A 72,089-nucleotide genomic window follows, 5' to 3' on the forward strand; every position below is an offset into this window, starting at 1 on the left:
AAGCTGCCTCACAGACCGGGACAGCAATTAGTGTTCAAGCGCCGCACAGCGCACGAGTCAAGCAGCCGGAGAGAACAGGAAGATGGAGCGGGGGAACCAGACGGAGGAGGACGGAAACGGACGGGCTTCACCACCTTGTTAAGGTTGGTAGCATAGGGATAGTCAGGTGACCGGGACTGTACCTATACCTACCCTCCATTAAACGGCATATTTGGAACCTCAGCAATTACATCTGGAGACCGCAGCACATTTTTAACAAAAAGGGCTGTAAACATTTACCTAACCCCCTTTTTTTTATTTCAGATATTGCACTATTCTTTGTATATTAAACGGTTACAATTCACACACATTTATTATACATATTCTCAAGCACTTTGTTACATTCTCTAGAATGCGACTTCAACCAAACTCTTTGGAATATCTGCACAGCTGCTCTAGCCACGACACAACATGCCCTCCAGATGTTTCCAATGTTAACCATACATCTCATTGGATATAATAGTCAGCATGTTTTAAGGTTGACAAAAACTCACCAGGATATCTTGCCAAACAGTAGATCAGCCTGAGCTCAGTGAGATGTTAGAAAACAGACATTTTTTTCAAAATTATTATCCTTTATGTATATGGTGCCACAAGGGATCTGCAGTGCCCAATTACAGAGTACATAAACAAAATAATCAAAACAGGAAAAGCATGACTTACAGTTGAAGACAATATAGGACAAGTACAGGGTAAATAAACATAGCTACATCAGCAGATGACACTAACATCAGTATCAAGGTGGCAGAAAACCGCAGGTTTGGTGCCGTCGAAGAAGGTTTAAGTAAGAGAAGGATAAACAGATGAGGGGTTGAGGGCCCTGCTCGTGAGAACTTACATTTTAAATGGGAGTGGCAGACAGACAGGGGTGACACAGATGAGGTAGACAGCGACCAAGGAACAGAAGGTTAGTATGAGATTAAGCTAGGTTTTGTGAAGAAGTGGATCTTCAGAGCCCGTTTGAAATTCTGTATAGAGGTGTAGAGTCTGAGGGGGAGAGGTATAGAATTATATAGACAGGGAGCAGCACATTAAAAATCTTCAAGGTATTAGTGGGAGGAAGTCATCAGTAGGAGTGTCAGCGTGCATTAGCGAGTGAAGAGGATGGGTGGGAGTGTAGAGGGAGATAAGCCAGAGATGTAAATGGCAGAGTAGTGGGTGAGGGCTTTGTGAGTGTAAGAAGTTTGAATTGGATTCTGAAAGGGAAGGGAAGCCAGTGAAGGACTTTTAGGAGAGGCGAGATGGACCTAGTGTGTTTGGTGAGAAAGATAAGCCGTGTTGCAGCATTGAGGATTGATTGGAGTGGAGTGAGGCATTTGTCTGGGAAGCCAGTTAAATGGAGATTACAGTAGTCCAGTCTGGAAATGACCAGTGAGTGGATAATGGTCTTAGTAGCATCCTGGGTGAGAAAGGGTCTGATCTAGAAATATTTTTCAGATGAAAATGACAGGTTTGTGAAAGGTGCTGAATGTGTGGTTTAAACGAGAAGGAGGAGTCAAGGATTACTCCAAGACAGCGCACTTGGGTGCTAGAAGAGATAGTGCCATCAACAGATAATGAAATTGTGGTAGGTGAGGTTGTCCGGGAGGGTTGGAAGATGATCAGCTTAGTCTTAGACATGTTAAGTTTAAGAAAGCACTGGGACATCCAAGAAGAGATAGCAGAGAGAAATTGGATATAAGAGTTAGGAGAGCAGGGGAGAGGTAAGGGAAGGAAAGGTACAGTAGATTTGAGTATCATCAGTACAGAGATGATATTGAAAGTCACAAGAACTATTGAGTTCACCTAAAGAGGTTGTATAGAGGGAGAAAAGGAGAGGACCAAGAACAGTACCTTAGGGGACACCTACAGTGGAAGTGAGGTAGAAGGACAGCCAGGAGGGGAAGTATCACACAGATCAAGGGAGTGAAGGTTTTACAGAAAGAGAGGGTTGTTCACAGTGTCAAAAGCAGCAGAGAGGCCTAGAAGAATAGGCAGAGAGTAGTGGCCCTTAGATTTTGCATCCTGGAGATCAGTGCAGACGTTTTTGAGTGCAGTTTCAGTGGAGTGGAGAGAACGATAGCCAGACTGGAAAGGGTCAAGCAGTGAGTGGGAGGAAATAAAGGCAGTAAGGTGATTGTAGACAATACACTCAAGGAGTTCGGAGGCAAAAGGCAGGAGAGAATGGGTCGGAAGCTTGAGAGGGTGTTTGGAACAAGGGTAGGTTTTTTAAGAATAGGAAAGACAAGTGCATGCTTGAAGGCAGAGAGGACAGTGCCGGATGAGAGGGAGAGATTGAGAAGGTGGGCAAGATGGGAACAAACAGAAGTAAAGGTAGTGTAGGAGGCAGGAGGGGATAGGGTCAAGTGGGGAGGTGGTGGTGGGGAATGGATGAGGGACATGCCTTCATCAGCAGATACATTGGAGAAAGATGTTAGTGAGAGGGATGGGGAGGAGAGGTAAGGGATAGGAGGTGGCAGGTTGCTGGTGATCTGGTGGGATGTGATGTCCTGATGTATGGAGTCAATCTTGGTTGTAAAATAAGTGGCAAAGTCAAGAGCAGACATTGAGGAGGTAGATGAGGTGGGCAGATGAGGGAATTGACAGTGGCAAAGAGACGCCAGGGGTTTGAAGACTGGGAGGAGGTAAGATTCTTGAAGTATGACTGTTTTGTGAGGGAAATGGCAGCAGTGAAGGATGAGAGCATAAGTTTGAAATGGAGGAAGTCTGCCTAAGAGCATGATTTCCACTACTGTCACTCAGCATTATGTGAGCATTTTTCAGTAGTACGTGTGCATTTGGTGTGCCAGGGTTGATGTTTTAATCTGCGAGGGTGAATAGTGGTCAGTGGAACGACAATGTCAAAAGTGGAAGTAATGGATGCATTGTATAGGGAAGTGGCTTGTAACGGGCATGAGAGAGAGAGAATAGGAGAGAGAAGTGAGTCGAACAGGGATGATAGGGATGTGATGTCAATAGCCTCAAGGTTACACTTAGTGATTGTAGCCTTAGGATGTAGAGATGGGGAAGCAGAGAGGATAAGTTAAAAGAGAGCAGGTGGTGGTCAGAAAGGAAAAAAGGGGAGTTGGCAAAATCAGAAATATCACAACGGTGAGTGAAAACCAGATCCACTGAGCTCCCATTCACATGGGAGGGCGAGGAGGTCCACTGGGAGAGACCAAGTGAAGAGGTGGGGTTCAGGAGTTTAAAAGCAGGAGATTTTGTGGGGATAGCGATAGGATGGTGAAATCAGATAAGATAATGGAGAGAATGTCAGAAAAGAGGAAGTGAAGCCAGGAAGCAAAGTTGTTGAGGAATTTGGAGGAAAGGCCAGTGGGGCGGTAAATGACAGTAACTCAAAGATTAGCAGGCTGGTAGAAGCGTAAATTATGGACCTTAATTGTAGAGAATGAGAGGGACGGTTAGGGAGGTATGAGTTGGTAGGTGTGACTAGAGGGTAAAAGGACCGCAACACCACCACCATGGTGACTCCCAGGTCGGAGACATGTGAGAATGTGAGCCCTCCAGCAGAGAGAGAACAGCAGGAGAAACTGTGTCAGAGGGGGTAATTCAGGCTTCAGTGATGGCTAGGAAATGCAGGTAATTGGAGACGAAGAGTTCATGGGTTGGGACCAGCTTGTTACAGACATCTGGCATTCCAGAGGGCACAGAAAAGAGGGGGAGAGTCTGATGGTGTGATGTGAATGAGATTATCTGGGTTGCTGTAGCAATGAGGTTTACATATGTGGCATGCCAGATGCGTCTTCTTACATCTGACCTCAATACACCATCCAGCGCAAGATACTGTACCTGTCAAGAGTGAGTCGTTAGATTCCGTACAATTCTGCTAACATTGGCATTTTTATTTAATGAAAATGCATCTTATTTGCAATGCAGTCAGATATGTCGACTTACATTGTTGCTTGTCACGTGCTGCAGTATGCCAATTTCTGTGCATGTCCCTGACACAATATGCAACACTGCGGCACCATTCCCTCCATGTTATCCTATGGGATTGTGGGTATAAAAGCGGCATATTTAGGTATAACTTTAAAAATAAGTATGTGAATGAAAATAGTGAAGACAAACAGTGAAGATACAGTATACATATTAGAATTGGATTGATTTTTTGTGGCAGCTGCAAAAATAAGAAGAGTACAATCTACGGTATGCAAAATAAATAATATACAGTAGTAAAATAAAGCAAATGGGATGTAGTGAAAATGTTGACATTGAAAATGTCAGCAGTTATGATGTTGAAATTTTTAAAATGTGGAAAAAGAAAAATGATTAAACACTAAGAATACTGAGAGTCAAATAATAAAATAATTTTGATAAACTCTTACAATTAACATTGAGTATAAGTGAAATTCTTATCACACATTTGGCCCAAAATGTGTCCCAATCCACCACGTCCAGGTCAACTTAATCTGATGGGTCCCTAACAACCCTAATACTAACATATATCAGCTTATTTAGGTCTTACCTTTAAATAGAGCCCTTTCATATATGCATTCACAATGCAGTAACCTATACTGAATTGAAAAAAAACAACTAAGGGTAAATGGGAAGGGTGCTAACTGAAGGAGTCTCACCTTCAAGTGTACAATATATATACAAACATAGAGGGGAAAAAAGGAGGGGGGTGGACTTGGACTGCACATGCTAATTTTAAACATAATAAAAGGTGCTACCATGCTGGGTCTTCTAGTACCATACAGGAAAAAGAAAAATGCAGGTGTACACTGTAAGCACTAAGAATACTGAAAGTCAAAATTATATTAAGTATACAGTAAGTGAAGTTCTTAGCACAAATTTGCCCAAATATGGGGGCCCATCCACAATGTCCAGGTGAACTTCATCAGATAAAAATGAGTACATACTAGTGATGAGCGGGTTCGGTTTCTCGGAAACCGAACCCCCCTCGAACTTCACACTTTTTACACGGGTCCGAGGCAGACTCGGATCTTCCCGCCTTGCTCGGCTAACCCGAGCGCGCCCGAACGTCATCATCCCGCTGTCGGATTCTCGCGAGGCTCGGATTCTATCGCGAGACTCGGATTCTATATAAGGAGCCGCGCGTCGCCGCCATTTTCACACGTGCATTGAGATTGATAGGGAGAGGACGTGGCTGACGTCCTCTCCGTTTAGATAGAGAGTGAGACACTTGATTTACTGGAGCATTAGCAGTACTCAGAGAGTGCAGAGTTTTGCTGATAGTTATACTAGTGACCACCAGTTTTATTTATTATTTAATATAATCCGTTCTCTGCCTGAAAAAAAACGATACACAGTCACATACCATATCTGTGCTCAGCCTCAGTGTGCTGCATGATAATATCATCTATGTATATCTGACTGTGCTGAGTAGTGCTCACTGCTCACACAGCTTAATTGTGGGGGAGACTGGGGAGCAGTTATAGCAGGAGTACATATTTAACAGTGCACACTTTTGCTGCCAGAGTGCCAGTGTGACTGAGTCTGACCAGCAGTGACCACCAGTATATTGTCTGCCTGAAAAAGTTAAACACTCGTGTGGTGTTTTTTTTTTTTATTCTATAAACGCATTCTGCTGACAGTGTCCAGCAGGTCCGTCATTCATTATATTTCTATCTTCTTCATAATAGTAGTTTAGGAGTCTGCAGTGCTGACAGTGTCCAGCAGGTCCGTCATTATACAATATATACCTGTCCTGCAGTAGTGATATATATATATTTTTTATATCATCATCCAGTCTATACTAGCAGACGCAGTACGGTAGTCCACGGCTGTAGCTACCTCTGTGTCGGCAGTCGCTCATCCATAATTGTATACCTACCTGTGGTGGGTTTTTTTTTTTCAATCTTCTTCATACTAGTAGTTTAGGAGTCTGCAGTGCTGACAGTGTCCAGCAGGTCCGTCATTATACAATATATACCTGTCCTGCAGTAGTGATATATATATTTTTTTTATATCATTATCATCCAGTCTATACTAGCAGACGCAGTACGGTAGTCCACGGCTGTAGCTACCTCTGTGTCGGCAGTCGCTCATCCATAATTGTATACCTACCTGTGGTGGGTTTTTTTTCTTCAATCTTCTTCATACTAGTAGTTTAGGAGTCTGCAGTGCTGACAGTGTCCAGCAGGTACGTCATTATACAATATATACCTGTCCTGCAGTAGTGATATATATATATATTTTTTATATCATTATCATCCAGTCTATACTAGCAGACGCAGTACGGTAGTCCACGGCTGTAGCTACCTCTGTGTCGGCAGTCGCTCGTCCATAATTGTATACCTACCTGTGGTGGTTTTTTTTTTTTCTATCTTCTTCATACTAGTAGTTTAGGAGTCTGCAGTGCTGACAGTGTCCAGCAGGTCCGTCATTATACAATATATACCTGTCCTGCAGTAGTGATATATATATATATTTTTATATCATTATCATTCAGTCTATACTAGCAGACGCAGTACGGTAGTCCACGGCTGTAGCTACCTCTGTGTCGGAAGTCGGTCGTCATCCATAAGTATACTAGTATCCATCCATCTCCATTGTTTACCTGAGGTGCCTTTTAGTTGTGCCTATTAAAATATGGAGAACAAAAATTTTGAGGTTCCAAAAATAGGGAAAGATCAAGATCCACTTCCACCTCGTGCTGAAGCTGCTGCCACTAGTCATGGCCGATACGATGAAATTCCATCAACGTCGTCTGCCAAGGCCGATGCCCAATGTCATAGTACAGAGCATGTAAAATCCAAAACACCAAATATCAGTAAAAAAAGGACTCAAAAATCTAAAATAAAATTGTCGGAGGAGAAGCGTAAACTTGCCAATATGCCATTTACCACACGGAGTGGCAAGGATCGGCTGAGGCCCTGGCCTATGTTCATAGCTAGTGGTTCAGCTTCACATGAGGATGGAAGCACTCAGCCTCTCGCTAGAAAAATTAAAATACTTAAGCTGGCAAAAGCACAGCAAAGAACTGTGCGTTCTTCGAAATCACAAATCCACAAGGAGAGTCCAATTGTGTCGGTTGCGATGCCTGACCTTCCCAACACTGGACATGAAGAGCATGCGCCTTCCACCATTTGCACGCCCCCTGCAAGTGCTGGAAGGAGCACCCGCAGTCCAGTTCCTGATAGTCAGATTGAAGATGTCAGTGTTGAAGTACACCAGGATGAGGATATGGGTGTTGCTGGCGCTGGGGAGGAAATTGACCAGGAGGATTCTGATGGTGAGGTGGTTTGTTTAAGTCAGGCACCCGGGGAGACACCTGTTGTCCGTGGGAGGAATATGGCCATTAACATGCCTGGTGAAAATACCAAAAAAATCATCTCTTCAGTGTGGAAGTATTTCAACAGAAATGCGGACAACATTTGTCAAGCCGTGTGTTGCCTTTGTCAAGCTGTAATAAGTAGGGGTAAGGACGTTAACCACCTCGGAACATCCTCCCTTATACGTCACCTGCAGCGCATTCATCATAAGTCAGTGACAAGTTCAAAAACTTTGGGCGACAGCGGAAGCAGTCCACTGACCAGTAAATCCCTTCCTCTTGTAACCAAGCTCACGCAAACCACCCCACCAACTCCCTCAGTGTCAATTTCCTCCTTCCCCAGGAATGCCAATAGTCCTGCAGGCCATGTCACTGGCAAGTCTGACGAGTCCTCTCCTGCCTGGGATTCCTCCGATGCATCCTTGCGTGTAACGCCTACTGCTGCTGGCGCTGCTGTTGTTGCTGCTGGGAGTCGATCGTCATCCCAGAGGGGAAGTCGTAAGACCACTTTTACTACTTCCATCAAGCAATTGACTGTCCAACAGTCCTTTGCGAGGAAGATGAAATATCACAGCAGTCATCCTGCTGCAAAGCGGATAACTGAGGCCTTGGCATCCTGGGTGGTGAGAAACGTGGTTCCGGTATCCATCATTACTGCAGAGCCAACCAGAGACTTGTTGGAGGTACTGTGTCCCCGGTACCAAATACCATCTAGGTTCCATTTCTCTAGGCAGGCGATACCGAAAATGTACACAGACCTCAGAAAAAGAGTCACCAGTGTCCTAAAAAATGCAGTTGTACCCAATGTCCACTTAACCACGGACATGTGGACAAGTGGAGCAGGGCAGACTCAGGACTATATGACTGTGACAGCCCACTGGGTAGATGTATGGACTCCCGCCGCAAGAACAGCAGCGGCAGCACCAGTAGCAGCATCTCGCAAACGCCAACTCTTTCCTAGGCAGGCTACGCTTTGTATCACCGCTTTCCAGAATACGCACACAGCTGAAAACCTCTTACGGCAACTGAGGAAGATCATCGCAGAATGGCTTACCCCAATTGGACTCTCCTGTGGATTTGTGGCATCGGACAACACCAGCAATATTGTGTGTGCATTAAATCTGGGCAAATTCCAGCACGTCCCATGTTTTGCACATACCTTGAATTTGGTGGTGCAGAATTATTTAAAAAACGACAGGGGCGTGCAAGAGATGCTGTCGGTGGCCAGAAGAATTGCGGCACACTTTCGGCGTACAGGCACCACGTACAGAAGACTGGAGCACCACCAAAAACGCCTGAACCTGCCCTGCCATCATCTGAAGCAAGAAGTGGTAACGAGGTGGAATTCAACCCTCTATATGCTTTAGAGGTTGGAGGAGCAGCAAAAGGCCATTCAAGCCTATACAACTGAACACGATATAGGAGGTGGAATGCACCTGTCTCAAGCGCAGTGGAGAATGATTTCAACGTTGTGCAAGGTTCTGCAACCTTTTGAACTTGCCACACGTGAAGTCAGTTCAGACACTGCCAGCCTGAGTCAGGTCATTCCCCTCATCAGGCTTTTGCAGAAGAAACTGGAGACATTGAAGGAGGAGCTAACACAGAGCGATTCCGCTAGGCATGTGGGACTTGTGGATGGAGCCCTTAATTCGCTTAACAAGGATTCACGGGTGGTCAATCTGTTGAAATCAGAGCACTACATTTTGGCCACCGTGCTCGATCCTAGATTTAAAACCTACCTTGGATCTCTCTTTCCGGCAGACACAAGTCTGCAGGGGTTCAAAGAACTGCTGGTGAGAAAATTGTCAAGTCAAGCGGAATGCGACCTGTCAGCATCTCCTCCTTCACATTCTCCCGCAACTGGGGGTGCGAGGAAAAGGCTCAGAATTCCTAGCCCACCCGCTGGCGGTGATGCAGGGCAGTCTGGAGCGACTGCTGATGCTGACATCTGGTCCGGACTGAAGGACCTGACAACGATTACGGACATGTCGTCTACTGTCACTGCATATGATTCTCTCCCCATTGAAAGAATGGTGGAGGATTGTATGAGTGACCGCATCCAAGTAGGCACGTCAGACAGTCCGTACTTATACTGGCAGGAAAAAGAGGCAATTTGGAGGCCCTTGCACAAACTGGCTTTATTCTACCTAAGTTGCCCTCCCACAAGTGTGTACTCCGAAAGAGTGTTTAGTGCCGCCGCTCACCTTGTCAGCAATCGGCGTACGAGGTTACATCCAGAAAATGTGGAGAAGATGATGTTCATTAAAATGAATTATAATCAATTCCTCCGTGGAGACATTCACCAGCAGCAATTGCCTCCACAAAGTACACAGGGAGCTGAGATGGTGGATTCCAGTGGGGACGAATTGATAATCTGTGAGGTGGGGGATGTACACGGTGATATATCGGAGGATGAGGATGAGGTGGACATCTTGCCTCTGTAGAGCCAGTTTGTGCAAGGAGAGATTAATTGCTTCTTTTTTGGTGGGGGTCCAAACCAACCCGTCATTTCAGTCACAGTCGTGTGGCAGACCCTGTCACTGAAATGATGGGTTGGTTAAAGTGTGCATGTCCTGTTTATACAACATAAGGGTGGGTGGGAGGGCCCAAGGACAATTCCATCTTGCACCTCTTTTTTCTTTCATTTTTCTTTGCGTCATGTGCTGTTTGGGGAGTAGTTTTTGGAAGGGCCATCCTGCGTGACACTGCAGTGCCACTCCTAGATGGGCCAGGTGTTTGGGTCGGCCACTTGGGTCGCTTATCTTAGTCACACAGCTACCTCATTGCGCCTCTTTTTTTCTTTGCGTCATGTGCTGTTTGGGGGTGTTTTTTGGAAGGACCATCCTGCGTGACACTGCAGTGCCACTCCTAGATGGGCCAGGTGTTTGTGTCGGCCACTAGGGTCGCTTAGATTACTCACACAGCTACCTCATTGCGCCTCTTTTTTTCTTCTTTGCGTCATGTGCTGTTTGGGGGGTGTTTTTTGGAAGGGCCATCCTGCGTGACACTGCAGTGCCACTCCTAGATGGGCCAGGTGTTTGTGTCGGCCACTTGGGTCGCTGAGCTTAGTCATCCAGCGACCTCGGTGCAAATTTTAGGACTAAAAATAATATTGTGAGGTGTGAGGTGTTCAGAATAGACTGAAAATGAGTGGAAATTATGGTTATTGAGGTTAATAATACTTTGGGATCAAAATGACCCCCAAATTCTATGATTTAAGCTGTTTTTTTAGGGTTTTTTGAAAAAAACACCCGAATCCAAAACACACCTGAATCCGACAAAAAAAATTTGGTGAGGTTTTGCCAAAACGCGTTCGTACCCAAAACACGGCCGCGGAACCGAACCCAAAACCAAAACCCGAAAAATTTCCGGTGCTCATCACTAGTACATACATGGAAATAGTGAAGATATACAAATTAAAAATGGATACATTTTTATAGTAGCAGGCATATAAGTTATGTACTGTATGTATTCAGAAAATGTATGGCACACACTTGGTTGATCAAATCAATACGATTTCTAACTGCAGAAATAAAAAGAGTCTATGCAAAATATATAATATAGCAAAATAAAGCAAATGGGGATGTAGTGAAAAGGTTGACAATGATAATGTCGGCAGTTATGATGTTGACATTTTTTAAATAATAGCAGGCAATGTGTCAAGACTCTAAGGGTGAAATTCAGTTGTTTGAAAAGTTGGTTGGGTGTCTGTTTTTTCCTGTCTATTAGATAGACTAAAACAGACACTTACAGTAATTGACTTTTCAAACAATTGAATACCCCTCTAAGAATGTTAACATTCTGACAATGCCAACAAGAGGATTAGGATGTAGGCAGGAGTGATAGGTTATGTGGCAGTGGGAGGCTAGGGTTAGGTTGCTAGGGGAGAGCGGGGTACTAGAGAGAGGGTTAGGGTTAGGTATTAGGGTTAGAGACAGGTAAGAAATACTCACCTGAATTCTGGAAGACTGGAGGTCCGACCCAGACATCACAGGAATATGACTGCCAAAGACACAGCTGGAGAAGCTACAGCCAACTAGAACAGGTAAGTCACTACTGGCCACCAAGGATGATATGTCGATATTCTTACATGTTGTTATTTCCTCACTGTCTTCATCATGAATGTTATCGTTATGATTGTTGTGATATTATATCACATCCAGCAAATGAACAGTCTGCTTAAAATAGTATTATTATTCTTATTACATAAGTACCAGACTAAATAAACAAATATAATAATCAGTTTTATTTTTAGATTTATTACTTCAGTTTTTACGGTTTCTTTCAATTTGCACTTATTGATATTAAAAAATGATATATACAGTATTATGTGCTAAACCTTGGTTATAGACGTCACTTGCCATTTGTGTTCATTGTGAACTTCCTGAAGTTTAAAAAACAAATTGTGCTCATGTTTTTCTTTCAACGATTCCAGGATGAATACCATTAAAGTAATTGGGTTTTAACAACACTTCCATAATGAATTGAGTTGTTATTTCGTCTGGTGCTTTGATGCTAATGTAGGAACAGACCTGTTTTTTTTTTATAATTCAGCCAATCTTTCTGAACACCTGCAGATCACACATGAGTAGCTTCTGTTTGCACTTCTAGCTCTATATTTAATTATTTTCTTGCTGTAGTAACCACATTTCATTCCAGGGAAGGCTCTAGAAACTGAATTATGCATTTATATGTCAAGTCAGGTTGCTACTAGTCTACAAATAGCCTAATAGGTAAAACGTATTCCAGGTTGTTTATTTTATTTTATTTTGCTAAATGGACATGGGATTTCGGACACCTAAAAGTATGTTACAAATATATTGATGACTGGAATCAGACCGACTCTGATTACCCATGTTGTATGCCAAATAAGAAATAAATACCATTTTATATACAATTTTCTACAATGTTTTAACATGTCTATTTTTATTCTGTTAGATATATTTATTTTGTATTATTTACTTGGCAAAGGAAATGGAATATATCTAGCATCCATAGACTTCAACAAATGCTAATAGCTGACAGGTTCATAAAACATTACTGTACTGCTGGTAGTGCAATATTTGTGTAAAGCAACTAACTAACATCATTAGTGATAGTGCATAAGAGGCACTACTGCTGTGGGCATTATGTGTATTAGTGGCACTACTACTGTGGACAATGTGTATAAGGGGCATAAATGTGAACATTGTGTAAAAGGGGCACTACTGTGTGTCATAACATGAATAAGGGACACTACTATGTGGTATAATATGAATAAGATTGTGCTACTGTGCGGCATAATGTGAATTGGGGATACCCCTTTTTACTGCGCAAGACTGCGGCGCACACATTCCCTTTATTAAGTAGGTGCCGGAGGAGTGGTATTTCAGCTACTTATGGGTGACAGTTTCATTGTTCAATAAAATCTCCCATCAGGGTTTCACTTAGGGTTCAGAGTAGCAAATATGTTAACTTTTAGGGTGTCTATGTGTTGGACAAAAGGTTCATAGAGTAAAACACCATTCTAATACACAACTGCACAAAATGCAAACATGTTTCCCATCCCCTCATTGGAAAATAAGTGCATTTTTATTTTATCTTATTTTCTTCAATTCCTCTATCTTCTTTCTCCATCTGCTTATTTCCTTCTTTTTGCTGTTATTTTCTTTCTTGTAGCTTTAGACCTATTCTTCTAATCTTTTCTTTAATGCCACCATGGCATACCCTGAGGGACTATGTAAAAAAAGAGAGAATGATGGATATCTTATTTGGGGCACAGTAATACAATTTGAAATGCTTAACATTCAAATTAAATCATACAGAATATTATAACTATATATATATTATAATAGGTGTTATTCAAAGTATTCAACATATTTAAAACAAATAAATGTATCAAAAATAGGGTATAAATCAACGGCACTGGTATTGTGTCACAAACCCGTGTTGTGCATTTGTGTAAAATACTGTATATTAGCAATTAACCAATATATTGGCTTTGCTACAATTGATTCATTACTACTAATGTAGATTTATAACTATGACTAGGATTGTAAAAATCTGAATCTTTAAGTGGCAAAAAAAAGCAAAGGAAAAGTACTCTTGGGTATTAGGTAGAGATGTGCACTTGAAATTTTTCGGGTTTTGTGTTTTGGTTTTGGGTTCGGTTCCGCGGCCGTGTTTTGGAGTGGACTGCGTTTTGGCAAAACCTCACCGAATTTTTTTTGTCGGATTCGGGTGTGTTTTGGATTCGGGTGTTTTTTTCAAAAAACACTAAAAAACAGCTTAAATCATAGAATTTGGGGGTCATTTTGATCCCAAAGTATTATTAACCTCAAAAACCATAATTTCCACTCATTTTCAGTCTATTCTGAACACCTCACACCTCACAATATTATTTTTAGTCCTAAAATTTGCACCGAGGTAGCTGTGTGAGTAAGCTAAGCGACCCTAGTGGCCGACACAAACACCTGGCCCATCTTGGAGTGGCACTGCAGTGTCACGCAGGATGGCCCTTCTAAAAAACACTCCCCAAACAGCACATGACGCAAAGAAAAAAAGAGGCGCAATGAGGTAGCTGTGTGAGTAAGATAAGCGACCCTAGTGGCCGACACAAACACCTGGCCCATCTAGGAGTGGCACTGCAGTGGCACGCAGGATGGCCCTTCCAAAAAACACTCCCCAAACAGCACATGACGCAAAGAAAAAAAGAGGCGCAATGAGGTAGCTGTGTGAGTAAGATAAGCGACCCTAGTTGCCGACACAAACACCTGGCCCATCTAGGAGTGGCACTGCAGTGTCACGCAGGATGGCCCTTCCAAAAAACACTCCCCAAACAGCACATGACGCAAAGAAAAAAAGAGGCGCAATGAGGTAGCTGTGTGAGTAAGATAAGCGACCCTAGTGGCCGACACAAACACCTGGCCCATCTAGGAGTGGCACTGCAGTGTCACGCAGGATGGCCCTTCCAAAAAACACTCCCCAAACAGCACATGATGCAAAGAAAAAAAGAGGCGCAATGAGGTAGCTGTGTGAGTAAGATAAGCAACCCTAGTGGCCGACACAAACACCTGGCCCATCTAGGAGTGGCACTGCAGTGTCACGCAGGATGGCCCTTCCAAAAAACACTCCCCAAACAGCACATGACGCAAAGAAAAAAAGAGGCGCAATGAGGTAGCTGTGTGAGTAAGATAAGCGACCCTAGTGGCCGACACGAACACCTGGCCCATCTAGGAGTGGCACTGCAGTGTCACGCAGGATGGCCCTTCCAAAAAACACTCCCCAAACAGCACATGACGCAAAGAAAAAAAGAGGCGCAATGAGGTAGCTGTGTGAGTAAGATAAGCGACCCTAGTGGCCGACACAAACACCTGGCCCATCTAGGAGTGGCACTGCAGTGTCACGCAGGATGGCCCTTCCAAAAAACACTCCCCAAAACGCATATGACGCAAAGAAAAAAAGAGGCGCAATGAGGTAGCTGTGTGAGTAAGATAAGCGACCCTAGTGGCCGACACAAACACCTGGCCCATCTAGGAGTGGCACTGCAGTGTCACGCAGGATGGCCCTTCCAAATAACACTCCCCAAACAGCACATGACGCAAAGAAAAAAAGAGGCGCAATGAGGTAGCTGTGTGAGTTAGATAAGCGACCCTAGTGGCCGACACAAACACCTGGCCCATCTAGGAGTGGCACTGCAGTGTCACGCAGGATGGCCCTTCCAAAAAACACTCCCCAAACAGCACATGACGCAAAGAAAAAAAGAGGCGCAATGAGGTAGCTGTGTGAGTAAGCTAAGCGACCCTAGTGGCCGACACAAACACCTGGCCCATCTAGGAGTGGCACTGCAGTGTCACGCAGGATGGCCCTTCCAAAAAACACTCCCCAAACAGCACATGACGCAAAGAAAAAAAGAGGCGCAATGAGGTAGCTGTGTGAGTAAGCTAAGCGACCCTAGTGGCCGACACAAACACCTGGCCCATCTAGGAGTGTCACTGCAGTGTCACGCAGGATGGCCCTTCCAAAAAACACTCCCCAAACAGCACATGATGCAAAGAAATAAAGAGGCGCAATGAGGTAGCTGTGTGAGTAAGCTAAGCGACCCTAGTGGCCGACACAAACACCTGGCCCATCTAGGAGTGGCACTGCAGTGTCACGCAGGATGGCCCTTCCAAAAAACACTCCCCAAACAGCACATGACGCAAAGAAAAAAAGAGGCGCAATGAGGTAGCTGTGTGAGTAAGCTAAACGACCCTAGTGGCCGACACAAACACCTGGCCCATCTAGGAGTGGCACTGCAGTGTCACGCAGGATGGCCCTTCCAAAAAACACTCCCCAAACAGCACATGATGCAAAGAAAAAAAGAGGCGTAATGAGGTAGCTGTGTGAGTAAGATAAGCGACCCTAGTGGCCGACACAAACACCTGGCCCATCTAGGAGTGGCACTGTAGTGTCACGCAGGATGGCCCTTCCAAAAAACACTCCCCAAACAGCACATGACGCAAAGAAAAAAAGAGGCGCAATGAGGTAGCTGTGTGAGTAAGATAAGCGACCCTAGTTGCCGACACAAACACCTGGCCCATCTAGGAGTGTCACTGCAGTGTCACGCAGGATGGCCCTTCCAAAAAACACTCCCCAAACAGCACATGACGCAAAGAAAAAAAGAGGTGCAATAAGGTAGCTGTGTGAGTAAGATAAGCGACCCTAGTGGCCGACACAAACACCTGGCCCATCTAGGAGTGGCACTGCAGTTTCACGCAGGATGGCCCTTCCAAAAAACACTCCCCAAACAGCACATGATGCAAAGAAAAAAAGAGGCGCAATGAGGTAGCTGTGTGAGTAAGCTAAGCGACCCTAGTGGCCGACACAAACACCTGGCCCATCTAGGAGTGGCACTGCAGTGACACGCAGGATGGCCCTTCCAAAAAACACTCCCCAAACAGCACATGACGCAAAGAAAAAAAGAGGCGCAATGAGGTAGCTGTGTGAGTAAGCTAAGCGACCCTAGTGGCCGACACAAACACCTGGCCCATCTAGGAGTGGCACTGCAGTGTCACGCAGGATGGCCCTTCAAAAAACACTCCCCAAACAGCACATGACGCAAAGAAAAAAAGAGGCGCAATGAGGTAGCTGTGTGAGTAAGCTAAGCGACCCTAGTGGCCGACACAAACACCTGGCCCATCTAGGAGTGTCACTGCAGTGTCACGCAGGATGGCCCTTCCAAAAAACACTCCCCAAACAGCACATGACGCAAAGAAATAAAGAGGCGCAATGAGGTAGCTGTGTGAGTAAGCTAAGCGACCCTAGTGGCCGACACAAACACCTGGCCCATCTAGGAGTGGCACTGCAGTGTCACGCAGGATGGCCCTTCCAAAAAACACTCCCCAAACAGCACATGACGCAAAGAAAAAAAGAGGCGCAATGAGGTAGCTGTGTGAGTAAGCTAAGCGACCCTAGTGGCCGACACAAACACCTGGCCCATCTAGGAGTGGCACTGCAGTGTCACGCAGGATGGCCCTTCCAAAAAACACTCCCCAAACAGCACATGACGCAAAGAAAAAAAGAGGCGCAATGAGGTAGCTGTGTGAGTAAGATAAGCGACCCTAGTGGCCGACACAAACACCTGGCCCATCTAGGAGTGGCACTGCAGTGGCACGCAGGATGGCCCTTCCAAAAAACACTCCCCAAACAGCACATGACGCAAAGAAAAAAAGAGGCGCAATGAGGTAGCTGTGTGAGTAAGATAAGCGACCCATAGTTGCCGACACAAACACCTGGCCCATCTAGGAGTGGCACTGCAGTGTCACGCAGGATGGCCCTTCCAAAAAACACTCCCCAAACAGCACATGACGCAAAGAAAAAAAGAGGCGCAACGAGGTAGCTGTGTGAGTAAGATAAGCGACCCTAGTGGCCGACACAAACACCTGGCCCATCTAGGAGTGGCACTGCAGTGTCACGCAGGATGGCCCTTCCAAAAAACACTCCCCAAACAGCACATGACGCAAAGAAAAAAAGAGGCGCAATGAGGTAGCTGTGTGAGTAAGATAAGCGACCCTAGTGGCCGACACAAACACCTGGCCCATCTAGGAGTGGCACTGCAGTGTCACGCAGGATGGCCCTTCCAAATAACACTCCCCAAACAGCACATGACGCAAAGAAAAAAAGAGGCGCAATGAGGTAGCTGTGTGAGTTAGATAAGCGACCCTAGTGGCCGACACAAACACCTGGCCCATCTAGGAGTGGCACTGCAGTGTCACGCAGGATGGCCCTTCCAAAAAACACTCCCCAAACAGCACATGACGCAAAGAAAAAAAGAGGCGCAATGAGGTAGCTGTGTGAGTAAGATAAGCGACCCTAGTGGCCGACACAAACACCTGGTCCATCTAGGAGTGGCACTGCAGTGTCTCGCAGGATGGCCCTTCCAAAAAATACTCCCCAAACAGCACATGACGCAAAGAAAAATGAAAGAAAAAAGAGGTGCAAGATGGAATTGTCCTTGGGCCCTCCCACCCACCCTTATGTTGTATAAACAGGACATGCACACTTTAACCAACCCATCATTTCAGTGACAGGGTCTGCCACACGACTGTGACTGAAATGACGGGTTGGTTTGGACCCCCACCAAAAAAGAAGCAATTAATCTCTCCTTGCACAAACTGGCTCTACAGAGGCAAGATGTCCACCTCATCATCATCCTCCGATATATCACCGTGTACATCCCCCTCCTCACAGATTATCAATTCGTCCCCACTGGAATCCACCATCTCAGCTCCCTGTGTACTTTGTGGAGGCAATTGCTGCTGGTGAATGTCTCCACGGAGGAATTGATTATAATTCATTTTAATGAACATCATCTTCTCCACATTTTCTGGAAGTAACCTCGTACGCCGATTGCTGACAAGGTGAGCGGCGGCACTAAACACTCTTTCGGAGTACACACTTGTGGGAGGGCAACTTAGGTAGAATAAAGCCAGTTTGTGCAAGGGCCTCCAAATTGCCTCTTTTTCCTGCCAGTATAAGTACGGATTGTCTGACGTGCCTACTTGGATGCGGTCACTCATATAATCCTCCACCATTCTTTCAATGGTGAGAGAATCATATGCAGTGACAGTAGACGACATGTCCGTAATCGTTGTCAGGTCCTTCAGTCCGGACCAGATGTCAGCATCAGCAGTCGCTCCAGACTGCCCTGCATCACCGCCAGCGGGTGGGCTCGGAATTCTGAGCCTTTTCCTCGCACCCCCAGTTGCGGGAGAATGTGAAGGAGGAGATGTTGACAGGTCGCGTTCCGCTTGACTTGACAATTTTCTCACCAGCAGGTCTTTGAACCCCAGCAGACTTGTGTCTGCCGGAAAGAGAGATCCAAGGTAGGTTTTAAATCTAGGATCGAGCACGGTGGCCAAAATGTAGTGATCTGATTTCAACAGATTGACCACCCGTGAATCCTTGTTAAGCGAATTAAGGGCTCCATCCACAAGTCCCACATGCCTAGCGGAATCGCTCCGTGTTAGCTCCTCCTTCAATGTCTCCAGCTTCTTCTGCAAAAGCCTGATGAGGGAATGACCTGACTCAGGCTGGCAGTGTCTGAACTGACTTCACGTGTGGCAAGTTCAAAGGGCAGCAGAACCTTGCACAACGTTGAAATCATTCTCCACTGCGCTTGAGACAGGTGCATTCCACCTCCTATATCGTGCTGAATTGTTTAGGCTTGAATGGCCTTTTGCTGCTCCTCCAACCTCTGAAGCATATATAGGGTTGAATTCCACCTCGTTACCACTTCTTGCTTCAGATGATGGCAGGGCAGGTTCAGGCGTTTTTGGTGTTGCTCCAGTCTTCTGTACGTGGTGCCTGTACGCCGAAAGTGTCCCGCAATTCTTCTGGCCACCGACAGCATCTCTTGCACGCCCCTGTCGTTTTTTTAAAAATTCTGCACCACCAAATTCAAGGTATGTGCAAAACATGGGACGTGCTGGAATTTGCCCATATTTAATGCACACACAATATTGCTGGCGTTGTCCGATGCCACAAATCCACAGGAGAGTCCAATTGGGGTAAGCCATTCCGCGATGATCTTCCTCAGTTACCGTATGAGGTTTTCAGCTGTGTGCGTATTCTGGAAACCGGTGATACAAAGCGTAGCCTGCCTAGGAAAGAGTTGGCGTTTGCGAGATGCTGCTACTGGTGCCGCCGCTGCTGTTCTTGCGGCGGGAGTCCATACATCTAGCCAGTGGGCTGTCACAGTCATATAGTCCTGACCCTGCCCTGCTCCACTTGTCCACATGTCCGTGGTTAAGTGGACATTGGGTACAACTGCATTTTTTAGGACACTGGTGAGTCTTTTTCTGACGTCCGTGTACATTCTCGGTATCGCCTGCCTAGAGAAGTGGAACCTAGATGGTATTTGGTAACGGGGGCACACTACCTCAAGAAATTGTCTAGTTCCCTGTGAACTAACGGCGGATACCGGACGCACGTCTAACACCAACATAGTTGTCAAGGCCTCAGTTATCCGCTTTGCATCAGGATGACTGCTGTGATATTTCATCTTCCTCGCAAAGGACTGTTGGACAGTCAATTGCTTGGTGGAAGTAGTAAAAGTGGGCTTACGACTTCCCCTCTGGGATGACCATCGACTCCCAGCAGCAACAACAGCAGCGCCAGCAGCAGTAGGCGTTACACGCAAGGATGCATCGGAGGAATCCCAGGCAGGAGAGGACTCGTCAGAATTGCCAGTGACATGGCCTGCAGGACTATTGGCATTCCTGGGGAAGGAGGAAATTGACACTGAGGGAGTTGGTGGGGTGGTTTGCGTGAGCTTGGTTACAAGAGGAAGGGATTTACTGGTCAGTGGACTGCTTCCGCTGTCGCCCAAAGTTTTTGAACTTGTCACTGACTTATTATGAATGCGCTGCAGGTGACGTATAAGGGAGGATGTTCCGAGGTGGTTAACGTCCTTACCCCTACTTATTACAGCTTGACAAAGGCACGGCTTGACAAATGTTGTCCGCATTTCTGTTGAAATACTTCCACACCGAAGAGCTGATTTTTTTGGTATTTTCACCAGGCATGTCAACGGCCATATTCCTCCCACGGACTACAGGTGTCTCCCCGGGTGCCTGACTTAAACAAACCACCTCACCATCAGAATCCTCCTTGTCAATTTCCTCCCCAGCGCCAGCAACACCCATATCCTCCTCATCCTGGTGTACTTCAACACTGACATCTTCAATCTGACTATCAGGAACTGGACTGCGGGTGCTCCTTCCAGCACTTGCAGGGGGCGTGCAAATGGTGGAAGGCGCATGCTCTTCACGTCCAGTGTTGGGAAGGTCAGGCATCGCAACCGACACAATTGGACTCTCCTTGTGGATTTGGGATTTGGAAGAACGCACAGTTCTTTGCGGTGCTTTTGCCAGCTTGAGTCTTTTCATTTTTCTAGCGAGAGGCTGAGTGCTTCCATCCTCATGTGAAGCTGAACCACTAGCCATGAACATAGGCCAGGGCCTCAGCCGTTCCTTGCCACTCCGTGTGGTAAATGGCATATTGGCAAGTTTACGCTTCTCCGACGACAATTTTATTTTAGATTTTTGAGTCCTTTTTTTACTGATATTTGGTGTTTTGGATTTTACATGCTCTGTACTATGACATTGGGCATCGGCCTTGGCAGACGACGTTGCTGGCATTTCATCGTCTCGGCCATGACTAGTGGCAGCAGCTTCAGCACAAGGTGGAAGTCGATCTTGATCTTTCCCTAATTTTGGAACCTCAACATTTTTGTTCTCCATATTTTAATAGGCACAACTAAAAGGCACCTCAGGTAAACAATGGAGATGGATGGATACTAGTATATTTATGGATGGATGAGCGACTGCCGACACAGAGGTAGCTACAGCCGTGGACTACCGTACTGTGTCTGCTGCTAATATAGACTGGATGATAATGAGATAAAATTAAAATATATATATATATCACACTAGTACTGCAGCCGGACAGGTATATATTATGTAATGACGGACCTGCTGGACACTGTCTGTCAGCACTGCAGACTCCTAAAGTAAGCTACTAGTATCAAGAAGATAGGAAAAAAAAAAACCACGGGTAGGTGGTATACAATTATGGATGGACGAGCGACTGCCGACACAGAGGTAGCTACAGCCGTGGACTACCGTACTGTGTCTGCTGCTAATATAGACTGGATGATAATGAGATAAAATTAAAATATATATATATATATCACACTAGTACTGCAGCCGGACAGGTATATATTATGTAATGACGGACCTGCTGGACACTGTTTGTCAGACTCAGCACTGCAGACTCCTAAAGTAAGCTACTAGTATCAAGAAGATAGAAAAAAAAACCACGGGTAGGTGGTATACATTTATGGATGGACGAGCGACAGCCGACACAGAGGTAGCTACAGCCGTGGACTACCGTACTGTGTCTGCTGCTAATATAGACTGGATGATAATGAGATAAAATTAAAATATATATATATATCACACTAGTACTGCAGCCGGACAGGTATATATTATGTAATGACGGACCTGCTGGACACTGTCTGTCAGCACTGCAGACTCCTAAAGTAAGCTACTAGTATCAAGAAGATAGGAAAAAAAAATAAACCACGGGTAGGTGGTATACAATTATGGATGGACGAGCGACTGCCGACACAGAGGTAGCTACAGCCGTGGACTACCGTACTGTGTCTGCTGCTAATATAGACTGGATGATAATGAGATAAAATTAAAATATATATATATATATCACACTAGTACTGCAGCCGGACAGATATATATTATGTAATGACGGATCTGCTGGACACTGTCTGTCAGCACTGCAGACTCCTAAAGTAAGCTACTAGTATCAAGAAGATAGAAAAAAAAAAAACCACGGGTAGGTGGTATACAATTATGGATGGACGAGCGACTGCCGACACAGAGGTAGCTACAGCCGTGGACTACCGTACTGTGTCTGCTGCTAATATAGACTGGATGATAATGAGATAAAATTAAAATATATATATATATCACACTAGTACTGCAGCCGGACAGGTATATATTATGTAATGACGGACCTGCTGGACACTGTCTGTCAGCACTGCAGACTCCTAAAGTAAGCTACTAGTATCAAGAAGATAGGAAAATAAAATAAACCACGGGTAGGTGGTATACAATTATGGATGGACGAGCGACTGCCGACACAGAGGTAGCTACAGCCGTGGACTACTGTACTGTGTCTGCTGCTAATATAGACTGGATGATAATGAGATAAAATTAAAATATATATATATATCACACTAGTACTGCAGCCGGACAGGTATATATTATGTAATGACGGACCTGCTGGACACTGTCTGTCAGACTCAGCACTGCAGACTCCTAAAGTAAGCTACTAGTATCAAGAAGATAGAAAAAAAAAAACCACGGGTAGGTGGTATACAATTATGGATGGACGAGCGACTGCCGACACAGAGGTAGCTACAGCCGTGGACTACCGTACTGTGTCTGCTGCTAATATAGACTGGATGATAATGAGATAAAATTAAAATATATATATATATATCACACTAGTACTGCAGCCGGACAGGTATATATTATGTAATGACGGACCTGCTGGACACTGTCTGTCAGCACTGCAGACTCCTAAAGTAAGCTACTAGTATCAAGAAGATAGTAAAAAAAAATAAACCACGGGTAGGTGGTATACAATTATGGATGGACGAGCGACTGCCGACACAGAGGTAGCTACAGCCGTGGACTACCGTACTGTGTCTGCTGCTAATATAGACTGGATGATAATGAGATAAAATTAAAATATATATATATATATCACACTAGTACTGCAGCCGGACAGGTATATATTATGTAATGACGGACCTGCTGGACACTGTCTGTCAGCACTGCAGACTCCTAAAGTAAGCTACTAGTATCAAGAAGATAGGAAGAAAAAAAACCACGGGTAGGTGGTATACAATTATGGATGGACGAGCGACTGCCGACACAGAGGTAGCTACAGCCGTGGACTACCGTACTGTGTCTGCTGCTAATATAGACTGGATGATAATGAGATAAAATTAAAATATATATATATATCACACTAGTACTGCAGCCGGACAGGTATATATTATGTAATGACGGACCTGCTGGACACTGTCTGCAGAATGCGTTTATAAAAACACCACACGACGAGTGTTTAACTTTTTCAGGCAGACAATCACAATATACTGGTGGTCAGCAGACAATCACAATACTGGTGGTCAGTGGTCACTGGTCAGTCACACTGGCAGTGGCACTCTCGCAGCAAAAGTGTGCACTGTACTTAAAATATGTACTCCTGCTATAACTGCTCCCCAGTCTCCCCCACAATTAAGCTGTGTGAGCAGTGAGCACTCAGCAGTCAGATAATGATATACAGTATATGATGCAGCACACTGGGCTGAGCACAGATATGGTATGTGTGACTGTGTCACACTGTGTATCGTTTTTTTTCAGGCAGAGAACTGATTAATTAAACTGGTGGCACTGGTCACTGGTCACACTATCAGCAGCAAGTAGTACTCCTCCTATATGCTCCCCAAAATTTGTGTCTCTCTCTAGTACTAGTCACTCTAAACGGAGAGGACGCCAGCCACGTCCTCTCCCTATCAATCTCAATGCACGTGTGAAAATGGCGGCGACGCGCGGCTCCTTATATAGAATCCGAGTCTCGCGATAGAATCCGAGCCTCGCGAGAATCCGACAGCGGGATGATGACGTTCGGGCACGCTCGGGTTAACCGAGCAAGGCCCCGTGTAAAAAAAACTGAAGTTCGGGCGGGTTCGGATTCCGAGGAACCGAACCAGCTCATCTCAAGTATTAGGGACACTCAACCCATGCAAATTAAATATATATTTTTTTCTAAATCAACATTAAAAACAAACACACTTGCATGTATATTATTCACACATAAAAACCCAAAGGATAAATCATCCACAAGTAAATTGATCTATTCAATATATAAGACAATAAATCAACTCTTAAGAAGCACTTTTCTATCTGGATAATCCACAAGTGACAGTAGCCTTATGGGGAAAATAAACAAATGATATACAGTAGATGCATAAGTGTATAGTACAGTCCAAATAAATGAAGGTGATTAATCACCTGTTCCTGAGTGATAGGTAAGAATCTAACACTGGGTAAGCAATACAACATGAAAACAATTAATAGAATTGCAAGATATTAAAGCATAATAATGAGAGACATAAAGCTCATAAGTGTTTCTGGAACATTGTCACAAATGATATACAGTGTTACTGTGTCTTATGTGTTCAGACTCAAAACAAATCAAAACTTGTCACTAAACTCTGAAACTTTGTCAAAGACAAATAATTACAATTTATTGCTGATATGAGTTTCTTGTTCTGAGGTGAACTAAGGTTATCCTCAGTAGAACTACACATTTCTACTTACAGATGTTAGTGTCTTTATTTTTCATCCGAACCATAGTTTGTCTTATATAAGAAACAGCAAAACTATAAATATTTTTTTTTTCTCTGGCACCGGATACAGATGTATCCAGTTAAATAACAAATTGGATATTGATGCATTGAATCACTACCCACTCGCTAATCTAACTATGCTAACCTCATACTGACATCTGACACCATGGCATCTATGAACCCTTTGCTGGTTATCTATAGATATTGGCAAAGTAGACTGTCACAACTCATGGATGTATAATGCTAACCCATGCCTTGGGATTGGCGGAACAGAGGCATGAATTCCAACATGCCGATGGTTTTCAGCAGGGACCTCCTCAAGGAGGTTTGGGCTGTACACTGGAGCTGGAACTGATATACAGTATGGTGAGAGGAGTATAACGTTAGACTGGGTCAGAGAACCATATGGGAAACATGGGTACAGGAACAGGCAATGAACAGTGTAATTTGCTTGAGAAAGGCACTGAGAAACAACAAGGCATGGATGCTGGAATATGGTATGTGAGCCTATACTCTGGCACTGGATGGTGTCTTGAGACTTCCTTTGCAGGGTGGATAGTCCAAATTGGTACCAAACGTGATTTCACATTTTAGTGCACTTTGATCTTTAAATCCTGCTCAACCCGTACTTGCCGCCGCGCTGCTCGCACATCCAGCTTCTCAGCCCACACCTGCCGACATGTTGCCCACGCTTCCAGCTGGTACCTGCCTCAGCACTGCCCGCGCCTCAAGCTGCTCATCTTGTACCTCCTGCCGCATTACCCCCACCTGCCTCAGTGCTGTCTGCACCTCTAGCTGCTCAGCCTGCACTTGCCACTGTGTTGCTCATACATCCACCTGCTCAGCCTGCACCTGCTACCACATTGCCTGTCTGAGCACTGCAGTAAGGGTAGATCACAAGCTGCAGTCACTGTATTGTAGAAACAAATACAGATTTGTGCCTGCACACAAGCACTGGCTTTTAGGGACTGCATCAGCTATTAACCCTAGAAGAATATTACGGCTGGCAGTGGAACTTGTGCATACACTCCCCCACCCAACTTCTGCCCTGTGGCTTCCAGCCCCTAGAAGTACTTTAGAGCTGGCAGAAAGGCGTCTACCAGCATGTGACACTCACTGGTGGTGGCAGATTTTTACTGGGGTGGGGGATCAGCCTTGCAGTCCCTAAGTAAAATACGCCACTGCATATAAGGAGGAATTCCCAATGTCTCCTCTATGACAGGAAATTGGCAATTTTCACTTCACTTTGAGTTTTATCAAGATTATCAAGAATTAGTGCTGTTTTTTCGACCAGTGAAAAAAACTGCACTTTTCGCTAGGGATGAGCGGATTCGGTTCCCTAAAAACCGAACCCTACCAGACTTCACGCTCCGAGCCAGGTCCGAGTCAGGCTTGGGTTTTCCCGCCTGAATCAGAAACCAGAACGAGGCAAAATGTCATTATCCCGCTGTCGGATTCTCGTGGGGTTTGGATTCCATATAAGGCCATTTTCACTCCGGCATTGGAGAGTGTATAGAGAGGACATGTCTCCGTTCTCTCAGTGTCCGTGTCTAGTGCTGAATCTGTCCAGTCACAGTGGTTGTGTCCAGAGGCGTATCTAGCATGGGGCGAGCAGGGCACGTGCCCTGGGCGCCGTGGCAGCCCCAGCAGCGGGGGTGCACAACCGGCACCTTCACGGCCCTCTCACCCCATGCGACAGGGATTCCGCCGGCGCTACCCGCGATGCTCTCCCTGTCTCCCCGGCTGCTGTGCCTGTCACACTGTGCAGGCAGGCAGCGGCAGCCAGGAGCCTCCCCCTACTAAACCCCCCCGCCTCCCTGCAAAGACTTCAGTGCGCGTGTGCGCGACCTCGGAGGTGTGCGTACAGGACCTCGGAGGTGCGCATACGCGACCTTAGAGGTACGCGCGTGCGCGGCTTTGGAGGTGCGCGTGTGGCCTCGGAGGGAGGTGCAGGAGGTGAGCAGGGCAGGCTAAAGTGTGTGTGTGTGTGTGTGTGTGTAATTTACTGTGTGTGTCTGGGGCTAGTGTGGTGTGTGTGTATCTGGGACTAGTGTTGTGTATGTGGGGCAATGTAACTGGCACTGTGGGGCATGTATCTGGCACTGTGGGGCAATGTATCTGGTACTGTGGGGCATGTATCCGGCACTGTGGGGCATTGTATCTGGCACTGTGGGGCATGTAACTGGCACTGTGGGGCATTGTATCTGGCACTGTGGGTCAATGTATCTGGCACTGTGGGGCATGTATCTGGCACTGTGGGGCATGTAACTGGCACTGTGGTGCATTGTATCTGGCACTTTGTGGCAATGTAACTCGCACTGTGGGGCAATGTAACTGGCTCTGTGGGGCAATGTAACTGGCACTGTGGGGCAATGTAACTGGCACTGTGGGGCATTGTATCTGGCACTGTGGGGCAATGTAACTGGCACTGTGGGGCAATGTAACCGGCACTGTGGGGCAATGTAACCGGCACTGTGGGGCAATGTAACTGGCACTGTGGGGCATGTATCTGGCACTGTGGGGCATTGTATCTGGCACTGTGGGGAATTGTATCTGGCACTGTGGGGCAATGTAACTGGCACTGTGGGGTATGTAACTGGCACTGTGGTGCATTGTATCTGGCACTTTGTGGCAATGTAACTGGCACTGTGGGGCAATGTAACTGGCTCTGTGGGGCAATGTAACTGGCACTGTGGGGCATGTAACTGGCACTGTGGGGCATTGTATCTGGCACTGTGGGTCAATTTATCTGGCACTGTGGGGCATGTATCCGGCACTGTGGGGCATTGTATCTGGCACTGTGGGGCAATGTAACTGGCACTGTAGGGCATTGTATCTGGCACTGTGGGGCAATGTAACTGGCACTGTGGGGCATTGTTACTGGCACTGTGGGGCAATGTAACTGGCACTGTGGGGCATGTAACCGGCACTGTGGGGCAATGTATCCTGCACTGTGGGGCATGTATCCGGCACTGTGGGGCATTGTATCCGGCACTGTGGGGCATATAACTGGCACTGTGGGGCATTGTATCTGGCACTGTGGGGCAATATATCTGGCACTGTGGGGCAATGTAACTGGCACTGTGGTGCATTGTATCTGGCACTTTGTGGCAATGTAACTGGCACTGTGGGGCAATGTAACTGGCTCTGTGGGGCAATGTAACTGGCACTGTGGGGCATGTAACTGGCACTGTGGGGCAATGTAACTGGCACTGTAGGGCATTGTTACTGGCACTGTGGGGCAATGTAACTGGCACTGTGGGGCATGTAACCGGCACTGTGGGGCATTGTATCTGGCACTGTGGGGCAATGTATCCTGCACTGTGGGGCATGTATCCGGCACTGTGGGGCATTGTATCTGGCACTGTGGGGCAATGTAACTGGCACTGTATGACATATAACTGGCACTGTGGGGCATTGTATCTGGCACTGTGGGGCAATGTAACTGGCACTCTGGGGCAATGTAACTGGCACTGTGGGGCACTGTAACTGGCACTGTGGGGCATTGTATCTGGCACTGTGGGGCAATGTATCTGGCACTGTGGGGCATGTATCCGGCACTGTGGGGCATTGTATCTGGCATTGTGGGGCAATGTAACTGGCACTGTGGGGCATGTAACTGGCACTGTGGGGCATTGTATCTGGCACTGTGGGGCAATGTAACTGGCACTGTGGGACATGTAACTGGCAGTGTGGGGCAATGTAACTGGCACTGTGGGGCATGTATCCGGCACTGTGGGGCATTGTATCTGGCACTGTGGGGCATTGTATCTGCCACTGTGGGGCAATGTATCTGGCACTTTGGGGCATTGTAACTGGCACTCTGGGGCAATGTAACTGGCACTGTGGGGCAATGTAACCGGCACTGTGGGGCATTGTATCTGGCACTGTGGGGCAATGTATCTGGCACTGTGGGGCATGTAACCGGCACTGTGGGGCATTGTATCTGGCACTGTGGGGCAATGTAACTGGCACTGTGGGGCATTGTAACTGGCACTGTAGGGCAATGTAACTGGCACTGTGGGGCAATGTAACTTGCACTGTGGGGCATTGTATCTGTCACTGTGGGGCATTGTATCTGGCACTGTGGGGCAATGTATCTGGCACTGTGGGGCATGTATCCGGCACTGTGGGGCATTGTATCTGGCACTGTGGGGAAATGTAACTGGCACTGTGGGCCATTTTCAGTGACCACACCCCTTCTTTTGCATGGCCACACCCCTTCTGGAGTGTGGCCATGCCCATAATTCCAATGGTTTGGACGTATAATTCCAGTGATTTTGCCATTTAAATCCAGTGATTTGGATGTATAATTCCAGTGATTTTGCCATTTAATTCCAGTGATGTTGCCGTATAACTCCAGTGATTTGGACGTATAATTCCAGTGATTTTGACGTATAATTCCAGTGATTTTGCAGTATAATTCCAGTGATTTTGCAGTAAAATTCCAGTCATTTGGACGTATAATTTCAGTGATATTGCCATTTAATTCCATTGACTTGGACGTATAATTCCAGTGATTTGGATGTACAGTTCCAGTGATTTGGACGTATAATTCCAGTGGGAATTGTTTGTGTCACTTGGCTTAGTCATACAGCTACCTCATTGCACTTCTTCGACATCTTTGCATGAGGTGCTGTTTGGGGCCTAGTTTTTGAAAAGTGCCATCCTGCCTGACACTGCCATATGAGTCCAGGGGTACTGCTGTATTAGTCCTGGGGTACTGCCGTATAAGTCCACCAATTGCAGAATTTTTGAAAAATTACAGGGGCGTGCAGGAGATGCTGACAGTGGACCAAACAATTGCGGCCCACTTTCGACATTCAGCCACTGTGTGACACTACTAAATGGGCCAGGTGGTTGTGTCGCTAAGCTTAGTCATACAGCAACCTTGGTGCACCGCTTTTTCTTCTTTGTATGAGGTGCTGTTTGGGCCTTTTTTTGGGATATATGCCCTCCTGTCTGCCACTGCAGTGCCGCTCCTAGATGGGACAATTGTTTGTGTTGCTTGGCTTAGTCATACAGCTACCTCATTGCACCTCTTCTACATCTTTGCATGAGGTGCTGTTTGGGCCAGATGTTTGTGCCGCACACTTGTGTCACTTAGCTTTGTTATACAGCCACCTTGGTGCAACCTTTTGGCCTAAAAACAATATTGTGCGGTTTGAGGTGTTCAGAATAGACTGGAAATGAGTGGAAATTAATGTTATTTAGGTTAATAATACCGTAGGATCAAAATTACCGCCAAATTCTTTGATTTTAGCTGTTTTAATGTTTTTTAAAAAAATCATCCAGATCCAAAACACGAAAGTGTGGTTTTGGCAAAACCAAGCCAAAACCAAAACACGAAAGTGGAATTAGAACCAAAACCAAAACACAAAACACAAAATTTGCCAGCCACACATCTCTACTTTTCGCCCATTTTTAGTTCGAAGTTACATTCGACCTATTCAATGCCCGTGCCGTTTTTTCAAGTGGTTGAAAAATCTGCATGGCTGAAAACCACATGGAATGGTGAATTCACTGCCGATCCACGTGTTTTGTTGAGTTTCGGCGCGTTTTCGACAGTTTTTGGGTCCGTTTTCTCCTATGCTGATTCTATAAAAAACAAAACAAAAAGGCATGGGTGAAAATGGATTCAAAAACATGCGAAAACACCCGCTATTGAATACACTGAGGTCGAATTAGTGCCGATTTTCTGACTGTCGGAAAATTTGGCACTAATTGAATGTACTCCTATGATGTAATGTGAGTAGACATTTAAAAGAAATAAAAGGGTGAAATGGACAATTTGAAGGTTAGACAACATATTACCCCTGGATCAACTCTATTCCAAATCCTAGATGCCTTTAATTGTTTCAGTAGGAGAGATTAATTAAACCTTATTTGCCCATAACAACCAATCAGTTATCTAGTATTGTCTATAAAATGATAACTAGGATTGTATTGGTTTAAAGGCAGCACTTCCACTTGTACTCTTTAGAAAGTTTTCTAACTCCCCACCGATGTGAGATAGCATAGTTACTCCACCTTACAGAAATAGAACAAGAATAAATACAGTTTATGGAGGAAATGTACTGTATCAAGACTTGGAGAGTGGCTAAGTGGGGAAGTTACCCAAGGCAACCAACTAGCTTCTAACAGGGATTTATCTAGTACAGTTTTTCAAATGAAAGCTACTACAGAATCTTATTGGTTGCTTCGGGGGAAACCTTCACTTTATTACGCTCCAAGGCTTGATACATCTCCCCTTATGACTTTATATCTTTCCTTAGGATTCATAAATTTTTAGGCTATTAGGAACCACTATGAAAACAGATTCATTTGAACTTCTTATTATAAAGAGTGGTAAAATTAAGTTGAAGTACAGTATATTTCGTGGTATAGATATCACTGCAGGTGTACAATTTTCTATAGATTTTGCACCCTGCAAATATATAAAGTCTAGAGGAATCCACTCCCCTATCTTGAGTGCTGGGGTCTCTACTTTGATTTGAGAGGTCAGGTGATACATTGAAAGATTGTGTAAAGATGCCATAAATTTGGCTTTTAGGAATACTTATTACTGGAACAAAATAAGTTAAAATCTGTTTTGCTGTTAGGTTTGCATTAGACTGTCACTAACCACATGTACTAAACTTTATAAATAGGGAACAATTACAGTTTGATGATTATTCGTAAGATTGGTACACATGAATATAATTTCTTGTGACACGACTACATACAGTGTTATGCTCTGTATATTTTGTGGCTTAAGGCTTTTACTGTCCAGCATAGGATATGAATAATGGATCAGGACATAATATGGACTCACACAGCATATACAGCTGTATAAAACATGTTCCTTGAACGTTATTTTGTTGATTATAATTTATGTTTGTGTGACAAAAGGTTCTTCAAGCAGGAAGGGAACCATGCATTGCCATACAATGCCTCTCTTTGTGTGAAATAGACTTTAGAAGGGAAGCGAAAACAGAAATGAAAGAGAAAAGTATCCCTAAAATAATTTCCCATCCCCCAGTTAATTTTTTATTTCAATTGGAAATTATTCTGAACAAACTCTGTTTCTTTCAAAATCTTTAGTTTTGGAATTGAAAAGAAGTTTCCTTTAAACTGCATATTTTAAAATTGTAAATGGAGGTTGCCTAGCAACAGCCATGGTCAAGCTGCCAATAACAAACATCATGTGAGACTGACAAAACCAGAGTTTACCAATAACTGAAAAGAAAATCACATCACAAAATCAAACTTTTTCATAATACAACTCACTGGTTTATTTGTAGCATTTTATTTCATCAGTCTCGCATAGACTATAACTAGGGTATGTGTTTTGTGGGCCAGAAACTTTCCAATTGACAGCAGATAGTAGAATTATATTTTGTTAAACCAATTTTTCCTCCACATATACTTAAAACCATTTATAGATGATTTTCTAAACACAACTGCAAATCATTTCTTTCAAGCATTAATAAATCTTCCAAGAGAGTGGGGCTAATTCAGACCTGATCTTTTGCACGGCTACGATCAGCCAACCTGACGTGCGGGGGGATGCCCAGCACAGGGCTAGTCCGCCATGCATGTCTGGCCCTCCCCCCACCACACGGGTGTGATAGCATTGTACGGCGGCAATGCTATCGCACCCGGTGAGAAAGTCCCTACCTGCGCAGTATTGCTGCGCTGGTAGGCGACTTTTTGGTGCGTCCCGAGTCGTAGCGGCTGCGTGTGACATCACGCAGCCGTTGCGGACCGCCCTCCCCCTGTATTGCACGGACTGCGCCCCCAAAACGGTGGCCGAACGCCGCCAGCCCGCCCCCTCCCGTCCAGCAACTGCCTCTGCCTGTCAATCAGGCAGAGGCGATCACTGGGCTGAGATGCCTATAGCATCTCTGGCATGCATATGCGCACTGCGGCACATGCACAGTTCAGCCCTGATTGCCCACTGTGCGAAAACGCACAGCAGCGATCAGGTCAGAATTAGCCCCTGTGGGCGTCAGTGGCTACACATGGGGACAGGGGCCCCAGCATACAATGTGTGCGACCGCTTCCTTTCTCTTACGGGATATAGTGCTGCGACGTTCAGCACACTTTTATCGAATATGGTTATAAGATGCGCCTTGAGTCCGCAGTATATATTAACGATGGCATTGAAATGTTTATTTAATATAATTAGAAATTCACACTACCCCCAGATACTGGACTGTCAGCTGTGTGTAGTGCTTCATCTGTGACAGGAGCAGAGTGCTGTAGGAGAATATCACATTGCAGCACTTGGCTCCTGTCACTGCAGAAAAGTGGGCACTTTGAGAGCGGGCACACCTGGCACCCCCCGCACCCAGCTTGTGATGCCACTGTCTCTAAAGTCTTCCCGAGATTGTTCATCTGTGGTATTCAAGCTAAAGTCATTGAGAAAGCATCAGGTAGTTTCTATTCTCTCTTGCTGCTATACTGTAGGAATGCAGCAATCAGAGAGAATTTTCTGTCTCCTCCAATTACAGTATTGTCATTGAGCATGTGTCAGAATATGATTTTCACTACAGCAAAATTTAGATGATATTTATGTAAGATAATAAAACCTAAATAATGAAATTTGTTTTCACTGGTAAAATGAATGTGTTAGTGCAGATGTGGTTTTATATATATATATATATATATATATATATATATATATATATATATGGACATGGCCATAATACAAGCATGCAGCATGTCAACATGATTGGCATGTTGGCATTGATTATGTCAGCATTCATCATGTTGACACTGATGATATGTCAGCATGATTAGAATGTTGACAAAATGTCCCTGGTGGTCGGGAGTCTGGGGGCACAAGCAGTTTCTTCCAGGACCTGCAGAGGTGTCAGAATGACTTCTGGTGGGTCCTGCATGATTTCCAGTGGTAAAAATAACTAACCCCTGACACTCCCCATAGTGCTAAGACAAACCCTCCCCTCCCACAGAATACCCTTAACCCTGCTACTAATGCCTAACCCTAACCCTCCCCACATACAGCCTAACCTTCTACTCCCGCAGCCTAACTCTAATCCTCCCACTAATCCCTAACCCTCCCCTCTTGCAGCCTAACTTTCCCACTAGTGCCTATCTGTAACCCTCCTCTCCCACAGCCTAATGCTCTCACTAGTCCCTAACCCTCCCCTCCGACAGTCTAACCCTCCTACTAGTTCTAACCCTAACCTTTCCTCCCCACAGCCTAATCCTCTCACTAATGCCTAACCCTCTTACTAATGGCTAACCCTAACCCTCCCACTAGTGCCAAACCCTCCCCTCCCACAGACTAACCCTAACCCTGCTACTAATGCCTAACCCTAACCCTACTCACATACAGTCTAACCTTCTACTCCCGCAGCCTAACCCTTATCCTCCCACTAATCCCTAACCCTAACCCTCCCCTCTTGCAGTTTAACCCTCCCACTAGTGCCTATCTGTAACCCTCCTCTCCCACAGCCTAATGCTCTCACTAGTACCTAACCCTCCACTCCCACAGTCTAACCCTCCTACTAGTGCCTAACCCTAACCTTTCCTCCCCACAGCCTAATCCTCTCACTAATGCCTCACCCTCTTACTAATGGCTAACCCTAACCCTCCCACTAGTGCCAAACCCTCCCCTCCCACAGCTTAACCCTCCTGCTATTGCCTAATTCTCCTCTTACACAGCCTAAATCTAACCCTCCCACTAGTGCCTAACCCTCTCCTCCTGCAGCCTAACCCTAAGGGTAGGTAAACATCAGGCCGATATCAGCATGATTTGCTGTATCTGAATAACAAATCGTGCACATCATCTGACGTGTACGCTCAATCACATTTTCCTGTAGGTCGCATGTGACATCTCCTGGTTGGCTGTGCTGTCCAGCGAACCAGATGATATCACATTTGGCACCATGCATATTACTGAAGGACAGAACAGTGATCGTTCAGGCATTCATTAAATCTTCTTGGTGTGTACCAGCAATCTTTCATGATCCAAGGCAAAAGTAAATCACACAAACCATTGGCAAGATTGACGGTTGTCTTAATGTGTACTCACCCTAACTCTCCCTCCTGCAGCCTAATCCACTGCTGCCGGTCCAAGCAGAATGTTGACATTTCACATGTTGAAAATTCAGAGGTTGACATTGTAAACATATCGACACCTGCACATACCAGCATTCCAAGAATGTTTACATAACTGTCAACATTGTTATGTCAATAATATGTGTGTCAACATTTGTAGATGTCAACAGTATGACTACATTCTATTAATGTATGTATGTTGGCACATTAATACATCTGGGATCATTAGAGGGCTAACCAAAATAGAATATGATCTTCCTCATTAGGCAAAATTAGTTAAGGACTTTTATAATAATTCCTCTGTGAGGAAACAAGAAATTCAACTTTTTGAGGAATTTAGGCAAAGGTTAATAGCAATGGCAAACAAACTGATTGAGATAAGGTTGCACGTTTGTGATGTATAATCTTAATAACATATAATTTATATTGTTTTAAATGGCAAAAGCAATACCTCTTTTCTGAGGATCAATAAGTGAAATACTGTATGTTTAAATGACAGATTGGTTTTGCCTTGTAAATGATTGCTGATTTAGAAAGACGGGGCAGACTCGCAGAAAGTCCAGCAACTCCCGCAATCGAGAGGGTATTATATTTAGCCCTTAGTATTACTAGAGAATGACAGTAGTGTAGTGAAAAAAGTTAGAATAGTGATTATAAAAAAGAGAAATAAATTATATATAGATAGATAGATAGATAGATAGATAGATAGATAGATAGATAGATAGATAGATAGATAGATAGATAGATATAGATATTCATATTTTATATGCATACACGTTCATAATTTTTTAACCATAGAGAGACTTTTAATATGAGTAGTACATACTGTTGAGAGTGTGAGGAGTTTCAACAGTCTGCAGGGACAGATGGTACTGTAAAAGGATTTTCTTTATACAATATAATGCCATTCTCAGATGGTGTTATATCATTTAAGTCTTTAAGGACTTTCTTAATGTTTTTTTCTGCTACCTGAACAGCAGTAAACGTTAAGTGCTGTAGAAAGCAATGATTTAGATAGTGGGAATTGTTTTTGCGGAATGCAGGTGACTGTTATCCAGTCTATCTCTTAGATTTTAGGATCTCATTCGGCTAACTGAAACTTTATCCCTCAATGTTGTAGCTAAAACATTATCTGTGCGTAAGATCTGCAAATGTTTTTGTAGAGTAACTTTGATTTCACAGCAATCTTTGATAAATATACTGACAAATATGATTTTTTTTTTCTTTCTCTTTGTTCTCTCTCGGGACTAATCCCTTGAAATTTTGTATGTTGCTTTATTGGCTGTTTTAATGGATTTCCTACTGTATCCTCTAGCCTTCAGTTTGTTTCTCTGTTGTGTCACTATTTCCTCATATGTTGTGGTTTCCGAGCAGTTACTCTTTGTCCTTAGGAAATCTCCAATGGGAATTCCTTTCAATTTTGGTGGAAAATGTGAGCTACATGTGAACAACAGTTGGTTGAGGGTTTTTTGTGATACAGACCTGCAGGTATAAAGGCATCTTGCTTACTCTTGAATGTCAAGTCTAAAAAGCTAACTCTGTCTTGGCTAATTTCTGAGGTTATTTTGATGTCTGTTAATTTGCTCTGTACTTACTGATCCTCTTCATGCCTTTGCTCCTTGATATTCTCAGGTTTTATGGCACCCTGTCCTGAGGGGTGCACTTAAATTGTCATGTTCCCAATGCCCAAGCTTGTCTTTCTCATTCCTGGGCAGATGGATGGATGGGTGCTTGGTTTTGGCAACTATAGCAGCAGAGCCCAGGGGATCCGGCTAGCATACCAGCATTTGGGATGCCGGCAGTCGATATACCGATGCCAGAACCTTGACACTGGTCAGAAATCACAGTTTCTGTCAAATGAGATCATGGCAGCAAACAATAGGCCAGCTCAACTTTTCTGCACAGTGGAGATGCTTTGCAAGCCATCATGCCTGCAGACTGATGAAACCCTCTCCCAGGCAAGATGCAACGAGTTTGCAAACTTCTTTGCAAATAAAATATCCACCATCTGGGCAGGGCTGTTTCTTGGGGCGGGCGAGCCAGGCAATCACACAGGGCGCCCACTGCGGCACTGACTGTGGCTCCCCGCTTCCCCCTCCTCCCTCTTCCCGAGTACCCCGCTCGGGGAGTGGAGTTTCGCGGAATGACGCGGTTGCCTCGTGACATAACAATGCAACCGTGTCATTCCGTGAAACTCCGCCTCCCCGAGTGGTGTACTGAGGAGGATGGGGAGCCAAGTTACGAAGAGGCAGAGGGAGAGGCAGCTGGCGCAAGGAGCGACTGGAGAGGTGGGCCGATGAGCGGTAATCGCCTGTAGTAACTCTCTCTCTCTGTCTCTCTCAATCTCTCTCGATGGGGACTCTGACTGTCATTATGTGTAAAATGGGGACACTTGCCTGCTGTAATGTGTAAAATGGGGACTCTTGCCTGACATAATGTGTAATATGGGGACTCAGGCCTGCCGTAATGTGTAAAATGGGGACATTTGCCTGCCGTAATGTGTGTAAAATGGGGACACTTGCCTGCCGTAATGTGGAAAATGGGGACACTTGCCTGCCGTAATGTGGAAAATGGGGACTCTGCCTGCCGTAATGTGGGGATTTAATGTATCAAGAGCATTGCTTTGTGTGGCATAATATGGTGCAGGGGGCATTACTGTGTGGGGCTTAATAGGGTAGAATTCTTTTTTCATATGGTGGCCGTGATCTGTTGGTGCAGGGTCAAAAACTTGGGTGTAAGGTAGCTTTTTCAGATGAGGCCATGCCCATTTTAATGAGGCCATGCCCATTTAAGTGAGGCCATGCCCACTTGCCGGGAGTGTGTGCGCACAAGTTTTTTTTTTTTAAATCTAGGTGGGGGGGCGCATTTTGATTATGTCATGGGGGCACACATTTTTAAATCTCGCACTGGGAGCCAAATTGGGTCGAATCAGCCCTGCATCCGGGCTGGAATCTCCACAGTGCCATCAAAGGAGTGCCAAACTACAGTACAAAGCCTGCCAATATAAGCCTCCTGCGTTCATGGACCAACTTTGACCCAGTGGATGTAAAGGACACTGCTGAAATTGCTCAGATTTTGCGTCCCACCACCTGTGATCTGGACCCGGCCTCAAACAAGCTTCTAATAGGGTGTATGCATATAATTGGTCCTGTCTTTGCAAAAATTGTTCAATGCTCTTTGCAGATAGGCATTTCTTCTGGACCCCTAAAAGAAGCACTTGTTAGACCTCTTCTTAAAAAACCTAATTTAAATCCCAACTGCATGACCAACTACAGACCGGTATCAAACCTTCCTTTCCTAGGAAAGGTTATTGAGAAAGAGGTTGCAAATCAACTAGAAACTCGCCTGACAAACCATGATATTTATGATCCATTCCAATCAGGAAACAGGAGAAGACATAGCACTGAAACAGCCCTGGTGTGTGTGTTAAATGATCTTCTCATGGTAAGGGACAGAGGTAACTGTTCAATATTAATCCTTCTGGATCTCTCTGCAGCATTTGATACCGAGGACCATGGGCTTCTGATTGAGCGACTGATACATTTTTGTGGCCTGGATGGCACAGTCCTAAGCTGGTTCAAATAATTTCTCACAGGCAGGTCATCTGGAGTATCATCTGGAGTATACTCATCACCATCAGTGCCATTGCCATGTGTTGTCCCACAAGGTTCTATACTATCCCCCATGCTTTTTGCAGTATACATGCTCCTGCTGGGTGATATAATCAGGTGCCATGGCTTGGTCTACCACTGCTATGCAGATGATACACAACTGTACTTGTCCTTTGCATCGGGCACTGATAACCCAGTAGCAACCCTAAATGGCTGTCTAGGTGAGCTCCAGGTGTGGTTGAGCGCCAGTTGGCTGCAACTCAACCTGGATAAAACAGTAGTCCTTATGATAGGACCGCAACATCAAAGGACAAGACTGCAGCATAGCCAACCAACTGGACTTACACTCGGAAATTAAGAATTACAAACCACTGATCATGTGCGGAATCTTGGCATTGTCCTGGATTGTGGCTTGACACTTAAACATCAGATATCAACCACATGGATGAACACAAGTGAAGGACTTTGTAGAAGCATTTGCACTAAGGGGATAATTCAGACCTGATTGCTAGGCAGCATTTTTTCACAGCCTGCGATCAGGTCCGAACTGCGCATGCGTATGCACAGCAAAGCGCAGGCGTGTTGGATGACTGCACCGGGCATTGGTGCATAGCGACAGGATTGTGCAAAAAAAACAATTGCATGGGCGATAGCAAGGAGATTGACAGTAAGATGGCATTTGTGGGTTGCAACTGACCGTTTTTAGGGAGTGTCTGGAAAAACGCAGGCATGTCCAAGCATTTTCAGGGAAGGTGTCTGAAGTAAAATCTGGTCCCAGACAGGCTAAAGTAATCGCAGCGGCTGAGTAAGTACTGGGCTGCGCAGAGACTGCACAAAATCAGTTTGTGCAGCTCTGCTACACACTCGTTCACACACTTGCACAGCTCAAATACCCTCCTCCTGTAGGCGGCGACTATCTGATTGCAGGGCAACAAAAATCGCTGTCCAGCAATCAGGTCTGAATTACTCCCTAAGTCACAGACAGATGAGTGCGAATAGACGCAGCTGTGGGCTCTTCTGCATCCACATGTGAATGAGGACTGAGATGAGCAAATTTTCACCACACAGTATTGGAATCCCAATATTATTATAACTTTTTAGAAAACACCCAATACACTGTCTGTGAAATTAATGTAAGATAACTAAGGCCCTCATTCCGAGTTGATCGCTCGCTAGCTGCTTTTAGCAGCAGTGCAAACGCTAAGCCGCCGCCCTCTAGGAGTGTATCTTAGCTTAGCAGAAGTGCGAACGAAAGGTTAGCAGAACTGGTACTAAAAAATTTCATGCAGTTTCAGAGTGGATCGATACTTACTCCTAGCTTGCGTTGACTGAGTCTGTTTAGTTCCTGGTTTGAAGTCACAAACACGCCCTGCGTTCGGCCAGCCACTTCCCCGTTTCCCCAGCCACTCCTGCGTTTTTACCTGGCACGCCTGTGTTTTTTAGCACACTCCCTGAAAACGCTGAGTTTCCACCCAGAAACACCCACTTCCTGTCAATCAAACAACGAACACTCGAGCGACTAAAAAGCGTCACTCGAGCTTGTGTAAAACTACAAAGTTTTGTGTGAAAGTACTTAGCGCATGCGCACTGCGTACCATGCGCATGCGCATAAATGCCATTTTTTCACCTGATCGCTGCGCTGCGAAAATCGTCAGCGAGCGATCAACTCGGAATGAGGGCCTAATCAGTTAATTTGTCAAAACTATATGAAGAACTCATACATTAAATGTATCTTGCAGATTATACATCAAAGTAAACTCACCCATTCCTTTAAATAAAACTTATTCATAACCTTTCTGTTGCAAAGAAAACTACTGAATAAAATATGCATTCATGGTAAATTATTACTTTGCTTAATTTAATAGAGATCCAGGAAATGCTTTGTTTAAAAAAGATAAGAAACTCCAAAGCCACATTACAGCAATTATTCTTATGCAGTCAGTGGACTAGAGGGCATTGGTAGTGGCCAGAGAGGCTGTCCCTAGACAGGAGAGGGATAATGGATTTAGATGGCCAGCTAACAAGGGAGAGTTAGGGTTAGGCACTAAGGGGGGAAGGTTAGGGTTTGGCTGCAGAGAGGGAGAATTAGGGTTAGGCCCTAATCAGGGTTAGGCTGCGGGGAGGGGGGCTTAGGGTTAGGCTATGGGTAGGGAGGGTTTAGGGTTCAGCGGTAAAAGGAGAGGTCTAGAATAATTATCTAGCAGATCTTGGGATTCTGTACCTCAGGATGCCACTGTCTGTCTTCTGACCACCGCATCCCAAGCACTGGGATCCTAATACCATCCTGAGCACAGATATACAGTACATCAGGGCATACTTTCCAATTTCCAGAAGCATTGCAACCAGTGGTAGATTTTACCAATGGACTGCAGGCCTGCAGACCCCACCCCTTCCCCCAGTAAAATCCAGCACTTCAGTGTGCTCACCTGATCCAGTTACAGTATGTGTGACTGCACTGGCTCAGTTGCTTCACTGTGACTGGCAGTGACCTCCTATTGGAAGTCCTACCTGCTAGTCAACCAGAGATCAGGCAGTCCCATTGGGAGGTGTTTCCTCCTTACGGGACTGCTAGACCAGGCTGCGATTAGCAGAGAGATATAGGAAGCATAAAATCAAGAAAGAAAAAAGCTGGTACAGGATGAGTATCCCTTATCCAAAATGCTTGGGACCAGAGGTATTTTGGATATCGGATTTTTCCGTATTTTGGAATAATTAGATACCACAATGAGATCTTATGATGATGGGACCTAAATCTAAGCACAGAATGCATTTATGTTACATATGCACCCTAAACACACAGCCTGAAGGTCATTTTGGCCAATATTTTTTATAACTTTGTGCATCAAAAAATATGTGTGTACATAAACACATTTCATTTATGTTTCATATACACCTTATATACACAGCCTGAAGGTCATTTAATACAATATTATTAATAACTTTGTGTATTAAACAAAGTTTGTGTACATTGAGCCATCAAAAAACAAAGGTTTCACTATCTCACTCTCACTCAAAAAAGTCCGTATTTCGGAATATTCCGTATTTCGGAATATTTGGATATTGGATACTCAACCTGTATTACAGCGCATATAGATTGAATATAAAATATTTATTAAAACACATAAAAATATATCTTAACAATTCATAACCACCGGCCGGTTGTTTTTACAGCTCAATAGTATATATTTAAAAAAAACATACAATATAACTTAATCTCTGTTTGGCAGTGTTTAATTTAGCAGTAGATGTTACTGAGCTCACTTAATTGTATCCCTTTAGAGGCTGGCACAACAATGTAGCACACTGTAATCTCCTTCGTGCAACTAATATGAGTCACTTTTATACATATTGCACAATCATGCAGGCAGGGACTAATTAACAGTCCATTTATCAGATAGAATCCGTTTTAGGATAAGCAAAGTGTTTTTTAAACGTCTGGCCAGACAGATGAATAAAGGTAATCTCACCGCTCCTCACAGCACCTAATTATAAGACGTGTTCCCCGACTGCTGGTGTTCTAACCTTTTCGTGCAGACATCTCTGGGGGATCGTGGGTGGAGAAAGAAATAGCAGGTGCTGTGGCTGGCGGTGGAGACCTCTGATCACAGTGGTAAAGAATGCATATAAAGGAGTTTTTTTAACGCGTTTCCCTGCTTCCCGCCGGGTTCAGCGGCTTCATCAGAGATTAAGTTATATTGTATGTTTTTTAAATATATACTATTGAGCTTTAAAAACAACCGGCCTGTTGTTATGAATTGTTAAGATATATTTTTATGTGTTTTAATAATTTTTTTATATTCAATCTATATTCGCTGTAATACCAGCTTTTTTCTTTCTTGATTTTATTTATCTAATAGGGGTGAGTAGCCCTATTTTACTGGCTGCACATAGATTGGAGTGACAGAGCGCTTAGTTATATTTCTTTTGTCTTGTTCTGTAGGCAACCACTCCCTTCCTTCCCCTCTTTAGCCACTGCTTGTGCATAAGCACCAGTCACGGCACCTATCAGCTCCATTGCACAGGTTCTGGGATCGGGCTGGTGGTGGACAGCTCTCTCCTGTCCATCATGGATAGTGACAGTTCCCCTACCCACAAAAGGTAGGATCCGCCATTGATTGCAACAGTTATTTTGATGTAGCCAGGAACCTGAATATTCATAGGCTGTAGTTGGCCATTTAAATACATTATCCCCCTCCTGTCTAGGGACAACCTCTCTGGCCACTGCCAATGCCCTCTAGTCCACTGACTGCATAACAATAATTGCTGTAATGTGGCTTTGGAGTTTCTTACCACTTTTAAATAAAGCATTTCCTGGATCTCTATTAAATTAAGCAAATTAATAATTTACAATGAATGCATATTTTATTCAGTAGTTTTCTTTGCAACAGGAAGGTTATGAATAAGTTTTATTTAAAGGAATGGGTGAGTTTACTTTGATGTGTAATCTGCAAGAAACTTTTAATGTATGAGTTCTTTATATAGTTTTTGACAAATTAACCGATTTAGTTATCTTACATTAATTTCAAAGACAGTGTATTGGGTGTTTTATAAAAAGTTATATTAATATTGGGGTTCCAATACTGGGGGTCATTCCGAGTTGTTCGCTCGCTAGCAGATTTTAGCAGCATTGCACACGCTAGGCCGCCGCCCTCTGGGAGTGTATCTTAGCTTAGCAGAATAGCGAACGAAAGATTCGCAGAATTGCGAATAGAAAATTCTGTGCAGTTTCTGAGTAGCTTCAGACCTACTCACAGATTGCGATCAGCTCAGGCCGTTTCGTTCCTGGTTTGACGTCAGAAACACGCTCTGCGTTCGGCCAGCCACTCCCCTGTTTCTCCAGACACTCCTGCGTTTTTACCTTGCACGCCTGCGTTTTTCCGCACACTCCCAGAAAACGGCCAGTTTCCCCTCAGAAACACCCACTTCCTGTCAATCACACTCCGATCACTTCAACGATGAAAATTCTTTGTTCGGACGTGAGTAAATCTACTAAGTTTTGTGCCAAAATACTTACCGCATGCGCACTGCGTACCATGCGCGTGCGCATTTTTACCTTAATCGCTCCGTTGCTAAAAATTGGCAACGAGCGAACAACTCGGAATGACCCCCACTGTGTGGTGAAAATTTGCTCATCTCAGTCCTCATTCACAGGTGGATGCAGAAGAGCCCACAGCTGCATCTATTCGCACTCATCTGTCTGTGACTTAGGGAGTAATTCAGACCTGATTGTTGGACAGCGATTTTTACTGCCCTGCGATCAGATAGTCGCCGCCTACAGGGGGAGGGTATTTGAGCTGTGCAAGTGTGTGAACGCATGTGTAGCAGAGCTGCACAAACTGATTTTGTGCAGTCTCTGCGTAGCCCAGGACTTACTCAGCCGCTGCGATTACTTCAGCCTTTCCGGGACCAGATTTGACGTCACCTTCCCTGAAAATGCTTGGACATGCCTGCATTTTCCAGACACTCCCTAAAAACGGTCAGTTGCCACCCACAAATGCCATCTTACTGTCAATCTCCTTGCAATCGCCCGTGCAATTGTTTTCTACGCACCATCCCGTCGCTATGCACCAATGCCCGGTGCAGTCGTCCAACACGCCTGCGCATTGCTGTGGATACGCATGCGCAGCTCGGACCTGATCGCAGGCTGTGAGAAAATGCTGCCTAGCAATAAGGTCTGAATTATCCCCTTAGTGCAAATGCTTCTACAAAGTCCTTCACTTGTGTTCATCCATGTGGCTGAATGTGTAAAGACTGAGACGCCCACATTCAGCATCCATACCAGGGGCGTGCTGTCAGGGTAGGCAGGGGAGTCATACTCCCTGTCATACTCTTGAGATTTTATATAAAATTGATTACAATAATACAAAGAAGATTTTTATAACATAAACATCTTCTTTGTTTATTGTAATCCTTTTAATAGCTAACATTCAGCAGCTTTGTGGAGATTCCTGGAACTGCAGGGAGATGAGAGATGAGGCAGCAGCAGCTCAGCCTCAGTTCTACTGTCAGACACTGCTTTGAAGAGCTGGGGCCACACCACAGGCAGTAAGCTGCACAGAAAGGGAGCCAGTAGAGCAGTGGTTCTCAAACTCAGTCCTCAGGACCCCACACGGTTCACGTTTTCCATGTCACCCAGCAGGTGTACTGTGTATCACCATCTGTCACATTTTAAAAATCTACAGGTGACCTGCAAAACATGAACCTTGTGGGGTCCTGAGGACTGAGTTTGATATCCTCTGCAATAGAGGGATCAAGGGCATTTCTAGAAAGGAGGAGGCACGTGTGCAGGATCCATCTGGGACCCCTCCTCTCTAGCTGACAGCACTGTTGCTCTGGACACTAGGGTCCGTAGGGGACCCGAGCGCTGTCCGAGAGTGTAGAGTGCATGCTCGGATCTCTGGGAAAATTTTCCAAGTGATTTTCTTACTATGCATGCGTGAAACACTGGGAGGATGGCGCCACACTATTTTCCCAGTGATCTCAGCAGCACTGCTGCTGCGCAGCAGCACCCCGGAGGGTAAGTATGAAAAATAATAGGTGCAGGGTGTGCGGTGTGGGACCCACTGGACCCTAGAGGCCTGTGTGTACTGCATACACTGCACCCATTATAAATACACCAGTGTGAAGCATGCCTCTGAGTGTGGGGGTGGGCCTTGTGCACTAATGGACACTTGGGTGTGTCAAGTGACCAGGAAGTGCACTGTATTTAGAGCTTAGTCAGCAGCAGCAAGAGAAGAAACAGGGATGCAGGTGGGAGACTCAATGGACACTGTAGCGTAGTGTAGTAAGGAGAGAGTTACAGTGCTGCTGACTTTGGGAAGCAGCGCACTAAGGGCACTACGGGCAGCTTCATTGGATGCTAGCTCCAGGAGGACACTCTGTGTTATCAGATGGCAACACTTGCACCACGGTAAAATGTGGGTATTCGTTTGTACTGTATGCAGAGTTGTATGCATCTCTGTGGTCAGACTGCCCTAATCCATTCACCTGTGTTGTTAGCCACCATCCTTATCAGCGCAGACTTGCACCAGCCCTATACCTGATGCAAAAGATCACTCTGAAAACAGCAATAACTACAGACAGGGATTAAAGTGAGGGGGAACAAGGTGGAACTGAGTTCACCACCTGTAATGGTAGGGGAAACTAGTTCCACCTCCTCTATTGCCCTGCACAGTATTTCCAACAGAATAGTCTGCTCCATCACCTATTTCAATAGATGATGCAGGCGGCGCTAGTGTTACTGACTAGCTGCAGCCACCTTCCCCTTCCTCAGGTCCTCGTCGCTTCATGGTTCTCCACCATCTACAGCCAACCCCTCTTGGTACTCATACTGTGGTCATTCTGTGTAAGGGGTACTACTATTGTGGGCATTATGTGTAAGGGGCACTACTACTGTTGGCATTATGTACTAAAGCAGCAATACTACTGTAGGCATTATGTGTATAAGGGGCACTACTGTGTGGCATACCATCTATAACCGGTACTATTGTTTTGTGCAGCATGAAAAAAGGGCACTACTGAGAGATGTAACCTGAATAAAGGGCATTACTATGTGGTGTAATATGAATCATGGACAATACATGCGGTTTAATGTGAATAAGATTGTGCTGCTGTGTGGTGTATTTTGAATTGAGTGTACTATTATGTGACTATGCTGATTCTTTGTGATTCTTTATAAAGTATGGGAAGTAGCGCATTAATTTATAGTTTGCAGGGGGGTGCGGAAAACACTAGCACTGGCTCTGGCTCCGCCTAATGTGAGTGTGTGTGGGTGTGTGTGTGTAGGGGGGGGGTGGTTGGTAGCAGTTTAAATGAGTTCCAGCACCTCTTTAAGCCTTGACTACACACACTGGCGTCAGAAGGGGGTTGCGGGGGTGCAGGCCGCACCTGGGTGTCACCTGCCGAGGAGAGACACCAAAGTGACGGTCAACTGCTCAGTGACAGGAGCCAGGTGCTGCACTGTAACATTACAGTGCAGGAACCCGGCTCCTGTCACTGAGCAGGAGCCAGCACTGCAGAGAGAGCACTCCCCGGGGCAGCCCGTTCCTCCCGGACCCCTGGCGTGATGAAAACGGGGGTTGGGACTGCTAGCCACGCCCCCATCCATCTAAGCCATGCCCCAACCCACGAAACCACACCCCTTTTTAAACCCGCCGCACTGGGTGACTACAAATATGCACAACTCTGCATTCTGTAGCTCACAATACCATCAACATGTCTTCCCTGTACATTGCCTATATGCTGATGACCTCATTCAGCTTGGAGCACTATTGAGAGTGAAATTGCGATTTTCTTAATCCTGCTTCTTCTAAAAATCGCATGTGAAGAACCACCCAAAAAGGTGAAAGACGACCACCGATGAAATCACAAAATTGCGATGCATACGCAGAAATAAAGTATCATTGGCAATTGCAATTGACTCAGGGCTACTCAGAATAATGAGAATGCAGTCACAACAGTGTCATGTTTTTAGTCAAAATCCATTGACACTGACGTCAGATAAATGACCCAAAAAATTCCATGATCCGCCTGCATTTTTCCAACCATTCCCCACAAACGCCATGTTAACACCCACAAACGGTCAGTTCCTGTCAATCTAATTGTGATTGCAATTTAGCCTTTAGGCATTAGAAATGCAGCATGGGCAATCTGCTGAAAATCACCCAATTTGCGATATTGCAATTTTGCAACAGAAGCTGAATAAGACCACAATCCACAGTTAATTAAGTGTGGCAGATATAACATTTGCAGAGGGCGTTAGATTTGGGTGGGTTACTTTGTTTCTGTGCAGAGTAAATACTGGCTGCTTTATTTTTACACTGCAATTTAGATTTCAGTTTGAACACACCCCATCCAAATCTAACTCTCTCTGCACATGTTATCTCTGCCCCCCCTGCAGTGCACATGGGGGGGTCATCCCGAGTTGATCGCACGTACCAACTTTTTGCTGCTCGTGCAATCAACTAGACGCCGCCTATGGAGGAGTGTACTTTAGCATAGCAGGGCTGCGATCGCTTGTGCAGCCTTGCTATGCTGAAAAAGTTTTGTGTAAAACAAGACTAGCCTTGCAGTTACTTATCCTGTGCGATGGATCCAGCGACGAAGGTCCCTGACTTGACATCAGCCATCCGCCCTCCAAACGCCTGTACACGCCAGTGATCGGATCTCCATGCCCGGAAAACACCTTCCTCCTCAATCTTCTTGCGGTCGCCGCTGCGAACGCTTTCTTCGTATGCGGCATCGCTGCCCAGTGACAGCTGTCACAGGGCAACGATGCGCCTTCGCAATGCGCCTGCCGTGCATGCGCAGTTCTGACCCGTTTGCACCGCTGCTATGAACGGCAGCGTGTGAACAGGTCAGAATGACCCCCATGGTTTTGCCCAACTGCTAACAAATTTGCTGATACAATCAGGTCTGAATTACCTCATTGTGCCTTACAAACAGAGAGTTGAGCCTACCTCGCAGACAAAGAAGGGGGTCATTCCGACCTGATCGAAGCTGTGCTAAATTTAGCACAGCTGCGATCACTTACACTGACATGCGGGCAGACCCCCAGCACAGGGCTAGTCCGTCCCGCATGTCAGGCATCCCCTCCCCCACACAAGTACAAAAGCATCGCACAGCGGCTATGCTTTTGTACTTGAAGATTAACTCCCGGCCAGCGCAGCTCCTGTGGCTGTCCGGGAGTTACTCGTCGCTGCCCTGGGCCGCAGCGGCTGCGTGTGACGTCACAAAGCTGCTGCGGCCTGCCCCCTGCACGGTTCAGCCACGCCTGCCTTGGCCAGACCGTGCCCACAAAATGGCAGCCAAACGCTGCTGTGCCACCCCCTCCCACCCAGCGACCCCCACTGCCTGTCAATCAGGCAGAGGCGATCACTAGGCAAGACAGCCGTCGGCTGTCAGCCATGCGCCGGCGCACTCCTCTCTGTCTGGGCCACGGACCACTGTCCTGACACTCCCCCCTGATTGCGGCCCTGAGTGGGAGTATAAACAAGACAAAATATTTCAAGAAGAAAGCCAAATAGGAAAGGTGTTTTATAAATATATCAGCTGATGAAATTCAGCAATGACTCTATCGGTCACTTTGAAGGAAGTTGGTGACATGTTTAATAGGTATGCAGTCATGATTTTTAACATTCATAATGTTATGTGATATCAACATGGTAAAAATGGCATCATTACTGTGTCCATGTCAACAGTATTTGATTAGCACTACCAGACATCTTGATTAACAGCATAGAAAAGTTCAGTTTAGCAGTGGAAGGCATTGGGGAAAAAATGTAGCAAGGAATGGTATGTGAATGAAAAGTTGGTGTGTAGAGGGACATACTATATAAAGGAAAAGCTGGTGGGCAGAGAGTGACTCGCTCATTATAAGCTGAATTGGCAACTATGAGAGTGAGGGACAATCTGTCTGGGGAACATATGGATGAAATAATAATGGGCAGGATGGCACTGGAGGGAAAAGTTGTCAGGCAGTGGGGCCATTTGAGATAAAATTTAGTTGGCCAGGGTGGCATATGATACAAATGATAGTGGGCATGGGATGGCAGAGAAATGATAAGAGAAATGATAATGGAAGGGAGTGGCATGTTGTAAATAACATCATGGAAAACTACTTGTGAGTCAAAAAGGCAGAATGCAATGTTAGATATTGAAACCTTTTGGGTAACTACAGAAATCCATTTAATTACCTTCCTTTATGCAAATGAGATTATGTGTCCCATATGCAAGATGAGTAGTGCCCCCCACCACCACCTCCGCTGTGTTTTTAGCCATGCCACCTATTTTGATCATGCCTCCGTTTATTGTCACGTACTCCCACCCCCACTCCCCAACTCCTGGTGATCAAAAATATATATTCAAATGCCTCTTTTGAACTGTCAACACTAACAGCTCAGTGTCAGCATATTACTACAGATTCACATGCTTTCCTTGCCAAGCAGAACTCCCACAAAGGCCAGAAGGAGGAGACAGGGCCATAACTAGGGTAGTGCAGATGGTGCCTTGCACCCCGCTCAGCTTTCCTGCAGGTGTACCATCTGCATGTACCCTACATGCGGTACCGGTGACAGCTGTCAACTGTGTTATATAACAGGCAGCAGCACTGGGCAGGTAGTGAGAGTGTTAAGCTCTCTGTGGGATGCTCTACTGTGGTGTCATGTGCGCAAGGAGCTCTACCATGACATAATGTGTGAAAGGGTTTCTACCTGGTGTAATGTGTACAATGTGGGTCTGGGACTCCAGGTCGACAACAAAAAGGTCAACACACCTTAGGTCGACGCCAATTGGTCGAAACACCTTAGGTCGACATGGACAAAAGGTCGACATGGACAAAAGGTCGACAGGAACAAGGTCGACATGGAAAAAGGTCGACATGAGGTTTTTATGGGTTTTTTTGTGTCGTTTTCTTCGTAGAGTGACCGGGAACCCCAATTAGTGCGCCGCGCCCCCTCGCATGGCTCGCTTCACTCGCCATGCTTCGGGCATGGTGCCTTCGCTCCGCTCCGCTTCGCTCGGCACAGATTACCGTACCAATTGTAAAGATGTGCCCTGCGGGCACATCAGCAGCGCTGTGTGCGTGGCGGCGGTGGGTGTCCGGTGCAGGGATTACCCTTTTCCCTGCACCGGACCAGAGGCTGCGGAGGGGTTTGAATGTTGGCGCCCTTCGGGAGCCAATCGCGGCTCCCGGAGCGGCGGCCAATCAGGGAAAGATGCGGCGAGCCAATCGGCGCTCGCCGCGTCATAGGCCCCGCCCCCGGCGTCTGACGTCAGACGCCGGTCGGGAGCCGAGGCCACGGGGCGCACGGAAGAGCGCGAAGAAGAGAGAAGACGCCGGGAGAAGACGCCGGGCCGCGCCAAAGAGCGGTGAAGAGGTCCTGAGGCCGCGGAAGAGGCCAGAAGACGCCAGGCCCCTTGAAGAAGATGTCCAGCGGCGGCTGGACGCGGAGAAGAGTCGGAGGCGCCGCTGGCCAGGACGGGTCAGCGGCAGAAGATGGTGGAGACCCCCGGATTAGGTGAGGCCTCAGTGAGGCTATCCGTCCCCCCCTCCCCTCTTCCTCCCTCGACCACCAGGGACGGGCATTAGTCCCGTGGGCACAATTCAGGCACTAGGCCTGTGGCGCAGCTAGGAGTTTGGGGCCCAACATTTGATTAGGTGGTTTGGGCATTAGGCCCAAGCCACCCTACTCCTGCGGCACCAGTTAGGCGGGCACTAGGCCCGGGGGGACAAATCAGGCAATAGGCCTGTGGGCGTTAGAGGGCGTTAGGCCCTAGTGTATTTTTGGCCATTAGGGATACGATAAGGTGACCTTGGGCACAAGGCCCAGGTCACCCAACGGGCAGCATGTTAGGCAGGCGCTAGGCCCGTGGGCGAAGTCAGGCCTCCGGCCTGTGTGCAGTTAGGGGGCGCTAGGCCCAGTGAATAAGAGCCCCGAGGTGAGTACAGGTGGCCCTGGGCACTAGGCCCAGGCCACCCCGAGGTATTTAGGAAGGCAGAGCTGAGGCCCACATGAGGGAAGGCGCAGGAGGTGGGTAGGCCGTGCGGTGCCCACCCCCTTCCAGCGGCAGATAGGGATTAAAAAGGGACAGCACCGTTTTATATTGTATTTCCGATGTGTGTTGTTACCGTGCAGGGCGAATTGCTGTTATAATGTTTGTGCATAGTTATGTCGCACCACACCCACAGAGCTAGTTTGAGGGCTCTGCCGTTATAGTTAGTATAAGGTGTGACACTAGGTCTAGTTAGGCCCTGCACGGCTGTTTCTTTCTTTTGCCTCCTTACAGGGACCTGTACTGGAGAAGATCGGAGTACCGGAGTGTAAGACGGTGAGTAACCACGGTCTGAGTGTTTGGTTGTGTTTCTTTCTATCTCCCTTCCTTCAGGGCAATGGTGAGCCTTGCACGGCTGTGCAAGGCGGAATTTCCACCTGGTGCGAAAGTGCCGATAGGTGAAATTCGGGCTCTGAGGCGGACGCCAATGATGACCCCCACCTAGCCCGAAAGTACTATTTTTCTAGAGGTCGGAGGGCGTTTTGGTCCACAGGTAGGAGGACGGCACTCAGTAATCTCTTTCCTCCTAGGTCGTCGTGTCCGGGTCCGACGGAAGAGTTGCCAGGTCCGTTGAATGTTCCGGTACCTGAAGGTAAGAGAGAGCGGTGCCTGGTGAGTACAGAGTCTACACCTGCACGGCAGCAGGCACCACACGCACCCCGCAGCCGCACCTCTCACACTTGGCGTAGTCGGCAGGATAAAAGAGACCGGATCACGGACACGATGTGGAACGCCACCAAGAAGACCTCCCTGCGGACGGCTCCGGTGAAGACTCACCCCCGGATGTGTGCGGACCAGAGCGACTGGGTGACGGTGTCTGGGGCAGACATCCTGAAGATGGTGCAGCGGTCGGTCCAGCGTGGAAAAGAAGAGCGCCGGGAGAAGGGGCGCAAGAAAGCCACTGTGACGCCCTGCAAGAAATGTCGGCAAACAGGTCACTTTGCCAGCGAGTGTACTTGGCAAGAGACGTCCCCAAAGAAGGTGGTCCAGGAAGCGGGCCGAAGACGTCAGAAGGGCCAAGCGAAGAAGGAGTCCTGGTGTTTGCTCTGCGGAAACTACGGGCATGAGCACAACAGTTGTCCTTGGGACGAAGAGTTGAGCGAAGACGAGGTTGATTCCCGGTGTGAAAGCTGTGGAGATCCCCGACATCGGCTCCTGGAATGTCCATGGACGGAAGACAGGACGGACTACGAGGCCACGGTGAAGCAGATGACGGAGTCTCGTCAGCAGCTTTGGGACCGGGTGGCTGCAGAGCCGGTGTGTGCGCTCTGCGAGGCGAGAGGACATGCGCTTCCCGATTGTCCGTGGGATGAAGACCGGATGATTGCGGATGGTCGCGCCCAGAGATGGGAGGAGGAAACCAGGGAGATGGAGCGGAAGGCCTTGCTTGAAGTTAATTCGCAGGTGTCCATTTCCTCTGAGCCGGAACCAACGGGTGAAGATTCCCCAGTGAAGGAGGTGGACCAGGAACCCGTCTTGGAGAAGGTGGCAGTGGCCCTCCCTTGTTGGAAGTGTCGACGACCAGGACATGCGGCCAGTGAGTGCCCCTGGGAAGATGCCGCGGACCTTCTCTGTCCCAAGAAAGTGACCCCAGTAAGGCAGAATCCTTTCCCGCATGAGGCGGAGGTGGACGACTGGGAGGTGAAGAGACCACGCTGCGAAGAAAAGCGTGAAGACCCAGTGACTGAGACGTCCGGGATCTCCCCGCGACAGAACCGTCCACGACCAGGACGTGCGGAACAGGAGTGTCCTGGGTACCAAGAGATGCCAGCGGAAGCGAAGGAGTACGCTGAGGAAGTAAAGAATCCAGCGGAAGCAAAGGAGTACGCTGAGGAAACAGAGGTGCCAGCGGAAAGGACTAAGTACGCTGAGGAGGAAAATAATACCCCAGTCCAGATATCGGAGGAAGACTCGGATTACGGTGAGCTGTCCGCCGACGAATCACTCCCAGAACAGATGGAGGACGACTCTGGCATCGGAAGCGCAGACGAGAGTGACTGGCAGGATCGGGTGGAGTCATGCTCCCAGTTGAATGCCCTCCGTGAAGAGGAGGAGATAGTCCTGGAGCAAGAGTACCTGCCGGGAGTGCCGAGATGGACGGACGTACGGGGAGAGGATCGCGATGCCGTGGGAGGACCCGTTCCAGAGGAAGACACAGGACCTTTGGAGATGCCCCACGAGGAAATGCGACATGTGGTGGCTGTTGCCCGGGAGGAAACGGATGCCCCGGAGGATTCCGCTGTTGGGTGGTGGTCGATACCACACCCGGAAGACAGAGACGAAGCCACAGACGATATCGGAGGTCAAGAGTGGGTGACCGTTGTCCCCGTGGAGGAAGATTCCCCTTGGTGGCCAACGTCGAGCGACCTTGAGGAGATGCCCCTCCCCCAGAGGATCCGCCGATGGAGGTCAGGACGTAAGAGGAACCCGAAGCTGGAGGAGGAAGGGTGTGGGGTCACGGCCGGTCCAGGCTGGGCCCTCGAACACAACCTCGCCGGAGGGACCTCGGAATTCCCTGACCCGCGGACAATGGAAGTCGTGAGGAACTTTGTAGGGACTACAAAGGAAAAAGGGGGGGGAAATGTAAAGATGTGCCCTGCGGGCACATCAGCAGCGCTGTGTGCGTGGCGGCGGCGGGTGTCCGGTGCAGGGATTACCCTTTTCCCTGCACCGGACCAGAGGCTGCGGAGGGGTTTGAATGTTGGCGCCCTCCGGGAGCCAATCGCGGCTCCCGGAGCGGCGGCCAATCAGGGAAAGACGCGGCGAGCCAATCGGCGCTCGCTGCGTCATAGGCCCCGCCCCCGGCGTCTGACGTCAGACGCCGGTCGGGAGCCGAGGCCACGGGGCGCGCGGAAGAGCGCGAAGAAGAGAGAAGACGCCGGGAGAAGATGCCGGGCCGCGCCGAAGAGCGGTGAAGAGGTCCAGAGGCCGCGGAAGAGGCCAGAAGACGCCAGGCCCCTTGAAGAAGATGTCCAGCGGCGGCTGGACACGGAGAAGAGTCGGAGGCGCCGCTGGCCAGGACGGGACAGCGGCAGAAGACGGTGGAGACCCCCGGATTAGGTGAGGCCTCAGTGAGGCTATCCGTCCCCCCCTCCCCTCTTCCTCCCTCGACCACCAGGGACGGGCATTAGTCCCGTGGGCACAATTCAGGCACTAGGCCTGTGGCGCAGCTAGGAGTTTGGGGCCCAACATTTGATTAGGTGGTTTGGGCATTAGGCCCAAGCCACCCTACTCCTGCGGCACCAGTTAGGCGGGCACTAGGCCCGGGGGGACAAATCAGGCAATAGGCCTGTGGGCGTTAGAGGGCGTTAGGCCCTAGTGTATTTTTGGCCATTAGGGATACGATAAGGTGACCTTGGGCACAAGGCCCAGGTCACCCAACGGGCAGCATGTTAGGCGGGCGCTAGGCCCGTGGGCGAAGTCAGGCCTCCGGCCTGTGTGCAGTTAGGGGGCGCTAGGCCCAGTGAATAAGAGCCCCGAGGTGAGTACAGGTGGCCCTGGGCACTAGGCCCAGGCCACCCCGAGGTATTTAGGAAGGCAGAGCTGAGGCCCACATGAGGGAAGGCGCAGGAGGTGGGTAGGCCGTGCGGTGCCCACCCCCTTCCAGCGGCAGATAGGGATTAAAAAGGGACAGCACCGTTTTATATTGTATTTCCGATGTGTGTTGTTACCGTGCAGGGCGAATTGCTGTTATAATGTTTGTGCATAGTTATGTCGCACCACACCCACAGAGCTAGTTTGAGGGCTCTGCCGTTATAGTTAGTATAAGGTGTGACACTAGGTCTAGTTAGGCCCTGCACGGCTGTTTCTTTCTTTTGCCTCCTTACAGGGACCTGTACTGGAGAAGATCGGAGTACCGGAGTGTAAGACGGTGAGTAACCACGGTCTGAGTGTTTGGTTGTGTTTCTTTCTATCTCCCTTCCTTCAGGGCAACGGTGAGCCTTGCACGGCTGTGCAAGGCGGAATTTCCACCTGGTGCGAAAGTGCCGATAGGTGAAATTCGGGCTCTGAGGCGGACGCCAATGATGACCCCCACCTAGCCCGAAAGTACTATTTTTCTAGAGGTCGGAGGGCGTTTCGGTCCACAGGTAGGAGGACGGCACTCAGCAATCTCTTTCCTCCTAGGTCGTCGTGTCCGGGTCCGACGGAAGAGTTGCCAGGTCCGTTGAATGTTCCGGTACCTGAAGGTGAGAGAGAGCGGTGCCTGGTGAGTACAGAGTCTACACCTGCATGGCAGCAGGCACCACACGCACCCCGCAGCCGCACCTCTCACACCAATCGTAGTCCACGTGGATCGTTAAGTATGAAAAGGTTCCAAAAAAGAAAAAAATTGTGAAAAACTTATGTCGACCTTTTTCCATGTCGACCTTGTTCCTGTCGACCGTTTGTCCATGTCGACCTAAGGTGTGTCGACCAATTGGCGGCGACCTAAGGTGTGTCGACCTTTTTGTTGTCGACCTGGAGTCCGGATACCGTACAATGTAAGGGGCTCTAATGTGGTGTCATGTGCAAGGGACTCTACCATGGCATAATGTATGTAAAGGGTTCTGCCATGGCAAAATGTGTATAAGGGTTACTACTGTGTGGTGTAATGTAGATAACTGATAGTACTGGTAGTATTCTGTGGCCATGCCTCTTCCCCATGAAGCCATGCCCCTTTATTTTTGACACGTGCCTTAGGCATGCCCTGTTCCTATTTTAAGTATGGGGGGAGCGGGCACCAATTCTCTCTCTGGTACAGGGCACCAAAGGGCCTGATTCAGACCTGATCGCTGTTGTGCAATTTCACATGACGGGCGATTATCGAACGACTGCGTATGGATTGCAATGTGCAGGTGCAAGGCCAAACTGTGAAAGAATGGTGCGAAAATTTCGATGACTAGGCATACGCAAGTTGATTGACAGGAAGGAGACATTTGGGGGTGGTAACTGGCCATTTTCTGGGAGTGTCAGGAAAACACAGGCGTTTCCAAGCGTTTTTTAGGAGGGTGTGTGATGTCAGCTCCGGCCCCAATCAGCCTGTTTGTATCCCACTGTAGGAGTAAGTCCCGGGCTACGCACAGACTGGAAAAAAAAACATTTGATGGTGAGCGAGTTGTGAATGGATTTGCAGATTGCAAGTTTTCACACGGCGTACACATGGATCCGCACACTTGCACGTGGTGGGTTTTCACTCTCTATGGGCAGCGGCTATCTGATCGCTATCTGCAAAAACGCAGAGGAGTTATTAAGTCTGAATTGTCTAGTTATGGCTCTGGGAGGAGAGATGCAGCATGTGTGAATCCAAAATCGATACTGGTAGGTACTAATAGTTCCAGTATGCATTACTGCAACTATTTTAATAAGTTTACTCATGACTGCAGGGTGGGTGGCACAGTGCTCCCTGGTTTGGGCCCCCTGTGACCATGTGCACTGCAAACCCTGCACCCATAATACTACACTGATTATAGGCACCATGGAGATAAAGCACAAAATAATCCTGCATGTGATGAAGATTTGAAGTATCTGTCTAAATCTTATATCTAATCTTCAGCCTTTTAAACTCTCTGGAGTATCTTGTCTCCTAATGAGAAACCCATTTTAATTGACCAAGATGTAATTCAGCAAGGAATAATTTAATCTCCTTATCCCCTTCCATCAGAGGAAGCAACTTTTTTTTTCCTCTTGCTTTTAACTCTGTGGGGTCTATTTATGAAGCACTTCTATTTTTAGAGGATTTTCACATTTAATAAAGCTTCTCCCAAATGTATTAAGGAGATACTATGCTGTAGTCCCTCTATTTTCGATTGAAAGTGTAGTCCCCAGAAAAGTCTATGGGGACTACGATCTAGCCAATTTCATCAAATTTGCCTACCAATAGTAAACTCCATCTTTTGATGACATTAGCCATTGTAGCCTAAAGGCTGCAATATCACAAGTATTCAGAGGCATTCTTTGGATTCCTCTCCAGTAATGGCTGCTGCAATCGCTTTACCTTTTAAACTTTACAAAGGATGGGTTCATTTTGAAGACCAAGTCCCGGCATGTATTCTTTATACTTTGCCCCAATAATGAATTTCTTCTTGTAGTGATATGTGGCTATGAAAATGCTTGTTACTGGGGATTTTATGCAGGCATTGACAAATATTGCCCCATATCTTGAGCAAAGTACTGTTGTTCTTGAACCTGAATGTTCTAGCAAATATAGACATGATGTCACACCCAGGGGCGTAGGGAGGGCGGTTCTGTTGGAGCGCAAGCTCCAGGTGTCGGAAACATCAGAAGGCGCCTGGCAGCACTGCGGGCATTCCCGGCGATACCCACTAAGCAGAGTCTGCAAAGTAGAGAGGCGCTCTCCTTGCTCTGCTACTCTGCTGCTTTTGCTACCGGCTGCCGCTACGCCTGTCAGGGCTAAAACACACTACCCGGCTTTTGCCGGCCGGGAAAAATCCGGACGGCTTTTTCCCGTGCCGGCATTGTAGTTAACAGTGTGAGGGGTAGGGTCCCTTCACACTGCACGGCCCCGGCCCGGCTGCCGGGTTGCAGCCGGGTCTCACCACTGGAAGGTCCGGCTGCCGGGCGGCCGCTGGGCCGTCTTTGCAGCCAGTAAACCGTGTGTGTGAAGGGGAGCTTTCACACACAACGGTTTTTTCCCAAGCCGTGTCTGATGCTGCGCATGCGCACAGCATTACACACGGCTCAAAGCCGTCCTGTGTGACAGACACTGCCGGTTTCTCCCGGATGGCAAAAAGCCGGACAAAGTTTGTCCGGCTTTTTGCCATCCGGGAAAAACCGGAGTGTGTGTTACAGCCCTCACACTGCATGACAAGCAGCGGTGCCGGGAGCACAGGGATGGGAGGGGAATTAGATCATATATGACTCACTGTGTGAGAGCAGCAGCAGCAGCAGAGGAAGTCCCTGCATCTCGCTCCGAGCCTCAATCTCCTCCTCCCTGATCTCAGCAATGGGGTCAGAAGATCATGTGCCGAGCTGTGATTGGAGGAGCTCGGCACATGCTGATTAGAAGAGCCCCTGATTGGAGGAGCTGTCACATGCTCCTCTGACCCCTGGAACAAAGAGGATCTCGCAGCATGGCCCCTGTCTGTGAGTATTAAGCCTGCCTCCTCTGTCTCCACAGTAACTGCTCCTGTCTCCATAGTTCCTGCCTAACTCTGCAACCTCTCTATGCAGCCTCTGTCTCTCTCACTGCTACTGTACATGCTGCAATCTTTCTATGTAAAGTCTGTGCACAGTATCTGCCCTCCCCCCTCCCCAACATCTGTCCCCTTGGTCTCTTTACCCAGAATCTGATCCCGCTCCTCTCTCTGGCCAGCATCTACCCCCCCTCCCCCTCCCCTCCTTTCTCTCTCTGGCCAGCATCAGTACCCCCACTCTCTGTCCAGCATCTGTCCGCCCCCCCTCCGTTCTTTCTCTGGCCAGCATCTGTCACCCCCGCCTTTCTCTCTCTGCCCAGCATCTGCCCCCCCTCCTTTCTCTCTCTGGCCAGCATCTGTCCCCCCTCCTCTCTCTCTCTAGCCAGCATCTGCCCCCCCTCCTTTCTCTCTCTGGCCAGCATCTGTCCCCCCTCCTCTCTCTCTCTGGCCAGCATCCCCCCCTCCTTTCTCTCTTTGGCCAGCATCTGTCCCTCCTCCTTTCTCTCTGGCCAGCATCCCCCCCCCCCCCTCCTTTCTCTCTCTGGCCAGCATCTGTCCCCCCTCTCTCTGCCCAGCATATACCAGCAGACGGGATGACGCTGTTGGTATACTGACAGCCGGTATACCGTCTACTGGTATATCATACAGCACCTCACCAAACACCCAGCTTACTACTTTCATACGTATTGCACTGCTACCATAGACCAGTGTAGGTGATTTTTTTTTCCTGTAGGAGACATTGTGTGAGTACTTTTATCTGTATATGGGCAGAGCCGGATTAAGGCTATGGGGGGCCCTGGGCACTTCAGACAATAGGGCCCCTTATAAAGAGGCAGGCAGATGAATTAGATAGATAGATAGATAGATAGATAGATAGATAGATAGATAGATAGATAGAGATTTTTTTTATATTAGGTATCCTCTAGAAAGGAAGAGGCAGCACTCGGCTGACTTTTAAATTAGTATAAATCTGTATTAATAGTTACTGACGTGGGTTTTCCTTTAGGGTACAGATTTACACTAATTTAAAAGCCTGTGGAGTGCCGTCAAGTGCCTTTCAAATCAAGTGTAGATATACAGAACAAACAGCAGCACTCATGGACCTCACAAGAAGACCACTTCATTCAACAGTTTCGGTTTATACAACCTTCATCAGTAATGAGGTCCGAAAGTGCTGCTGTTTGAGCTGTAGAAAATAAATATATATATATATATATATATATATATATATATATATATAATCCAAGAAATCAGGCTAATTAGTTATCGGGGAGAGTCTTGGTCCAAGTACGATATATATATATTAGTGATGAGCACCGGAAATTTTTTGGGTTTTGTGTTTTGGTTTTGGGTTCGGTTCTGCGGCCGTGTTTTGGGTTCGAACGCGTTTTGGCAAAACCTCACTAAATTTTTTTTGTCGGATTCGGGTGTGTTTTGGTTTCGGGTGTTTTTTTCAAAATACCCTAAAAAACAGCTTAAATCATAGAATTTGGGGGTCATTTTGATCCCATAGTATTATTAGCCTCAATAACAATAATTTCCACTCATTTCCAGTCTATTCTGAACACCTCACACCTCACAATATTATTTTTAGTCCTAAAATTTGCACCGAGGTCGCTGGATGGCTAAGCTAAGCGACACAAGTGGCCGACACAAACACCTGGCCCATCTAGGAGTGGTACTGCAGTGTCAGGCAGGATGGCCCTTCAAAAAAATACTCCCCAAACAGCACATGACGCAAAGAAAAAAAGAGGCGCAATGAGGTAGCTGTGTGACTGAGCTCAGCGACCCAAGTGGCCGACACAAACACCTGGCCCATCTAGGAGTGGCACTGCAGTGTCAGGCAGGATGGCCCTTCATAAAAATACTCCCCAAACAGCACATGACGCAAAGAAAAAAAGAGGCGCAATGAGGTAGCTGTGTGACTAAGCTAAGCGACCCTAGTGGCCGACACAAACACCTGGCCCATCTAGGAGTGGCACTGCAGTGTCACGCAGGATGGCCCTTCAAAAAAATACTCCCCAAACAGCACATGACGCAAAGAAAAAAAGAGGCGCAATGAGGTAGCTGTGTGACTAAGCTAAGCGACCCTAGTGGCCGACACAAACACCTGGCCCATCTAGGAGTGGCACTGCAGTGTCAGGCAGGATGGCCCTTCAAAAAAATACTCCCCAAACAGCACATGACGCAAATAAAAAAAGAGGCGCAATAAGGTAGCTGTGTGACTAAGCTAAGCAACCCTAGTGGCCGACACAAACACCTGGCCCATCTAGGAGTGGAACTGCAGTGTCAGACAGGATGGCCCTTAAAAAAATACTCCCCAAACAGCACATGACACAAAGAAAAAAAGAGGCGCAATGAGGTAGCTGTGTGACTAAGCTAAGCGACCCTAGTGGCCGACACAAACACCTGGCCCATCTAGGAGTGGCACTGCAGTGTCAGGCAGGATGGCCCTTCAAAAAAATACTCCCCAAACAGCACATGACACAAAGAAAAAAAGAGGCGCAATGAGGTAGCTGTGTGACTAAGCTAAGCGACCCTAGTGGCCGACACAAACACCTGGCCCATCTAGGAGTGGCACTGCAGTGTCAGACAGGATGGCCCTTAAAAAAAATACTCCCCAAACAGCACATGACGCAAAGAAAAAAAGAGGCGCAATAAGGTAGCTGTGTGACTAAGCTAAGCGACCCTAGTGGCCGACACAAACACCTGGCCCATCTAGGAGTGGCACTGCAGTGTCCCGCAGGATGGCCCTTCAAAAAAATACTCCCCAAACAGCACATGACACAAAGAAAAAAAGAGGCACAATGAGGTAGCTGTGTGACTAAGCTAAGCGACCCTAGTGGCCGACACAAACACCTGGCCCATCTAGGAGTGGCACTGCAGTGTCAGGCAGGATGGCCCTTCAAAAAAATACTCCCCAAACAGCAGATGACGCAAAGAAAAAAAGAGGCGCAATGAGGTAGCTGTGTGACTAAGCTAAGCGACCCTAGTGGCCGACACAAACACCTGGCCCATCTAGGAGTGGCACTGCAGTGTCACGCAGGATGGCCCTTCAAAAAAATACTCCCCAAACAGCACATGACGCAAAGAAAAAAAGAGGCGCAATGAGGTAGCTGTGTGACTAAGCTAAGCGACCCTAGTGGCCGACACAAACACCTGGCCCATCTAGGAGTGGCACTGCAGTGTCAGGCAGGATGGCCCTTCAAAAAAATACTCCCCAAACAGCACATGATGCAAAGAAAAAAAGAGGCGCAATGAGGTAGCTGTGTGACTAAGCTAAGCGACCCTAGTGGCCGACACAAACACCTGGCCCATCTAGGAGTGGCACTGCAGTGTCACGCAAGATGGCTCTTCAAAAAAATACTCCCCAAACAGCGCATGACGCAAAGAAAAATGAAAGAAAAAAGAGGTGCAAGATGGAATTGTCCTTGGGCCCTCCCACCCACCCTTATGTTGTATAAACAGGACATGCACACTTTAACGAACCCATCATTTCAGCGACAGGGTCTGCCACACGACTGTGACTGAAATGACTGGTTGGTTTGGGCCCCCACCAAAAAAGAAGCAATCAATCTCTCCTTGCACAAACTGGCTCTACAGAGGCAAGATGTCCACCTCATCATCATCGTCCGATTCATCACCCCTTTCACTGTGTACATCCCCCTCCTCACAGATTATTAATTCGTCCCCACTGGAATCCACCATCTCAGGTCCCCGTGTACTTTCTGGAGGCAATTGCTGCTGGTGAATGTCTCCACGGAGGAATTGAATCTTATATATTATATATATTGAATTAAGTCTTTTCATTTTTCTAGCGAGAGGATGAGTGCTTCCATCCTCATGTGAAGCTGAACCACTAGCCATGAACATAGGCCAGGGCCAGTGGCGTGCGGTGAGGTCAGTGTCTGGTGAGGCACTGCAGCCATAATGTTCGCTAAGTCCTGCCGATGATGCAGAGCAGGGAGGGCAGGATGGGAGCAGTGGTGCGGAGCAGGAGGGGGCAGGATGGGAGCAGTGGTGCGGAGCAGGACGGGGTGGGATAGGGCAGTGGTGCGAAGCAGGAGGGCGCAGGAAGGGAGCAGTGGTGCGGGGCATGTTGGTAGCAATGATGCGGAGTGGGGGGCGGTGAGGTTGGGAGCAGTGGTGCGGAGTAGGAGGGGGCCGGATGGGAGTAGTGGTGTGGAGCAGGAGGGGGTAGGATGGGAGCAGTGGTGCGGAGCAGGAAGGGAGCAGTGATGCGGGGCAGGTTAGGAGCAATGGTGCGGATCACAGGGGGCAGGATGGGAGCAGCGGTGCGGATCACAGGGGGCAGGATGGGAGCAGCGGTGCGGATCACAGGGGGCAGGATGGTAGCAGCAGTGCGGATCACAGGGGGCAGGATGGGAGCAGTAGTGCGGAGCATGGGAGCAGTGGTGCGGGGCAGGTTGGGAGCAATGATGCAGAGTGGGGGGGTGAGGTTGGGAGCAGTGGTGCGGAGCAGGAGGGGGCCGGATGGGAGTAGTGGTGTGGAGCAGGAGGGGGTAGGATGGGAGCAGTGGTGCGGAGCAGGAAGGGAGCAGTGATGCGGGGCAGGTTAGGAGCAATGGTGCGGATCACAGGGGGCAGGATGGGAGCAGCGGTGCGGATCACAGGGGGCAGGATGGGAGCAGTAGTGCGGAGCATGGGAGCAGTGGTGCGGCGCATGGGGGGCAGATGGGAGCAGTCGTGCGGAGCAGGGGGGGCAGGGTGGTAATGAAAGGTACTCGCTCGCTAAGTTAAACAACAATCTCACCTGCTCCCTGTAGCTCCCGGGTCCCGGATGCTGTCGTTCCCTCCATGGACACTGCTCCCAGGGCCGGATTATTGGAAGGGCGACAGAGGCCCCCACACATTAAGGGCCCCCACACTCCGCTATTTAAACTGGAGTACTCCACAGCTGCATAGAGGGGAGTGGTGCTCTGCGCTACCCTACACATGGAGGGCGGGACTCCTGCTCCTGGCGCTGAGCGCAGCTAAACAGCCTTACAGTCACAATGGGAGAGTGACCGTCACTAGAAGAGTGGCATATCATCGCGGACACACTACTCCCGCCGCCATCGTGACTCACCTCTGAAGACGTGACTCCCTCCCTCCAGGAGGATGTGCCCCGCTGCCCGCAGATTATCAATGTCTGTCCACATGCTGGAAGCACCTGGCTGATCCAACCCTCTATGCTCTTGCCAATTGATGTAAGTGAGTCACCGCTCCCCTCTCAATCCGCAGTGGCCGCCCTGTCTCCCTTCTCACTGTGAGATGACGGACCCCATGCTGGCAGTGTTAGAGCTGTGTGCCCCTGCTGTGCGTATGTGCACAGGTGAGTTTGGGGGGGGGGGGAGTGCTTTGTCTCTGTTGTACAGTATGTGCACAGGAGCTCCTGCTGTATGTGTGTGTGGGGGGTGATGTGTGCCCCAGCTGTGGGTGTGGATGGGGGTGATGTGTGTCCCTGCTGTGCGTGTGGATGGGGGGGCTGTGTGCCCCTGCTGTGGGTGTGGATGGGGGTGATGTGTGTCCCTGCTGTGCGTGTGGATGGGGGGTGATGTGTGCCCCAGCTGTGGGTGTGGATGGGGGTGATGTGTGTCCCTGCTGTGCGTGTGGATGGGGGGGCTGTGTGCCCCTGCTGTGGGTGTGGATGGGGGTGATGTGTGTCCCTGCTGTGCGTGTGGATGGGGGTGATGTGTGCCCCAGCTGTGGGTGTGGATGGGGGTGATGTGTGTCCCTGCTGTGTGTGTGGATGGGGGGGGCTGTGTGCCCCTGCTGTGGGTGTGGATGGGGGTGATGTGTGTCCCTGCTGTGCGTGTGGATGGGGGTGATGTGTGCCCCAGCTGTGGGTGTGGATGGGGGTGATGTGTGTCCCTGCTGTGTGTGTGGATGGGGGTGATGTGTGTCCCTGCTGTGCGTGTGGATGGGGGGTGATGTGTGCCCCAGCTGTGGGTGTGGATGGGGGTGATGTGTGTCCCTGCTGTGCGTGTGGATGGGGGGGCTGTGTGCCCCTGCTGTGGGTGTGGATGGGGGTGATGTGTGTCCCTGCTGTGCGTGTGGATGGGGGTGATGTGTGCCCCAGCTGTGGGTGTGGATGGGGGTGATGTGTATCCCTGCTGTGTGTGTGGATGGGGGGGGCTGTGTGCCCCTGCTGTGGGTGTGGATGGGGGTGATGTGTGTCCCTGCTGTGCGTGTGGATGGGGGTGATGTGTGCCCCAGCTGTGGGTGTGGATGGGGGTGATGTGTGTCCCTGCTGTGTGTGTGGATGGGGGTGATGTGTGTCCCTGCTGTGGGTGTGGATGGGGGGGCTGTGTGCCCCTGCTGTGGGTGTGGACAGGGGGGGGGGGCTGTGTGCCCCTGCAGTGGGTGTAGATGCATGTGTGTGTATGGTGGGTAGACTGTGTGCCCCTGCTGTGTGAGTGATTTGTGATGGCCTCCACATGCCCCTGGGCCCCCACATACCCGACTGCTGTCCATAGCGCCCAGCCACCGCCGCCGATCTGTGTCTCCCCTCCCGCAGGCACCAGGTCGGAATGAGCCCCCCTCCCGCAGGCACCAGGTCGGAATGAGCCCCCCCCGCAGGCACGAGGTCGGAATGAGCCCCCCTCCCGCAGGCACCAGGTCGGAATGAGCCCCCCTCCCGCAGGCACCAGGTCGGTATGAGGATGACAGCTGCTGCGTTGATGGGACTGAGAAGCGGGACACGGCGGGAGCTCTGCTCACACTTGCTCCGGCTATCTGTCTTAGCGCCGCGGCTCCTGTGAGGAGCCGCATCGCTAAGACAGATAGCCGGAGCAAGTGTGAGCAGAGCTCCCGCCGTGTCCCGCTTCTCAGTCCCATCAACGCAGCAGCTGTCATCCTCATACCGACCTGGTGCCTGCGGGGGGACGACGATACTGATCGGCGGCAAACGTGAGTGGGGGGGATGCAGTGACCTGATCCCACTGGCTGCAGGATCAGTAGGAGACACACGGGGAAAGGGGGGGAAGGAAACTAGACGCTACCGACACAGATGAGATGACACAGATTCTGGAGTCACTGTCGGAGACCGTTTCCGAAGCCCTGCCCACTGCCCAATCACATTGACAGGGGTGTGCTTTCATATGAGCTGAAAGCACACCCCTGTCAAAGCGGCACTGCTATTAGGTGCCGCTTCTGCTGCTTTTCTGAATGGGCTTTCACTGTCCAACGCTTGGCCCCGCCCCCCTCTTCCGGTCCTTTCACATAGACTGCGGGAGGCACCTACAGCGGTGCCTCCAAAGCACATATAATACTGTTTCATAGATGGTAACAATAATTACAATAATATAAAGAGTAAACCAGATACTTATGACACAGAACAAGTGTCATAAGTATCTTCTTTGTATTATTTTACACATTACTGACAGGGGAGGCACTGCCTCCCCTGCCTCCCCTGACTGCACGTCCCTGGCCAGGGCCTCAGCCGTTCCTTGCCACTCCGTGTCGTAAATGGCATATTGGCAAGTTTACGCTTCTCCTCAGACGCTTTTAATTTTGATTTTTGGGTCATTTTACTGATCTTTTGTGTTTTGGATTTTACATGCTCTGTACTATGACATTGGGCATCGGCCTTGGCAGACGACGTTGATGGCATTTCATCGTCTCGGCCATGACTAGTGGCAGCAGCTTCAGCACGAGGTGGAAGTGGATCTTGATCTTTCCCTATTTTTTTTAACCTCCACATTTTTGTTCTCCATATTTTAATGCGCACAACTAAAAGCCACCACAGGTATACAATGTAGATGGATGGATAGTATAGTATTATATTACTTATGGACGACGAGTGCACTGACGACACAGAGGTAGGTACAGCCGTGGCCTACCGTACTGCTATATATATATATATATATATATAATACACTGTATAATAATAATAACGGACCTGGTGGACACTGTCAGCAGACTGCTAAACTAGTATGAAGAAAAAAAAAACCACCACAGGTATACAATGTAGATGGATGGATAGTATAGTATTATATTACTTATGGACGACGAGTGCACTGACGACACAGAGGTAGGTACAGCCGTGGCCTACCGTACTGCTATATATATATATATATATATATATATATATATATATAATATACTGTATAATAATAATAACGGACCTGGTGGACACTGTCAGCAGACTGCTAAACTAGTATGAAGAAAAAAAAAGCCACCACAGGTATACAATGTAGATGGATGGATACTATAGTATAGTATTATATTACTTATGGACGACGAGTGCACTGACGACACAGAGGTAGGTACAGCCGTGGCCTACCGTACTGCTATATATATATATATATATATATATATATATATAAAATATACTGTATAATAATAATAACGGACCTGGTGGACACTGTCAGCAGACTGCTAAACTAGTATGAAGGAAAAAAAAAACACCACAGGTATACAATGTAGATGGATGGATAGTATAGTATTATATTACTTATGGACGATGAGTGCACTGACGACACAGAGGTAGGTACAGCCGTGGCCTACCGTACTGCTATATATATATATATAATATACTGTATAATAATAATAACGGACCTGGTGGACACTGTCAGCAGACTGCTAAACTAGTATGAAGAAAAAAAAAGCCACCACAGGTATACAATGTAGATGGATGGATACTATAGTATAGTATTATATTACTTATGGACGACGAGTGCACTAACGACACAGAGGTAGGTACAGCCGTGGCCTACCGTACTGCTATATATATATATATATATATTATACAGGTTGAGTATCCCTTATCCAAAATGCTTGGGACCAGAGGAATTTTGGATATCGGATTTTTCCGTATTTCGGAATAATTGCATACCATAATGAGATATCATGGTGATGGGACCTAAATCTAAGCACAGAATGCATTTATGTTACATATACACCTTATACACACAGCCTGAAGGTAATTTTAGCCAATATTTTTTATTACTTTGTGCATTAAACAAACTGTTTGTACATTCACACAATTCATTTATGTTTCATATACACCTTATGCACACAGCCTGAAGGTCATTTAATACAATATTTTTAATAACTTTGAGTATTAAACAAAGTTTGTATACATTGAGCCATCAAAAAACAAAGGTTTCACTATCTCACTCTCACTCAAAAAAGTCCGTACTTCGGAATATTCCGTATTTCGGAATATTTGGATATGGGATACTCAACCTGTACTGTATAATAATAATAACGGACCTGGTGGACACTGTCAGCAGACTGCTAAACTAGTATGAAGAAAAAAAAACCCACCACAGGTATACAATGTAGATGGATGGATAGTATAGTATTTTATTACTTATGGACGACGAGTGCACTGACGACACAGAGGTAGGTACAGCCGTGGCCTACCGTACTGCTATATATATATATATATATATATATAATATACTGTATAATAATAATAACGGACCTGGTGGACACTGTCAGCAGACTGCTAAGCTAGTATGAAGAAAAAAAAAGCCACCACAGGTATACAATGTAGATGGATGGATTGGATACTATAGTATAGTATTATATTACTTATGGACGACGAGTGCACTGACGACACAGAGGTAGGTACAGCCGTGGCCTACCGTACTGCTATATATAAATATATATATATATATAATATACTGTATAATAATAATAACGGACCTGGAGGACACTGTCAGCAGACTGCTAAACTAGTATGAAGAAAAAAAAACCCACCACAGGTATACAATGTAGATGGATGGATACTATAGTATAGTATTATATTACTTATGGACGACGAGTGCACTAACGACACAGAGGTAGGTACAGCTGTGGCCTACCGTACTGCTATATATATATATATAATATACTGTATAATAATAACGGACCTGGTGGACACTGTCAGCAGACTGCTAAACTAGTATGAAGAAAAAAAAAGCACCACAGGAGTGTTTTTCAGGCAGACAAACGTATACTGGACTGGTGGTCACTGTCAGCAAAACTGTGCACTGTACTCCTGCTATAACTGCTCCCCAGTCCCCACAATTAGGCAGTGTGAGCAGTGCACTCAGCACAGATATATGCAGCAGTGCAGCACACTGAGTGAGCACAGATATGGTGGAGCGTTTTTTTTCAGGCAGAGAAACAACGGATTAAACTCACTGGTGGTATAATCAAAACCCTGCACTGTACTCCCTAACAGCTGCTCCCCGTCCCCAATCCTCCCCACAATTATAAGTCACTCAGTCTTTTCTACTATAACGGAGAGGACGCCAGCCACGTCCTCTCCCTATCAATCTCAATGCACGTGTGAAAATGGCGGCGACGCGCGGCTCCTTATATAGAATCCGAATCTCGCGAGAATCCGACAGCGGGATGATGATGTTCGGGCGTGCTCGGGTTAACCGAGCAAGGCGGGAGGATCCGAGTCGCTCGGACCCGTGTAAAAAAAGGTGAAGTTCGGGCGGGTTCGGATCCCGAGGATCCGAACCCGCTCATCACTAATATATATATATATATATATATATATATATATATATATATATAGAACATCCATAAATGCAGCACTCCTGGAGTCTTCAAATAAAGTTTCAGTGCCCTTTATTAGCATGGCCCTTTTGACAGGTAACCTGACGAAAGTGCCACGCTAATAAAGGGCACTGAAATGTTGCCAGCTTAATATGTGCCCACGAGTGTACTTTGTTTGAAGACGCCAGGAGTGCTGCATTTATGGATGTTCTGTGAAATTTGCATGCGGGCACCAGGCGCAGTACGGGCTATTGAGGGGAGAGCTGGACATCCTGTTTGATATATATATATATATATATATGGAAAAAAGGAATTCAGGAGAACGCGCCCATAGTGCAAATCAAATTTATTTCTTAAAACACCTTATTAAGATGAATCACAGGTATAAATATGCTAATACCCTTTCTCTAACGTCCTAGAGGATGCTGGGACTCCGTAAGGACCATGGGGAATAGACGGGCTCCGCAGGAGACATGGGCACTTTAAGAAAGACTTTAGACTCTGGGTGTGCACTGGCTCCTCCCGCTATGCCCCTCCTCCAGACCTCAGTTTTAGACTGTGCCCAGAGGAAGATGGGTGCACTGCAGGGAGCTCTCCTGAGTTTCCTGCTAAGAAAGCATATTTGTTTTTTCTTATTTTCAGGGAGCACTGCTGGCAACAGACTCCCTGCATCGAGGGACTGAGGAGAGAGGAGCAGACCTACTTAAATGATAGGCTCTGCTTCCCGGCTACTGGACACCATTAGCTCCAGAGGGAGTGGAACACAGGTTCGTCCTGGGCGTTCTTCCCAGAGCCGCGCCGCCGTTCTCCTCACAGAGCCGGAAGAAAGAAGACTCTGAGGCGGCAGAAGCCTTTCGGGTGCTTCACTGAGGTAACGCACAGCACTGCAGCTGTGCGCCATTGCTCCCATACACCTCACACACTCCGGTCACTGTAAGGGTGCAGGGCGCAGGGGGGGCGCCCTGGGCAGCAATGAATACCTCTCCTATGGCAAAATGACCTATATACATGTACAGGTGGGCACTGTACATGTATATAAAAGAGCCCCCGCCATGTTTTACAAAGTTTGAGCGGGACAGAAGCCTGCCGACGAGGGGGCGGGGCTTCTCCCTCAGCACTCACCAGCGCCATTTTCTCTCCACAGCAACGCTGAGAGGAAGCTCCCCGGACTCCCCCCTGCTTGACACACGGTGAAAGAGGGTTTTAAAGTAGAAGGGGGGGCACATAATTGGCGATTTTACATTACAGCAGCGCTACTGGGTAAACATTCTGTGTTTTTCTCCGGGGTCATATAGCGCTGGGGTGTGTGCTGGCATACTCTCTCTCTGTCTCTCCAAAGGGCCTAAAGGGGAACCTGTCTTCAGAAAAGAGTTTACCTGTGTGTGTGGAGTGTGTCGGTACGCGTGTGTCGACATGTTTGACGATGAAGGCTCGTCTAAGGAGGAGGGGGAGTGCATGAATGTCAGGTCGCCATCGGCAACGCCGACACCGGACTGGATGGATATGTGGAATGTCTTGAATGCTAATGTAAATTTATTGCATAAGAGATTAGACAAGACTGAGGCTAGGGATCAGTCAGGTAGTCAGACCATGCCTGTCCCAGTGGCACCGGGACCTTCTGGGTCTCAGAAACGCACATTATCCCAGATCACTGACACAGATACCGACACGGATTTAGATTCCAGTGTCGACTATGAGGATGCAAAATGACAGCCAAAAGTGGCTAAAGGTATTCGTTACATGATCATTGCTATTAAAGAGGTTTTGCATGTTACTGAGGAACCCCCTGTCCCTGACACGAGGGTACACATGTATAAAGAGAAAAAGCCTGAGATCACCTTTCCGTCCTCATTTGAGCTAAGCGAATTGTGCAAAAAGGCTTGGGAATCTCCAGACAGGAGACTACAAGTTCCCTAAAGGATTCTTATGGCGTATCCCTTCCCACAAAAGGACAGGATACGATGGGAATCTTCGCCTAAAGTAGACAAGGCGTTGACACGCTTATCCAACAAGGTGGCACTGCCTTCCCAGGATACTGCTACCCTCAAGGATCCTGCGGATCGTAAGCAGGAAGTTACCATGAAGTACATTTACACACATTCTGGTACTATTGTTAGGCCGGCTATGGCATCGGCCTGGGTTTGTAGTGCTGTCGCAGCATGGACAGATTCCTTGTCTACGGAGATTGAGACCCTAGATAAGGATACCATTCTAATGACCCTAGAGCATATCAAGGATGCTGCGTTATATATGAGGGATGCTCAAAGAGACATTTGTTTACTAAGCTCCAGAATAAATGCTATGTCTATTTCTGCTAGGTGACTCTTGTGGACCCGACAGTGGACGGGGGATGCCGACTAAAAGCGGCATATGGAGTCGTTGCCTTACAAGGGGGAGGAGTTGTTTGGAGAAGGCCTCTCGGACCTTGTCTCTACTGCTACGGCTGGTAAATAAATTTTTTTACCTTATGTTCCCCCACGACATACTAAGAAGGCACCTCATTACCAAATGCAGTCCTTTCGTTCAAATAAAAGCAAAAAGGTACGGGGATCGTCCTTTCTTGCCAGAGGTAAAGGCAAGGTAAAAAAACTGCAAACAGCTAGTTACCAGGAGCAGAAGTCCTCCCCTACGTCTGCAAAATCCACCGTAAGATGCTGGGGCTTCCCAGGGGGGGTCAGCTCAAGTGGGGGCACGTCTTCGATTTTTCAGCCACGTCTGGATTCACTCACAGGTGGATCCCTGGGCAATAGAGATTGTTTCTCAGGGATACAGGCTGGAATTCGAAAAGATGCCTCCTCGCCGGTTTTTCAAATCGGCTCTGCCAGCTTCTCCGTCAGAAAGGGAGTTAGTGTTAACTGTAATTCAAAAATTGTATCTGCAACAGGTGATAGTCAAGGTTCCTCTTCTCCAGCAAGGAAAGGGGTATTACTCAACCCTGTTTTTGGTTCCGAAACCGGACGGTTCGGTCAGACCCATTTTGAATCTGAAATCCCTGAACCTGTACTTGAAAAAGTTCAAGTTCAAGATGGAATCGCTCAGAGCGGTCATCGCCAGCCTGGAGGGGGGGATTGGATGGTTTCCCTGGACATAAAGGATGCTTACCTTCATGTTCCGAATTTTCTTCCTCACCAGGCGTTCCTGAGATTTGCGGTACAGGACTGTCATTACCAATTTCAGACGTTGCCGTTTGGGCTTTCCACGGCCCCGAGAATTTTCACCAAGGTAATGGCGGAAATGATAGTGCTCCTGCGCAAGCAGGGTGTCACAATTATCCCATACTTGGACGATCTCCTCATAAAGGCGAGATCTCGAGAGAAGTTACTGGACAGCGTGTCACTGTCTGTGAGGACGTTGCAGAGGCACGGCTGGATTCTCAATATTACGAAGTCCCAGCTGGTTCCTACAATGCGTCTGACCTTTTTGGGCCTGATTCTGGAAACAGAACAGAAAAAGGCTTTTCTTCCGATGGAAAAGGCTCAGGAGCT

General features: G+C 47.4%; 1 long non-coding RNA gene across 1 annotated transcript; it reads right to left on the bottom strand.

Moving 5' to 3' along the window:
* Positions 1-11,507: 11,507 nt before the first annotated feature.
* On the bottom strand, positions 11,508-57,900 carry LOC134986497 (uncharacterized). The gene is made up of 2 exons (XR_010192371.1): positions 57,832-57,900; positions 11,508-12,991 (listed from the first exon to the last, which is right to left on the bottom strand). It is a non-coding gene; the product is annotated as an uncharacterized LOC134986497 (long non-coding RNA).
* Positions 57,901-72,089: the final 14,189 nt, after the last annotated feature.

The sequence above is a fragment of the Pseudophryne corroboree genome, chromosome 2, assembly GCF_028390025.1.
Source record: "Pseudophryne corroboree isolate aPseCor3 chromosome 2, aPseCor3.hap2, whole genome shotgun sequence".
NCBI classification, from domain to species: Eukaryota; Metazoa; Chordata; class Amphibia; order Anura; family Myobatrachidae; genus Pseudophryne; species Pseudophryne corroboree.